The 60,948-nt window shown below is 40.3% G+C and overlaps 2 protein-coding genes across 2 annotated transcripts; both read right to left on the reverse strand.

The window, feature by feature from the left end:
• Positions 1–23,570: 23,570 nt before the first annotated feature.
• PTP4A2 (protein tyrosine phosphatase 4A2) lies at positions 23,571–35,499 on the reverse strand. The gene is made up of 5 exons (XM_049878590.1): positions 34,806–35,499; positions 32,555–32,647; positions 28,652–28,782; positions 27,210–27,284; positions 23,571–26,005 (listed from the first exon to the last, which is right to left on the reverse strand). Exons 1-5 carry the CDS (start codon positions 34,899–34,901, stop codon positions 25,897–25,899), a joined length of 504 nt encoding a protein of 167 aa, XP_049734547.1. The 5' UTR covers positions 34,902–35,499; the 3' UTR covers positions 23,571–25,896.
• LOC126071298 (translation initiation factor IF-2-like) lies at positions 35,313–53,968 on the reverse strand. Its single transcript, XM_049875527.1, has 3 exons — positions 53,963–53,968; positions 51,242–51,835; positions 35,313–35,509 (listed from the first exon to the last, which is right to left on the reverse strand). Exons 1-2 carry the CDS (start codon positions 53,966–53,968, stop codon positions 51,311–51,313), a joined length of 531 nt encoding a protein of 176 aa, XP_049731484.1. The 3' UTR covers positions 35,313–35,509; positions 51,242–51,310.
• Between the last annotated feature and the right edge of the window lie 6,980 nt (positions 53,969–60,948).

A 60,948-nucleotide genomic window follows, 5' to 3' on the forward strand; every position in this document is an offset into this window, starting at 1 on the left:
TGTATTGGGGAGAAAGAATGGTACTCATCAAGAGTTGTGAAAGAGAATGAACTACTGTTCATTTGGGCTTTAGAGTAAGATTCAATGCAGAGAGGCAAAAAAGAGCTAGAGCAAGAAGGGCCGTTTACCTGAAAGGTTAGGGAGCTTTAGAAAAATACTTCTTTTATGATTCACTTTGTTTTGGAAAGATCACTCTGACAGCCACATGGAGAATGAGCTATGATGGGGCCAGACTAGGGTCTAGTCAGGCATTTGTTGCAAAAGAACGAACTAAGGCAATGTCTGTAGGGATAGAAGGGGTAAGATCAGTGGTGTTACTAGGGGGGTATGGGGGGGCGGACCACACCAAGTGATGCTGTCAGAGGGGGTGACACCAAAATGGCTGTCCGTAAAATTGTCATGCAGTGCTTCAACAGAAATTTATTAGTTTTTATAAAAATATCCCTGTAGGACATCTAAGTCAATTGGCAAAATAAATTCTATTAAGAAAACATTCTGCATCCCACTTTGAAGTGTGGCATCTGGGGTCTTAAATGCTAGCAAGCGGTCATCTAAGATTCATCAATGAGTCTCAACCCACCTGGATCAAAGGAGAATGAAGGCTATATGCTGCCTACAAGAAACACACCTTAGACTTAGAGACACAAACAAACTAAAACTCAAAGGATGGAAAAAAATATATCAAACAAACAACAATCAAAAAAAAGAAGTAGCAATATTAATTTCTGACAAAATAGACTTTAAAGTTAAATCCACCACAAAGGATAAAGAAGGACACTTCATAATGATTAAAGGGACAATATACCAGGATGATATAACCATATTAAATATTTATGCACCCAATGACAGGGCTGCAAGATACATAAAACAAACTCTAACAGAACTGAAAAGTGAGCTAGACACCTCCACAATTATAGTAGGAGACTTCAACACACCACTTTCGGAGAAGGATAGGACTTCCAGTAAGAAGCTCAACAGAGACACGGAAGACCTAATTGCTACAATCAACCAACTTGACCTCATAGACTTATACAGAACACTCCACCCAACAGCTGCAAAGTATACTTTTTTTTTTTTTTTTCCTAGTGCACATGGAACACTCTCTAGAATAGATCACATATTAGGTCATAAAACAAACCTTTGCAGAATCCAAAACATCGAAATATTACAAAGCATCTTCTCAGACCACAAGGCCATAAAAGTGGAAATCAATAACAGAAAAATCAGGGAAAAGAAATCAAATACTTGGAAACTGAACAACACCCTGCTCAAAAAAGACTGGGTTATAGAAGACATTAAGGAGGGAATAAAGAAATTCAAAGAATGCAACAAGAATGAAAACACTTCCTATCAAAACCTCTGGGACACAGCAAAAACAGTGCTCAGAGGTCAATTTATATCGATAAATGCACACATACATAAAGAAGAAAGAGCCAAAATCAGGCAACTGTCCCTACAACTTGAACAAATAGAAAGCGAGCAACAAAAGAATCCATCAGGCACCAGAAGAAAACAAATAATAAAAATTAGAGCTGAACTAAATGAATTAGAGAACAGAAAAACAATTGAAAGAATTAACAAAGCCAAAAGCTGGTTCTTTGAAAAAATTAACAAAATTGATAAACCATTGGCTAGACTGACTAAAGAAATACAGGAAAGGAAACAAATAACCCGAATAAGAAACGAGATGGGCCATATCACAACAGACCCAACTGAAATTAAAAGAATCATAACAGATTATTACAAAAAATTGTACTCTAACAAATTTGCAAACCTAGAAGAAATGGATGAATTCCTAGAAAAACACTATCTACCTAAACTAACACAATCAGAAGTAGAACAACTAAATAGACCCATAACAAAAAAAGAGATTGAAAAGGTAATCAAAATACTCCCCAAAAAAAAGCCCTGGCCCGGAAGGCTTCACTGCAGAGCTCTCCCAAACTTTCAGAGAACAGTAAACACCACTACTACTAAAGGTATTTCAAAGCATAGAAAATGATGGAATACTACCTAACTAATTCTATGAAGCCACCATATCCCTGATACCAAAACCAGGTAAAGACACCACAAAAAAAGAAAATTACAGACCTATATCCCTCATGAACATAGATGCAAAAATCCTCAACAAAATTCTAGCCAATAGAATTCAACAACATATCAAAAAAATAATCTACCATGACCAAGTGGGATTTATACCAGGTATGCAAGGTTGGTTTAATATTAGAAAAACCATTAATGTAATCAACCATATAAATAAAACAAAAACCACATGATCTTATCAATTGATGCAGAAAAGGCATTTGATAAAATCCAACACCCATTCATGATAAAAACTCTCAGCAAAATAGGAATTGAAGGAAAATTCCTCAACATAATAAAGGGCATCTATACAAAACCAACAGACAACATCATTCTAAATGGAGAGAGTCTGAAAGCATTTCCCTTCAGAACGGCAACTGGACAAAGATGCCCTTTATCACCGCTCTTACTCAACATTGTGCTAGAGGTCCTAGCCAGAGCAATTAGGCTAGACAAAGAAATAAATGGCATCCGGGTTGGCAAGGAAGAAGTAAAATTATCTCTATTTGCAGATGACATGATCTTATACGCAGAAAACCCTAAGGAATCCTCCAGAAAACTACTGAAACTAATAGAAGAGTTTGGCAGAGTCTCAGGTTACAAGATAAACATACAAAAAAATCACTTGGATTCCTCTACATCAACAAAAAGAATATCAAAGAGGAAATCACCAAATCGATACCATTCACAGTAGCCCCCAAGAAGATAAAATATTTAGGAATAAATCTTACTAAAGATGTAAAAGACCTATACAAAGAAAACTACAAAGTACTAGTGCAAGAAACTAAAAGGGACCTACACAAGTGGAAAAACATACCTTGCTCATGGATAGGAAGACTTAACATAGTAAAAATGTCTATTCTACCAAAAGCCATCTATACATACAATGCACTACTGATCCAAATTCCAATGACATTTTTTAGTGTGATGGAGAAACAAGTCACCAACTTCACATGGAAGGGAAAGAAGCCCAGGATAAGTAAAGCATTACTGAAAAAGAAGAAGAAAGTGGGAGGCCTCACTCTACCTGATTTTAGAACATATTATACAGTCACAGTAGTCATAACAGCCTGGTATTGGTACAACAACAGGCACATAGACCGATGGAACAGAATTGAGAACCCAGATATAAATCCATCCACATATGAGCAGCTGATATTTGACAAAGGCCCAGTGTCAGTTAATTGGGGAAAAGATAGTCTTTTTAACAAATGGTGCTGGCATAACTGGATATCCATTTGCAAAAAAATGAAACAGGACCCATACCGCAAACCATGCACAAAAACTAACTCCAAGTGGATCAAAGACCTAAGCAAAGACTAAAACGATAAAGATCATGGAAGAAAAAATAGGGACAACCCTAGGAGCCCTAATACAAGGCATAAACAGAATACAAAACATTACTAAAAATGACAAAGAGAAACCAGATAACTGGGAGCTCCTAAAAATCAAACACCTATGCTCATCTAAAGACTTCACCAAAAGAGTAAAGAGACCACCTACAGATTGGGAAAAAATTTTCAGCTATGGTATGATCTCTAAAATCTATGTGATTCTGTCAAAACTCAACCACAAAAAGACAAACAACCCAATCAAAAAGTGGGCAAAGGATATGAACACGCACGTCACTAAAGAAGATATTCAGGCAGCTAACAGATACATGAGAAAATGCTCTCAATCATTAGCCATTAGAGAAATGCAAATTAAAACTACGATGAGATTCTATCTCATTCCAACAAGGCTGGCATTACTCCAAAAAACACAAAATAATAAATGTTGGAGAGGGTGCGAAGAGATTGGAACTCTTATACACTGCTGGTGGGAATGTAAAAGGTACAACCACTTTGGAAATCTATCTGGCGTTTTCTTAAAAAGTTAGAAATAGAGCTACCATAAAAAATCCGAAATAAGAGCCTTTACATGAACAGATATACGCACACTCATGTTTATTGCAGCACTGTTTACAATACCAAAAAGCTGGAAACAACCAAGGTGTCCATCAATGGATGAATGGTTAAATAAATTATGGTATATTCACACAGTGGAATACTACGCATCGATAAAGAACAGTGAGGAATCTGTGAAACATTTCATAACATGGAGGAACCTGGAAGGCATTATGCTGAGTGAAATTAGTCAGTTGCAAAAGGAAAAATATTGTATAAGACCACTATTATAAGATCTTGAGAAATAGTATAAACTGAGAACACATTCTTTTGTGGTTACAAGAGTGGGGAGGGAGGGAGGGAGGGTGGGAGAGGGTTATTTACTGATTAGATAGTAGATAAGAACTACTTTAGGTGAAGGGAAGGACAATACTCAATACACGGAAGGTCAGCCCAACTGGACTGGACCAAAAGCAAAGAAGTTTCCGGGATAAACTGAATGCTTCAAAGGTCAGCGGAGCAAGGGCAGGGGTTTGCGGGCTATGGCTTTAGCGGACTTCTAAGTCAATTGGCAAAATAATTCTATTAAGAAAACATTCTGCATCCCACTTTGAAGTGTGGCATCTGGGGTCTTAAATGCTAACAAGTGGCCATCTAAGATGCATCAATTGGTCTCAAACCACCTGGAACAAAAGAGAATGAAGAACACCAAGGTCACACGATAACTACAAGCCCAAGAGACAGAAAGGGCCACATGAACCAGAGACTTACATCATCCTGAGACCAGAAGAACTAGATGGTGCCCGGCCACAACCGATGACTTCCCTGACAGGGAGCACAACAGAGAACCCCTGAGGGAGCAGGAGATCAGTGGGATGCAGACCCCAAATTCTCATAAAAAGACCAGACTTAATGGTCTGACTGAGACTAGGAGAATCCCGGCAGTCATGGTCCCCAAACCTTCTGTTGGCTCAAAACAGGAACCATTCCCAAAGACAACTCATCAGACGTGGAAGGGACTGGACAATGGGTTGGAGAGAGATGCTGATGACGTGTGAGCTACTTGTATCAGGTGGACACTTGAGACTGTGTTGGTATCTCCTGTCTGGAGGAGAGATGGGTGGGTAGACAGGGTTAGAAACTGGCAAAACGGTCACGAAAGGAGAGACTGGAAAGAGGGAGCGGGCTGACTCATTAGGGGGAGAGTAAGTGGGAGTATGTAGTAAGGTGTATATAAGTTTATATGTGAGAGACTGACTTCATTTGTAAACTTTCACTTAAAGCACAATAAAAATTATTAAAAAAAAAAAAAAAGGAGAACAAAGAACACCAAGGTCACAAGGTAATTATGAGCCCAAGAGACAGAAAGGGCTACATGAACTAGAGACTACATCATCCTGAGACCAGAAGAACTAGATGGTGCTCAGCCACAACCGATGACTGCCCTGACAGGGAACACAACAGAGAACCCCTGAGGGAGCAGGAGAACGGTGGGATGCAGACCCCAAATTCTCATAAAAAGACCAGACTTAATAGTCTGACTGAGACTAGAAGAATCCCAGCGGTCATGGTCCCCAAACCTTCTGTTGGCCCAGGACTGGAACCATTCCTGAAGCCAACTCATCAGACGTGGACTGGACTGGACAATGGGTTGGAGAGAGATGCTGATGAGGAGTGAGGTACTTGTATCAGGTGGACACTTGAGACTATGTTGGCATCTCCTGTCTGGCGGGGAGATGGGAGGGTAGAGGGGGTTAGAAACTGGCAAAACGGTCATGAAAGGAGAGACTGGAAAGAGGGAGCGGGCTGACTCATTGGGGAAGAGTAAGTGGGAGTATGGAGTAAGGTGTATATAAGTTTATACGTGAGAGACACTTCGTTTGTAAACTTTCACTTAAAGCACAATAAAAATTATTTTTAAAAAAATCCCTGTAGTTAATTATAACAAAAACACTTTTCACACCGGCTGCTGACAGGGATCACAATAGAGAGTCCTGGGCAGAGCTGGAGAAAAGCATAGAACAAAATTCTAACTCACAAAAAAAAAAAAAGAGCAGACTTACTGGCCTGACAGAGACTGGAGAAACCCTGAAAGTATGGCCCCTGGACTTCTTCTAGCTCAGTAATGAACTCACTCCTGAGGTTTACCCTTTAGCCAAAGATTAGATAGGCCCATAAAACAAAATGAGACTAAAGGGGCACACCAGCCCAGGGGCAAGGACTAGAAGGCAGGAGGGGACAGGAAGGTTGGTAATAGAGTATCCAAGGTCGAGAAGGGGAGAGTATTGACGTATCGTGGGGTTGGCAACCAAAGTCACAAAACAATGTGTGTACTAATTTTTAATGAGAAGCTACTTTGTTCTATTAACCTTCACCCAAAGTACAAGGAAAAAAAAAAAAAAAAAAAACAGTAGAGCTGATGAAACTAGCAGGAAAACAATCTAGTTTTTAGAATTGTAGAAGTATAGCTCCAAAGCTATGAAATCATAGCAAAAAAAAAATTCTTAAGCCCAGTTTACATATTATCAATATACCTACAAGACTAAAACTCTATGCTAATTTACTTTTTGAACCTTCTAATACACTATGGTTGGAGCTGTCATTATTACCCAATTACAATGATGCTTTGAATCACGTGGTTTTTTCTGCACTTGCTACAAGCACATGATGTTGCTTTTGCTTTTGCCAAAGTTTTATAGTCACTGATTTTGTCAAATTTTCTGATGTTTTAGCTACAATATTGTGGTAATTAGTATTTGTGAACCTATATCAATAACTTTTTTGAGAATGAAGTAGCTATTAAAGGAAAAGAAGGAGTGATATATAGGAATTATGATTTGCAAGTAACATTAGTACAAAAATATTACTAAGGATTCTGTATGGTCTGGTATGGGAGGAAGTCCATGGGGGGGAGGGGTGACACCAACCCTAGTGATTCCACTGGATAAGATATAAGACAGTAAGAACCGTGGCACCATTAGACTGAAAGCCGCACATGGTCAGTGTCATGGATCAAATTGTGCCCCCCTCAAAAATATAATCTGGCTAGGCCATGATTCCCAGTATCGTGTGATCATTCACCATTTTGTCATCTGATGTGATTTTCCTATGTGTTGTAAATCCTCTCTATGATGTTAATGAGGTGGTATAGGTGCCAGTTATGTTATGAGGCAGGATTCATGGTACAAGATTGGATTGTGTCTTGAGCCAATCTCTTTTGAGATATAAAAGAGAACCGACCAGAGAGACAGGGGGACCTCATACCACCAAGAAAGCAGTGCCGGGAATAGAGCAAGTCCCCTGAACCCAGGGTTCCTGCATGGAGAAGCTCCTAGCCCAGGGAAGATTGATAAGAAGGACTTTCCCTCAGAGCTAAGAGAGAGAGAAAGCCTTCCCCTAGATCTGATGCCCTAAATTTGGACTCTAGCTGACTAGACTGTGAGAAATTAAATTTCTCTTTGTAAAGCCATCCACCTGTGATATTTCTGTTATAGCCAAACCCAATGCCGTCGAGTCAATTATAGCAGCACTTAGATAAATGAGACAGTCCGGATCACACCTATTTTGTTCATGTCTGTTTACCCAGAGCCTTGTATCCTTCCTGCCATTTACTTTTGATGCTGTCCTAGCATAATTATTGAGCTCAATACATAACAACAGCTAACATTTCTTGAGTGCTTATTCTGTGTCAGGTTCTGTTTTAAGTGCTTTACTCAGAGTAATATATCCCATCCTCCCCACTTCCTATGAGGAAGATTCTATTATTGTTTTCACTTTATACTTAAGAAAACTGGTAAAGGTTATAAAGCTAGGTAAACAGCAGAGTCAGGCTGACTCCAAGCTCTAGTGCTCTTACTTACCCAGTACACTATGCAGGCATTCTTTGCTGAAAGATTCGACAAATAAATGAATTAATGAGTGTCATGGATTGAATTAAAAAAAAAAAAAAACAGTCCCCCCAAAAATGTATGTCTCAACTTGGTTAGGCCATGATTCCCAGTATTGTATGGTTGTCCTCCATTTTGTGATTGTAATTTTATGTCGAGAGGATTAGGGTGGGATTGTAACACCACCCTCACTCAGATCACCTCCCTGATCTGAGGTAAAGAGAGTTTCCCTGGGGTGTGGCCTGTACCACCTTTTATCTTTCAAGACATAAAAGGAAAGGGAAGCAAGCAGAGAGTGGGGGACCTCATACCACCAAGAAAGCAGCACTGGGAGCAGAGTACGTCCTTTGGACCTGGGGTTCCTGTGCCTGAGGAGCTCCTTGACCATAGGAAGAGTGAAGACAAGGACCTTCCTCCAGAGCTGACAGAGAGAGAAAACCTTCTCCTGGAGCTTTTGCTCTGAATTTGGACTTTTAGCTTACTTTACCATGAGGAAGAAAACCCTAGTGGCACAGTGGTTAAGTGCTACAGCTGCTAACCAAGATGTCGGCAGTTTGAATCCGCCAGGTGCTCCTTGGAAACTCTATGGGGCAGCTCTGCTCTGTCCTATAGGGTCACTATAAGTCAGAATCGACTCAAGGGCAGTGGGTTTGGTTTTTTGGTTTGACTGTGAGGAAATAAATTTTCTCTTTGTTAAAGCCATGCACTTGTAGTATTTCTGTTATGGCACCATTAGATGACTAAGACAATGACTAAATCTGGATTTGGTACTGGGGGAAAGGTGGCGGTAATGAAGAAAAGAGAGGACTCAAGGATGACTCCCAGGTGTCTGGCTCAGATGACCTAGTAGATAAGGCATCTCAATTTCCTGAGGCAGGAAGAAGAGGACAAAGTCAGATTTTGGGAGTGGGGGTTGGAAGTGAGACAGATAGGGTTAACTGTGCTGGCAGAGCAAAAAACCCAGACCCAGTGCTGTCAAGAGCTGTTAAAAGATTACCATCTAGAAGTTGGGTAAACAGGAACCACACCCTGCCAACATGAGACAAGGTTGAAACAACCTGTGAATTACCATCTCCTTCTTAGTGTTTTTCTAGTCCCTTCCCCCCTTTGGAAACCCTGGTGGCGTAGTGGTTAAGTGCTATGGCTGCTAACCAAGAGGTTGGCAGTCCGAATCCGCCAAGCGCTCCTTGGAAACTCTATGGGGCAGTTCTACACTGTCCTATAGGGTCGCTATGAGTCGGAATCAACTCGACAGCAGTGGGTTTCGTGGTTTCGGTTTTCCCCCCTTTACAGGCTCCCTCATGCACAGAAGAACAAAATGTGACAGCTGTTTGACCTTCTTTAGCCCTCCAAAAAGGCGATGTACTGCCGAAGATCAGTGCACTTGCACTATACCCCATAATAAGTGATGCCAAGGGCTGCCGAGAGGACTCCATCTTGAATATCAGCAGGCTCCATCTCGGATTCTAGATGCACGTGCAACCTAATTAATACGTACCACCGTTCTGAGAAGTACCTTGAAAGAAGCCCACTAAATATTCATTACTATATTGTCTCCACCAAACCCATATAAGCCCTAGCCTTGCTTCCCTTTTCGAGTCAGCCTTCAGAAGAGGCTTAGTCCTCCGCTGACTCCTTTTACCTGACTTAAGCAAAATAAAACTTGCTGAAGATAAAGTTTGTCTTTCACGTATATTCTTATTCAGGAAAAGACAAGGACCCTTGGTGTCAGATTGGTGATTGGTAACAGAAGCTTGGGAAAATATGAATACGTTCTTGAAATGGTGAGTTCGAATTGCCATGAGACAGGCAAGTGAGATGTCCAATAGAACGCTGGCAAATGGTTCTGGAACTCTGGAGATCTGAATTGGAATTACAGATTTAGGAGCCAGTACGTATACTCAGTGTCAAGGGTTTGGATGAGATCACCAAAGCAAAGTGTGTAGAAAGAGAAAAGCAAATTACCCACGATAGAGCCCCAGGGAATACTGGAATTCAGGAGGCAAGTGGAGAAAAATGAGCCTTAATTTAATGAGCACAGGGCCTGTCATGGAAAGGACATAAGTCAGGTTGTGGTGAGTCAAGGAAGTGAATTAAAGGTTAGGCATGTGTGCTGTAAGTGAAAAGGTGAGAAACATGGATTGAATAGGTGCAGAGATGACTATATACACAGTAGTGTGCTGGACCTAGCTTGTACCAAGTGAGAGATGATTATTAAATTTTCAGGAATTTTACAAGCAGGTTGATAAATACAGCCACTATTAAAAATTAAATTGTATGATCTTGCAATTAAGTAAACTACATTAAAAACCAAAGGTAATAATGCCTGGAGCAACAGAGAAAGGAAAGTGAGGAATAGCAGGAGGAAATGGGATGTGTGGCTAATTGCCTCCAGGAACAACTGCCTCCTTTGCCATGAAACTAGAAGAACTGGGTGGTGCCCAGCTAAGATTACTGAACATTTTGATCAAAGATTCTATAGAATAATCCTGATCAAAAGGGGGAAAACTCAGATCAGGATTTCAAATTCTCATGGACACCAGACTTTCTGGAGTCAGGGAGGCTTGATTAACCCCTGAAACTATTGCCCTGAGGTAATCTTTAAACCTTAAACAAAAATACCCCAAGAAGCTATCTTAAAACCAAATAATAGTTTAGCTTTAACTAGTAAAAAAAAAAAAAATGTCTACCTTCAGCATTATACTCTTTTAAGAACTATCTACATGGGATCAAATTGACAACAGCAACTCAAAAGGTGAGATGAGAACTTTAGGGGGTAGTGAGTTTATGTTAATGGAGAGGAACAACTCAGAAAAGGAGGATGAGAATGGTTGTACAACTTGACAAATGTAATCAGTCACTGAATTGTACATGTAGAAACTGTTGAATGGCTGTATGTTTTCCTGTGCATATTCTCAACAACAAAATAAATAAAAATTAAAAAAACAAAAGTAATAAATTATTCAAACTCATCACTTCCTAATTATTTTACTACTTTTTACTATTACCTATGCTCTTGAAGTTATTTATATATGGTAAAAATATTATAATGATGTGTCACTGTACATTTCTTCCTAACTCTATAATCAGTGCCATCACATGGTAGCTTGAAATTGTCCATGACAGGAGTATTTATACCATGGAAATTGGCAAATCCTACAAATCAGGGCTTGAATTATTGTCTTATTAAGTAATGGAGAAAATGTTAGTAATGCTGATTAAATGTGCACCATCATGAAAATTAACACACTATAGATCAAAAAATTAAATATAAGAACCTAAACCATAAAACTGTTAGAACAAAACATAGGAGTAATGCTTTGGGACATAGTTTTCAACAATGAATTCTTAGATATGACACCAAAAGTACAAGTAATATAAGACAAAAATTAAATTGGACTTCAACAAAATTAAAAACTTCTGTGCATCAAAAGACTTTATCAACAAAGTGAAGAAACAACCTGAAGAATGGAAGAAATATTTGGGAATCACGTATCTGATAAGGGTTTAAATACCCAGACTATATAAAGAACTTACAACTCAACAACAAAGAACCCAATTAAAAAGTGGATGAAAGACTTAAATAAACATGAACAGATATTCCTCCGAAGAAGATATGCAAATGGCCAATAAGCACATGAAAAGATGCTCAATGATATTAGTTACTAAAAATCAAAACCAAATCAATTGCCTTTGAGTCGACTTTGACTCGGCCACTCCTTGTGCTTCAGAGTAGAGCGGCTCCCCGTAGGGTTTTCAATGGCCATGAGCTGTCAGAAGTAGATCACCAGGGCTTTCTTCCAACAAGCCTCTCAGTGAATTAGAATTGTCAACCTTTCAGTTAGTAGCCAAACTTCCAGTTAGTAGCTGAGCACGTAAGCATTTGTGCCACCCAGGGACTCCTTACCAGTCATCAGGAAAATGCAAATCAAAACCACAATGAGATAACCATTCACACTCACTAGGATGGCTATTATCAGAAAACAACAAGTGTTGGTGAGGATGTCGAGAAACTGGAACCCTCATCCCCTACCGGTAAAAGAGTATAGCTGCCGCGGAAAACAGTGTGGCTGGTGATTCTTCAAAAAAGTTAAACACAGAATTAATATATGAACCACCAATTCCACTCCTAGATATATACTCAAAAGACTTGAAAGCAGGAACTCAAACAGATTCTTGCACACTTGTATGTTGCAACATTATTCACAATAGCCAAAAGGTGGAAATAATCCAAGTGTCCATCAACAGATACATGGATAAAGAAAATGTGGTATATACATAACATGGAATATTATTAAGCCATAAAGGAAGTTAAAGCTCTGATACATGCTTTCCTGATAAGGATCACCAAGAATCCAATCCCCAAGATGTGGAGATTAATCCACTCTCCCAATTCTCTATTACCTCTGACACCAGCCACCCCTCACAGCACTCTCTTTCTATGCTGGGTTCAATAATTCACTGTAACTCACAAAAGCTCATGGTCTATATTTACAGTTAAAACCCAAAACCAAACCCACTGCTGTCAACTCGGTTCCGACTCATAGCGACCCTATAGGACAGAGTAGACTGCCCCATAGAGTTTGTAAGGAGTGCCTGGCAGATCTGAACTGCTAACCTCTTGGTTAGCAGCTGTAGCACTTAACCACTACACCACCAGGGTTTCCTATTTACAGTTATGTGGTTTATTATGGTAAAAGGATATAATTCAGGAGTAAAAGGATGCAGCTCAGGATCAGCATCAGAAAGAGGTACATGGGCAAGGTCTGGAAAGGTCTCTGGAGAGAACTTCTGTTTTCCCAAGGAGAGTAGTCTCTCCCTTCGCCAGCCAGGGCAACTTTCAACCAGGACATCTCTCGATCAAGACAGGCAGCTCGCAGAGCAGAAAAGTTCCCAGAACCCCCCTGCTCCAGGGCTTTTATCAGCCAATTCAGGTGCTCATTATTGGTTACCAGGTGGGCTCCCTAGCCAAACCGGCAATCAACAAATGCTCAGGTGTAGTCAACACACCTTAATTACTTAGGAAATCCCCGAAGGTTATTTTTCCAAAAACCAAGGGCAAAGGCCAAATAAGGGAATTCATTTCACCACATATGCTATGGAATGGAGAAGCATTGCTTAAGGGGTACTAAGTCTCGGTTAAAGGTGATTAAAAAAAAATTGGAAACCAAAAAAGAATTAGTTGATGTTCAACCATTTCAAGAGGTAGCATATGATCAGGAACTGATGGTACTGAAGAAGAAGTCCAAGCTGCTCTGAAGGCATTGGCGAAAAACAAGGCTCCAGGAATTGATGGAATATCAATTGAGATGTTTCAACAAATGGATGCAGCACTGGAGGTGCTCACTCATCTATGCCCAGAAATATGGAAGACAGCTTCCTGGCCAACTGAATGGAAGAGACCCATATTTATGCCTATTCCCAAGAAAGGTGATCCAACCAAAAGCAGAAATTATAGAACAATATCATTAGTATCACATGCAAGCAAAATTTTGCTGAAGATCATTCAAAAGCAGCTGCAGCAGTATATCAACAGGGAACTGCCAGAAATTCAGGCCGGTTTCAGAAGAGGACGTGGAACCAGGGATATCATTGCTGATGTCAGACGGATCCTGGGTGAAAACAGAGAATACCAGAAGGATGTTTACCTGTGTTTTATTGACTGTGTGGATCATAACAAATTATGGATAACATTGTGAAGAATGGGAATTCCACAACACTTAATTGTGCTCATGAGGAACCTGAACGTAGATCAAGAGGCAGTTGTTCGGACAGAACAAGGGGATACTGAGTGGTTTAAAGTCAGGAAAGGGTTGTATCCTTTCACCATACCTATTCAATCTGTATGCCGAGCAAATAATCCGAGAAGCTGGACTATATGAAGAACGGGGCATCAGGATTGGAGGAAGACTCATTAACAAACTGCGTTATGCAGATGAGACAACCTTGCTTGGTGAAAGTGAAAAGGACTTGAAGCACTTACTGATGAAGATAAAGAGCACAGCCTTCAGTACGAATTACACCTCAACATAAAGAAAACAAAAATACTCACAACTGGACCAGTGAGCAACATCATGATACACGGAGATAAGATTGAAGTTGTCATGGATTTCATTTTGCTTGGATCCACAATCAACAGCCATGGAAGCAGCAGTCAAGAAATCAAATGATGCATTGCTGCAAAGGACCTCTTAAAAGTGTTGAAAACCGAAGATGTCACCTTGAAGACTAAGGTGCGCCTGACTCAAGCCATGGTATTTTCCATCGCATCATATGCGTGTGAAAGCTGGACAATGAATAAAGAAGACCGAAGAAGAATTGACGCCTTTGAATTGTGGTGTTGGTGAAGAATATTGAATATACGATGGACTGCCAGAAGAAGGAACAAATCTGTCTTGGAGGAAATACAACCAGAATGCTCCTTAAAAGCAAGGATGGCGAGGCTGTGTCTTACATACTTTGGACATGTTGTCAGGAGGGATCAGTCCCTGGAGAAGGACATCATGCTTGGCAGAGTACAGGGTCAGCGGAAAAGAGGAAGACCCTCAACGAGGTAGATTGACACAGTGGCTGCAACAAAGAGCTCAAGCATAACAACGATTGTAACGATGGTGCTGGACCAGGCAGTGTTTCGTTCTGTTGTGTGTAGGGTTGCTATGAGTCGGAACTGACTCTATGGCACCTAACAACAACAACAGTGTTGATGGTTGCACAATATGGTGAATGTAATTAATGTCACTTAATTGCACATATAAAAATGTCTGAGATGACAAATGCTTTGTTCTATATATATTTCATCATGATAAAAAAATTTTTAAGTGCATCATGGTTGTAGCCATTACATTGTGAACAGCACAAAAAATTGAAGCAATATTCTTCAGGTATTCAAAAATGAACATTCAGTTCCACAAAGAAGTTATTCACGTCACTGATGAATAAGTGAAGTTCTGATATGTTTTCATTGTTTTACTTTGAACTCTTTAACACAAAGGAAATTATCAACCAACATTTATGTTGTGTTCATCAGTTGCAACCATGCGTTGGCTAGTATATGTAAGAGTTCTGCAAAACTCAAGAAAAACATTCTATGAGGCTCAATTGGCTATATGAAATTTACCATAAAAGACTGTATATTTTATTTTTTGTAAATTCTGTGACACATCCTTTTATCAGTAAAATTTATAATAAACTGTGTGTGTGTGTATATATATATATCACTTTTCAGCCTTTTGGCTAAGATTAAGTGTATTATAAATGTGTTTTTCCCCCAGATGTTGTTAAACCCTTACCAGCACACTACTGACTGTGTAAGATGCAAAGTAGTCCCACTCCCATTGGAATGGGTCATTGGTATTATGGTAGTAAAAGCATTCAATGCTGAGGGGGCTGGAAGAGGCACTGAATTTGGCTAGGATGACACAATGACTGGGGGTGGGCCTTCAAGGCCCAAGTTCCTCCACATTGAGATGATGGGAAGAAAGGCAGAGGACTACAGTAAGGAGGGGTAGTGGTTACCAAGGATGAAAAAGCAATGGTCTGAATGTGGCCATGTGGAGCTGACCCCTCATCTCCCACTGGCTTTGTAGTACATGGATCATGGAAGAATGAGTAGCCTCCATGTTTGAGGTCACAGAGAAAGCAGTGTCCTCAGGGGACAACTAGCTTCAGTTAATAATAGGTCCCACTATTATTGAATGGAAGAGGAGTACGTATAGTCCAGTGGTACCGTCAGGATTTCTGAGTTAAACTCTTCAGGTTAGAATTTTGGCTCTGCCATTTTACTAGGAAACTAGGCAAGCTACTTCCCCTCTCTGAGCCTTCGTGTCCTAATCTGTAAAATGGAGATAATATCACCTAACACTTGGAGCCCTGGTGCCACAGTGGTTAAGAGTTTCCCGCTAACCAGTGGTCGGCAGTCCCAATCCACCAGCCGATCGTTGGAAACCTTAGAGGGTGGTTCTACTCTGTCATATAGGGTCGTTATGAGTCAGAATTGACTCGACCGCAACAGGTTTTGTTTTGGGTTTATCATTCAAAAGATAATATATTTAAAACACTAAGCACCATACCTGGCACATGATAAGCTTTGTATAAAAAAAAAAAAAGCTTTGTATAAATTGTAAATATTGTCCCTATGTAAGTGAAAAAGTAAGATACATAATGATATAATTATGCATAGAAGTGGGGAAGAGGTGGAAGGAATACACCATAATGTTAATAAGCGTTGTCCTTGGATGGCAGGGTAAGGTTTTTTTCCCTCACTTTCTCTGTATTTCCCAAAACTTCTACAATATGCCCATTTTTACTTTCATTTTGGAAAAAAATATGTACATATATATACTTTTTTTTTTTTTAAGCAAGAAGGAGAATACATAGAAAGGAAATCTTTAAAAAAAAAAAAAAAAAGACCAGTGTTGTCTCGGGTTATAAGAAAGCTAGAAAGTCTTCTGTAGTATACATTGGCATATCACCTGGGCAAATTATTGCAAAGAGCAGAACACCACTTGCAGAGTTTAGCTCTTCCAAGTCATCTTTTCATACCATTGAAAAATTGGTAAGTTCAAAGTTTGTCTCCTCTTCTTATTTTCTGTCCCATCCTGTGATTTTTAGTTTTCAAGAGGACTTGCAGTAATGAATAATGTTGCCATAAATTAATCTAAACATAACTCAAATCTTTAATTTATGTATTCATTAAATTTTATCTGTTATCAATCTTAGGCTCCCAGGTGTTAATGGCAACAGTAAATGAAAGTCAAATATAATCATTTGCATAAAAGCATTAGAAGATGATTAATTGGTATTTTTTCATGCAGCTGTGATCTATCCAGCATGTCTAGATTTGAAAAAAAATAATAATTTGAACTGAAAACATTTACCTAATCTTCATGAAATTACATAATACCCTCTAGTTTTCCATGTAGGCAGCCAGATTTATAATGTTTCATTCCTGGGGTCACATTTCATATTTCCTGATTTTAAAAGGCATTACAATAGTGCACCCTTGAAAATTAGGCTGATTTTCATACCACTCCTTCAATAGTTAAGTATTTTTTTTCTAAAAGGAAGACAGTGATTAAATCTACTCATGTTAATAAATTCCCATTTGTGTGTAGCATGACTTGGGGAATGAATTCCAGTTTTAAGGGGCCTACACTTGAGGTACCCTAAAAAATAAGTCATAGGACTTAGAAGAATGTTTTCAGAGAAATGATTGATCTGTGTTGAGTAAAAGCTGTAGCACCAGCAACTCAGATCCAGTTATGATTGCTAAAGCATGTCCAGACTGGTTATCTAATGCCTCTGCAGGAATTTAGGCCACGCATTAATGCACTGAAGATAAAATCAATTTGAAAATTTCTTAAATCAAATACCAATTTTGGAGTAATACTCTATGTGCAGGAGAACCAGCCAACAGTAATAGGAAGCCAATTATAAACTATTAACCACTCTGCTCAAATGTCCTGGTTTGTTACCGGTAAGACCCATCACACAGAGTTTGCACAGGTTAAATCCACTGACTAGACAGAGCTACTACACACACACACACACACACACATTTAACATAAAGATGCAGCTCAACAGGGACTCTTACTGAAACCTAGAGAAAAGTGCAAAAATCTACAGCAACATACTGAAAATAAAGGCTCCCCAACAAACACCTTTCCACTGTATGACGGCAGTATAGCAGAGTAGTTAAATACTGATTTTAGAATCAGACAGGCCTGGATTCAAATGCTGGCCCTGCCATCTGCTTGGTATTACTCTCTGGGCTTCAGTTGCCTCGTCTATCAAACGGGGTTAGCAATGAGGCCTATGTGGTGGCTATGATGATTAAATAAGGCTGTGAAATCTGAGCACAGTAGTACTCAGCAGATGTTGGCTCGTATTATCCCCTTGATCCTGTTATCCCCCCGTTCTGGTACTCCAATCACTCATAGGTTATTCCTCTTGATAGAGTCCCACATAATTCTTAGGGTTTCATCTTTTTTTTTTTTAATTCCTTTATCTGATTTTTCCTGAAATAAGTTGATGTCAAGTGCTTTATCTTCAATCTCACTAATTCTGACTTCCATTGCCTCAATTCTGCTCCTGTGACTTTTTATTGAGTTGTATAATTCTGATATCTTACTGTTAATCTTTTGGATTTTTGTTTGCTGTCTCTCTATGGATTCTTGCAGTCTGTTAAATTTGTCATTTTGGTCTTGTGTAACCTTAAGTTCTTCTATTGCTTTGTCTGTGTGTTCCTTGGCTTATTCTGCGTTTTGCCTGATCCCCTTCCTGATCTCTTGAAAAGCTCTGTATATTAATCTTTTTGAATTCTACCTCCAGTAATTCCAAGAAATTATCTTCCTCTGGAAGGTTTCTTGATTTTTTGTTTTGGGCACTTGCTGAAGCCTCTTTATGTGATTTGATATTGACTGTTGTCGCTGAGCCATCAATAAGTTACTTATTTTATGCTTGCTTACTGTGTCCTAGCTTTTTGTTTTGTTTTGATATGCCCAAATATGCTGGTCATGTGAGCTAGTTTATTTGAGTCTTTGAAGCTCTCACATCCTGTCATCAGGTGGTTGGAGCTGTTACTAAGTATGTGAGCCCAGAAGTCCATTTACTTTTCTTGTATGGCTTTAGCTCACGTATCCAGGTAGTCAGTTACCAAGTGCGTGGTGCAGGCTCTCACCTACAGTCCTAGATGAGCAAGGGTGATTGGAGTAGGCATAGGTATCTGGCTGCAGTAGGGGGTTATGTGCTGAGCAAGGCATGGGCCTGACAGCTGCCCCTGGGTGCCTGGGGGGAAAGCATGTCCCTGCTCCCTAGACCATGTTGGTGGGTGGGTTTTGCAGCTGGACTATGGGCACCCAATGCTGTTGTCTGTAAGGAATGGGACAACCCAGAACCCAGAATGGGAGGCACCACTTATTCTTAAACCCTTGCCGTGGGTGGCTAGGTGGCATGGGTGGAGCCACCAGTACTTAAGCCCCCTGATGTGGGTAGGTGAGGAACCGGCTTAATGGGCAGGATGGTATCAAATGTCACAAATCTGCCACTCCCCCTTATAGCTGATATAGTTGAAAATAGGCTTCAGGTATATACCCTATTGTACTCTGCTATTGAGGGCCTATGCTGTTAAAATGGGCCCACACAGGTCTGTGCAGGGGCAAAAGGCATTCAAAGTCCGTGGACCCCTTATGTCTGTGCCTAGACAAAGGGGCTGTGCCTTACCTGAGTTCCCGCTTTGAGGAGCTAAACCCAAACCCATTGCCTTTGAGTCAATTCCAACTCCTAGAGGCCCAATAGGGCAGAATAGAACTGCCCCACAGAGTTTCCAAGGAGGGCTGGTGGATTTGAACTGCCAAGGTTTTGGTTAGCAACTGTAACACTTAACCACTACGCCACCAGGGTTTCCTAGGGGAGCTGGCACATTATTTTCTTCCTGTTTGTTAATTTGTTCCCTCTCCAAGCTGGGCGAATGGCTCAAAGCACAGGAAGGGTCCTACTTCTGGCCCAGGGGGCACAGCAATTGCTGAAGTCGGACCAGGGCCCAGGGCAGAGTGGGGAGGGGGAGGTAAACGGGACAGGGGTTCATCCCAAAGGTGTTTTTTTGATTGATCCGTGCAGTAGGTTAGATGCATGTACTTATCTTTTGCTCATTGAGCACTGCTTCTCGCTGATTCTGGAGGCTTGACTTGACTCTCCACCGCTCGGTCTGTCTCACTGCGGAAAATGTGTCCTGAGTGCCACTGCTTGCCTCACCACAAACACCAGCCGATCCCACCTGCAGCATGCCGGTGCCAGTCAGGTCAGGTCTAGCAACTTATGACTGCTTCAGAACTGTCTCTCCCACCCCCTGCCACTTAGTCCAATTCTTCAGCTTCGCTTTTGATGTTCAGGGCTCCTAGATTGTCATACATTATCGATTCTCTTGTTTTTTCAGAGGGACCATAGAAAGCATCTGACTACTCTGCCATCTTGGCCCCGCCTCCTCCCCTTGATCCTTTAGCTTCCTGGTTACCCCAACCCCAAAACAACAAAGGAGACAGAGCTGCCCTGGTTAATACCACATGGTTACACTTGCCAGTGAACTTTTTCAAGGTGGTTGACAAGGTAGCAAGCAATAAGTATGCCAACTGCTTTCATTTGCATGTGTGATCCGTGGAGAGAATCAGAGGTAGAGTGGTTTTACAAATCTTTCCCATTGGCCACATACCCCAGTCCTTGAAATGTGAATGCAGATACACTGATCACCTTTTCCTGTATATCTGGGCTCTGGTCGCTAAAAAGGAAACCCTGGTGGTGTAGTGGTAAAGAGCTACAGCTGCTAACCAAAAGGTTGGCAGTTCGAATCCACAAGGCACTCCTTGGAAACTCTGCGGGGCAGTTCTATCCTGTCCTATAGGATTGCTATGAGTTGGCAATGGGGTTGGCCACTAAACACAAAATCTTCTACCTTATTCCTTTGCGGCTCCCTCAGCTGAAGCCCCAAAACTTGTCCTGGAGTACTGCAACCCATTATCCTAACTAGTCCCTCAGCTCTCCAACAACTGACATTTATTTAATGCATGCAGAGGAACTGAGTTTACAGAACAGGTATGATTTTTGACTTAAGGAGCTTCTTGAATAACCTTTTTGACTGCAGAGCTGACCATGGAACTGCTGTCCTTACCAACCTTCAGTGGCTCCCCATTGCCCAGGGCAGAGATTCTCAATGAGATTCAGATTCAGAATGACCTGGGTGGTGCCTGGACATTGACATTTTTAGTAAACCACAGTTGAGAAAAGCATAGTTTTAAATTCCTTACCATGATACAAAATACACTCCACAACGTGATCCAAACCACCTTCCCAGTCTCATCAAACCAACAAAATTTGGCCTCTGCCTAAATTTCAACAAAGAGGATAGTGACTGGGGTTGTATATGGAGTTAGGTGGAGTGGTCAGGAAAGGTCTCTGAAGAAGGCGAAGGAGCTGGCTATGTGAAAATAGAATGTTGAGGATGATGGGAGAGCCTTCCAAGCAGTTATGTGCAACAGTACGCGTAAACTCCTGGAGGAAAAGAATGAGCTTGGTCTGCTCAGGGAACAGCAGTGTGGGTGGCACTGCTGGATCATAGTTAAGTCATGAAGGTGGATATGGGTCTGGAGTCCTGAGTGTAAAGTCCAAGTAGATAGAGCAGAAGTGGAAGAGCTAAGAGGATCCGGAAGCAAACTGAGGAGTGGCTAGTAAAGTAGGAGAAAACCCGAGTGTGGTGTCTTAAAGGCAAAAATCTATGATCATTTCTACTACTGATGTAACGAATTTCTACAAATTCAGTGACTTAAAACAACACGGGTCTCACCGAGCTAAAATCAAGGTGTTGGCAACTGAGTTCCTTTCTGGAAGCTCTAGGAGAGACTCCGCTTCCTTGCCTTTTCCAAGTCCTAGACCCCGCCCCCCTTCCTCCACCTTCAAAGCCAGTAACGTTCCATCTCTGACCATTCTTCCAATCACATCTTCCTCCAACCTCAGCCAGGGAAGGTTCTCTGCTTTTAAGGATCTATGTAATTACATTGGACCTACCCAGATAATCCCACCATCCATCAGTTCGTTGTACTGTGGTGGCTTGTGTGTTGCTATGATACTGGAAGCTACACCACTGGTCATCTTGAACACCTGCAGGGTTGCCCTAGCAGACAGGTTTCATGGGAACTTTCAGACTGAGTAGGATAAAAGGCCTGGCAATCAATGAAACCCCTAGAGATCACAACAGAACATTGCCTCATTTATTTTGGACACATCATCAGGTGGGATTAATCACTAGAGGATATCATGTTTGGTGAAGCAGAGGGCCAACGAGGGTGAGGAAGACCCTTGGTGATACGGATTGGCAAAGTAGCCACGACAACAGACTCAAACATGCTCGTGGCCTCGAGGATGATGCAGGATCGGGTACCATTTTATTCTGTTGTACACAGGGTCACCATGAGTCAAACTCAACTCGACAGCATCTATATAACCAGATAATTCAGGATACTCTCCCAGCCTCAAAATCTTTAATTTCAATTGCTAAATCCTTTTTGCCATGTAAGGTAATATTCACAGACAGGTTCCAGGGATTTAGGACTAAGACATCCTGGGGGGCCACTTTTCTATCTGTACAGCAAACAAAGCATTTCAAAGAGGAGGGCATGATCAACTGTCAATTAGGAACTGAGAATTGATCATTGGATTAAGTACCAAGAAGGTTCTGGCGGCTTTGCCAAATCAGTTGTAGTGGAGTCAAAATCTTCATTGCAGTGGGTTCAAAAGAGAAAAGAAGTGGAAAATACAGGTAGATAACTCTTGAGTTGACTATAAAAAGCAGAAAAAGCAGATGGTAGCCGGAGGTGCAAATGTGGGGTCAAACCAGGATTTTTTTTTTTTTAATATGCAAGTAATATTTAATAGGTCAACAACAAAAGTCAGTAAAAACAGATCTGAAAACACTACTGTGATGGACTGAATTGTGTCCCCCATCCCTCCAAAAAAAAAAAAAGAAGAAATAATAGCATGGTTGTAGACGTCAACGGGAATCATCTAGTAAAGAGAACAACAAACAGGATAGAAATGGCTAAATCCACGTCCTTTGAATAGATAAGGGATGGAATCTGATACACAAGTAGAAAAGACTTCCTTAAATAGGGTAAGGAAAATCTGGGTAACTGGAGGAACGACAGCGCATACTAGCACAGATCCAAAGTAGGTGAGTAGATGTGATGGTGGGAGCCTATGGAAATTTTCTTCTGTTTCTATTTTCTAAGCTACAAAAAAAAGTCCGTAAGCTGAGAGTGAGGATGAGAAAGCTGTTAAAACGTAAGGCTCTTCAGGAGAGTGAAAGAGTAAATGGAATAGAGAAATACAGTAGGACCGTCAGGTGGTACCTGGGTTTGCTTGAGGTCATGGCTTTAAACATAGAAATTGAAATCGGTATGTTCAGTTGCACACGTGCAAATGTGCAGAGAAGGTGAAAAACTGAACTTTACCAAGACAGGAGTTTTTAGCCAGGCAAGTATAATGAAGCAAGAGAGGGGGCAAGGCAATCTATTTGTGTAGCCAAGATTGATTTTAACAATGGACCACAGAATCTAAGCTAGGTACTGAAGTAAGGACATGACACAAGGAGGTGAAATTAGAGAAAGGTGAGAAGATCAATGTATTACAGGTCACATAGTGCTGTAACCACCCATTATAACAATTTGTTTATATGTTTACATTATCTTACTTCCCCTCTACACTGAAGTCCTTCAAAGTGGAAAGAGTGTCTTATCTTTTCACTCTCAGTACTTTAGCACATGAATCTTCATGTCATCTGGATGATTGCTTACCCAGGGTTTAAGGGAAATTCCCAACACCAAATCCTATGACATATAAAGTTACTTCCTCACCGCTCTTTAAGAGTTCAAGTAGAAAGTTGCAATGCTTTATTAAAATCTGTGATATAAACAAATCCTTTGGAAGAAGGCAAGATGCTGAATTCCTACAGTGTGTCCAAACCCAAACCAGAAAATGTACCAGATGTATCCCAACTACAGCTAAGTTTGCTCTAATTTAACACCTGGGTGGCATGAAATCTCTGAACTCCCCAATTTCTATTTCACCTCACTTGCAGTAAATTAGGACTCAAAGCAGAACCTGAAAACAGAAAACTTCCCAGGCAAACAGAAATCAGACTCAACCTGGCAGTGGAGAACAAATGCACAAAGAGCATGTAAAATATGATTTATTGTTCTTTAAAGGGGTTCAGGGTTTGGTTTCAAATCAGGCTGCACACCTCTCATCAGTCTGACATCTCTCTCACCATGTCAAACTGGCTTCAGCTAGCAATACTTCATTAAATCCAAAAGAAAAAAAACTTTTAATTTTGAGGAAAAAAAAAATCCAGTTCTGAGAACAATTAACATTAGTCTGTAATTTAAAACAAAAATGAGGGCTAATGTTTAATGTTGCTTTATACACCCATCTCACACAGAACCAGGAATGTCATTTTCCTAACTCAGGCAGGCACTGATGCTGATGGACGCTGCACACACACACACACACCATCCCCCAACTCCACAAAAATCAGAGCATGTCAAAGGAGAAAGGTTTGTTATGGTATTGACCAAAAATCTTGGAGTCAATAGACATTAGACATCAGAGCTTAGAGGGTATGTCATTTTGATCTTTAGCCTATGTTAAAAGAATCTACTGTCATGTTCTGAAATAAAGAATTTTGGATAGTACCATCATTTTTCACTTTAAAATCCTAGAAACAATTTCAAAAAGCATTATTTTGTTTTGTTTTCTGGGATGGGGAGAAGAAAATCTACACATTTGCATTTAGTTAAAATCAAAACAACTCCGGCAACAGGAAATAGGCAGTTCACATAGCCGGCCAACATCTGAGGTATCATCAGTGTGAGACACGGTCCCAGTCCATTCCTACTGGCCTAGCTGATCCTAAAAAAATGGGAAGTTTATGGCTCTGCACAGCAAATTCCAGCAGGACAAGACGACCCTAAGCCTGTATTCAGAGCCTTAAAACAGAGCACTATTAATATGTAATATTTAGGTGAAAAGAGTGCAAGAGCCCCTGATGGTGCCCCTCAACTTGTTTTGTCAATGCAGCCCAGTCACAACTGCCCCTGCAAAGGGGCAGAAAAACAGTGCGTCTAGATTAGCACATTGAACCCAGTAAAGAAACTGTAAAAACACTACTACACCACTTCACAAGCAACACAGTGTCTTTGCTACTCGTTGGGTTGCTCTATGTTTTTCTTCTACCCTGTTATGGCCTGTGGACACATACTCACTAGGCATTGTTGGTTTTGAGCCAGCGATTTCTTTTTTTTTTTTTTTTTAATCTCAAAAAGAACCTAGTAAGAAAGTAACAAGGCAATCAGTGGTAAAGCTGAACTGTACATATAGGGGGCAATAAGGAAAATACCCATCACAGGCATTTCTCAGGTCCAAAATATTGAGTCTTTGTTGCTACTCCTTTGACCGTTTCTGAAAACTCAGAGTATAAATCAGTCCTAAATAAAAAATTTGAACTACCAGCATTCTCTGACAACGTTAGACAGAAAATCAGAGTAATGCTACAGCCCACAATTCTACGAGGTGTAGAAAGTGTGCTAACTCTGCCTGGACACTCCTTTAGTGATGACCTGGAGTCCTCCCTTCAGAAAACAAAGGTTTCTGAGCTACCCACTTAGCTTTATTGGTTGAAAAAGGGAAGAATTTGACTCAGCTAAGTTCTGGAGAAAAGAGACTCCTCTCTTAAAATATTTCCCCACTAATTTTTAATTTACCAAAACAAGAATGCTCTTGGCTACCTTGCCTAATGTTGGATAGGGTTTTCAGAAAAAGAAACTAACGTGAATACCCCATCATCAGTGAAGACTAAAAACACCTGGATCATATAACATATATGCCACTGCTTTTTTTTTTTTTTTTCTAAAAGTGCCCGAGCGGGCTTAAGGCTGCCAGACTGCGCACACATCTACAGCAACAAGGACTTCTCCTAGTCCATTTACACCTTGTATGGGGTGGGGGGGGAGGGGGGCAGGGCTAAGGAGAAAGAAGAAGAGATGGGGAAAAATATAACCCCACTTAAAAAAAAAAAAAAAGAAATTCCGCCACAGGGAGATCTATGTGCCAAGCATAGTGGAAGAGCGTGCTCCCCAAACAGATGGCTCTGCACAGGCTAATGTTTTGCTGGTTTTCCTTAGAGACCTATTTTGTAAAAGTTAAAAAAAAGAAGATTTTGAAATAATTCAATCCTGGCAGAAATTCAAACTCCAACACTAGCAAAATCATCCTTCGCTGAATTAATCCCTCTTTCCTTTCTCTTTTTCTTTTCTTACACATTTTATTTACGTTACAGAAGGATTTCTTGTTTGCTTTTTATCCAATCATTAAGAGAGTGGTTGAGAAGTACTGAATCCATCACTACTTTGATGACACAGTTAAGATTCCAGATTCACATTTCCAGGTACCAAGAGTTCCCCCTCTAAATGCCACCATCAAGTCAGCCTTTGTTTACACTTCTACTGAACACAGCAATGCCCATTGGTATCTCTGAAGCGTAATCGCATCTTAGGTCGGTATTTCTCCAGGTAAAGCAGCTGTTTGGAATTGAATGCTCCCCGCCGTTTTCTGAAAACACAAGAATGAAAATTTTATCGTGTAAAAAAAGAAGCGGCCTGATTCACTGGAATGCATTCTTTAGGGCCTAACACCTTTCTAACTAACTCTACATAGCTGAAAACCAGCATAGTTCCCATACCACACCATTTTTTAAATTGAAATAGCTCATTTGAAACATGAACTTTCTGAACCCTCCTAAAAGGAATAAACATATCTTTTTTACTGACTCTCACTAAAAAAAACTAGTCTGTCTATTAACGGTTTAATAAAGATCAGAATGATTTATCCATAGATAGCTGACTATTCTCTTCCCAAACAGAGTAACATATTTTTCAGATTAGAATTAGTAGCAAAGATTTAGGGTGTTAAAGAAAACAATACTAAGATAAAGAAGCTTGCTCAAAATACATACACAGCAATCTTTGAAATATGTTCCTAGAGCTGCTACCATATATTTAATGCCCTCTGTCACAAACAGTGTCACAAATAGAGCCCTTGTGGCACAGGGGTTAAGAGCTCAGCTGTTAATCAAAAGGTCGGCAGTTCGAATTCACCAGCCGCTCCTTGAGAACCTTATGGGGCACCAGTTCTACTCTGTCCTATAGGGCTGCTCTGAGTCAGAATCAACTTGATGACAACAGGTTTGGTTTTTTTAGTTTTGTCACAAATAGTCTTTTTTTAAAAAAACAGAAGAGTTGAAAGGGAAAGGGAAAAATTGCCAAAGAATTCTGAACAACAAAATAGCATGACCCATTATTCCAGACTGATGCCAAAATTCTGTCTGGGCACCACCACCTTGATTTTGTGCCTGAACAGGTCATTTAAGAATCCCCAGTGATTAACTGCTCACTCTGTAGACTTTTCCCTGCCTCTCAGTAATATTAAGGGATATTAAGAATTACATTTGCAAAGTATTTTGGACATCCATGAAAAGGGACACTAGAGCAATGAGACTCTACTACCTAGCTATTCATTTTCAAGACTCCTAGATATTCAAATAATATACTGGACATATATTAGGCCCAAATTAGAAAAACTTTAAATCCGGGAGCCAGTAGTATTCTGAGTCTCTTTACACTTGCTCTTTTTTATATCTTCAAGTAATGTTTTAAGCCAAAAACAGCAAATTATCCTATACAACAATTGGATATTTTCCAAAATTCTTCCAGTATGATCTTACTTTATGTTTCTGAACATAAAACTCCATACTCACCCTCTTATAAACTGAACTGCATCTTCATACTTCATTCCACACTCAATCAAAGCAAGTGCAACCAACACAGGTGCCCTGCAGAGAGAAACCCATTTGCAAATGTTCAAGTATCTTTACAATTAAAGACTTAAAAAAAAAAAAAGAGACCATAGATTACATATTACCAAAGCAAAGTTAAGCTTGGAGCCTTCCTTTCTCCTGTATACAAAAACATTTGATTTTTTTTCCTACAGTAAAAAATCTCTATCATTATAGATTCTATGGTATTTTCTATTTTTAGTAAAGCACTAAACTCTAACCCTATATTTAGAGATTTTTACTCTTTAAAACACCACCACATGACATAAAAAATCTTCTCATCATCATGTATCAATCAAAAATTCTTCTCTGGTCTCTAACCATTATCACAGCAAAATAAATGACCAAATTTATTTATCTCGAGTGCCTCAGTATTTTCATTCCCAATCAATTTTAGTATCATTTCCTCATCAAATACCAAAAAAGTGCTAGACAGACTTCTTTAACAAAATCCTTTTGGTGAGCTAGGAAAGTGCCAGGGATTAACTAGGAACAGTCCTCTATTAAGTATATCTTTTAAAACTCTGACAAAGGTAATAATGTTTTTTAAAATAGTAATTACAGGGCACCAACTTTGGATTACCTAACTGGATAGCTACTGGTTATAAAATTGCCCCAACAGAACACCACCCTCAGCTTCAGGATAGACTGAAAATTCTGACCCTTAAGAAAATGTACTATACAAAATGGCAAAAAAGGAAAACAGCAAACAAAAGGGCTGAGCAGAGCTAATAGCCTGAGTCACCACTACCTAGAGGCAACAACAGCTCCCTGCACTAATGTTTTGAGTCAAAGTGCACATCATAAATTGGCATTTAATCTGCTGCTGCTGACTGCTGCAACACCATTCCAAGCAATGCTAGAGAAAAACGGTTTTAAAATCAAAGTCAATTCTCGTTCTTCCTACATCTCCTTCCCAAGAGTTTAAAGTTCAGCTATCTGCTCTCTACCTAATAACTCTCACTCATCTCACTTCAAGAATAAACCGTGTACAGATCCTCAGAACTCTGAAATGACCTTAATTTTGTTGCCCATTTCAATGACCTGAACCTTTGATGACTTGAAAGGAGAAGGAGAAGAAAACATACTGAATTACAACTGTATTTTTAGCTCAAAATAAGGTAATTACATTAAATCAGGTTCAAAACAACTTCTGAACCATCACCCATTAAACCCACTATGGCATCAGAATCAGACGAGATAAAACAAAAAGCTGCTTTGAGAAATCAGTACGCCAGTTTTTACTCTCACTTCTCTTCCTTTCAGGCAATTCATTATTTAATATAATAAATACCAAAGTGAAATTTTCAGCTGACTTACTCAGGCACGATAATGAACTCACAGACAAAATGGTAAGAACCTACCTTCCTAATCCTGCCACACAATGCACTGCAACACAGCAACCTGGCTCTTCACGAAATTTGGTTTTTAATAGGTTTAGCCAATCATCTACTATCTGATTAGGGGGTGGAGCTCCATCATCAAATGGCCAATCCTGGAAAGAAAAGAGCTTTTATATTAAATTGGTATTTTCTATAGGATTAACATCCTAATGCTCAATAGCTGCACATAGTACACAAGGCAGGCCTAATTTTAACTGTACCATTAATACATTTTCTTAAAAACATAGTTCTGGTTGCTACTGAAATACAGTTCAAGGTCTAAATTCAAGCTTGCCAAATAAACTAGCCTTCTCTCTCTTTTTTTTTTTTTTATGAAGTGTAGTCAGTATTGTAAGCGTCGGCATGGGGTTATTTTGCTGTACAGAAATCTTTTTTATCAGAGTGTAAGAAGCTAGTGGTCTCCCAAATATTATACCCAAGTACGGTACTAATTAAATATAATAGAAAAAACTGTAATTGAAGCCAAGGCAAAGTAAGAGAGGATGCAATACATATAAATATGATTTTAAAGTCCACTCTGACAAAAAAGTGTACCAACTAGTGTTTCACTGATGTCTATAAATATTTTTGAGGATTATCCTCCAGATGGCTCTAAGTTATGACAGCTTTTCTTTGGAGAAAGGTTGACAGGAAATTTTCAATAGTTAGGAGATCATAACAGGAACATACTACCATCTTTGTGTTCATGCATTAAAAAAAAAAAAAAGCACCAATGCCAAATATTTTTAAAGCCCTGCCTACATTAAACATATCCCACTCAACAAGCACAATGCCACAAGATAGGATCCTGAGCAAAAAAAAAAACAGACTTTGTATTCATGACTTTGGCTGTCTTTCAATTAAGACAAACCCCATGTATTCACAGTACCGTCAGGGGTTTACCGAACTTGCTACCCAGCAGGCGGTAATAAGAAAGCAACATAAATCAGCTTTGAAGAAAGGAAGGGGAAATGCACATTTTACATACCCTCTCTCCCATCTAGCTTAAGGGAAAGAAATGTAAGAACACTGGGAATTTTTTAAAAATATAAGTACTCCAATAAGGCTGAATAGGAATACATTAAGATACTAGAGAAGAAAAGAAAAAAGTGACAGCACTAAATTGACTCTGCAGTCGTTATCGGCACTACTAGAACCCTTCATGTAACTAATTAGCCAGGACAGCACATCACATTTGCCTACCAACCACACCCAATAATTAAAGGGCTGTCATGGCTATCGTTATAATAAATGTCACTATTCCAGAGTTTGACTGTAAATGGCAATAAAACCAGCAGGCAGCTTAGTTGAGAGGTTTCTTCCTCTAATACTCCCTAAAATATACCTAGTTAAGAAACAACTCCAGAAAACATACTTCACTTACTTATATGAGGAATTTCTATCAAAAAAGTCATTAAAGTACTAGTTTAGAAGCATCTGGACCTCAAACTGACACTGCTGAAAACACCAATAGTTCACCATTATTCCAATGTGTCTCAGATTTGCAAGAACATTCAAAGGACTAAAAGGTCTTATTTTTGGGATATTCTCTTATAGTCGAGTGCCCCAAACCCTCTTCACCTAGTGAAAGTATACTATCTTAAAATCTCTATGACTGGGAAAAGGAAAGAAATTCCAGACTTAACTCTAAATTTCCTTTTTTTTCCAAGCTTATGTTAGACCTTTAATTTTATCTGATATCACAGCTATTTAAAACAAAATAAAACAAAAACCTAGACTTAAAGGCCTGGAATAAATCTCAGACCTACCACTATCTTCTACAAAGGAGTTCAAGTTCTTTAGTTAATTTCTATTTCACAAAGGTGTGCACCAACATTACTGATTCAAACAGACCATGGGTCAATCTGCAGTTCATTTTCTCACCCTGTCATCTGTCCAACAAACTGACTTCTCATCTGCCCACTGAAGAACATTCTCACAGCACAAGAACTTGCATTCAGCTCAGTTTCAGAAGTTTAAATTGTTTTGTCTTTTTTAAAGATGGCTGCACTTTACACGTTTAAAATAATCCCTAGCAATTCCCAACCCAGGGACCTTAACATCATTTAGAAATGGGAATGCAAGCAAATTATCACCATGCCATATTACTAAAGCACATTTTTAAAAAAATATGATGTTCAGCTATTCAGTTTTTATGTTTTTTCACCAGCAGGTGAGGAAATTTTATCAGCTATGAAGCCACTGCCTTACCAACAGGACATTTATTCTCTTTGCATGAACTGCCTTCCCAACCACTGACCAATGTAATAACATGTACAGAACTACCTATCAATACAAAGTAGGAACATAACCTTGTACCAATAGGTCCTTATTAATTTCCTCCTATCTAACTACTTGAGAACTCTCAGGTCTCTTCGTACTGCCTTGCCTTCCCACAATCAAATCGAATAGCTTTAAGACACCTAAGATTATAAGGTCATTTCATTACATCCTTCTAAAAGTTGCTCCTGCAATTTAGACAACTATTTAAGGGAAGAAGGTATAGAAATCTTTTACCTAATCTGAGGCTTCTGTTTCTATCCTATAATGAATCAGCATATTTAAGTACTAAAAGCATAATTTGAAATAATTCCAATCACTTTATGATCCAATTGAACTAACTGAACTATGAAAGAAATCTAATCACATACAAACTTCTCAGAAACCTACAAAAAAGTATCAGAACTATATGGATTACTCTACAGTTGTCTTTTCCTTACCATTTTTTCCTACCTCCCCTCCTCCCCACCGAAGTTATCCACAAAATATTAAGTAATTAATCTTTTACTTGCAAAGCGGGGGAGTATGTCCATCAGAAACTGAAGAGCATCTGGTGGGTTCTACATTGCAGTGTGATGAGTAGTGTCTGGAATCTTAAAGCTTGCTAGTGGCCATCTAAGATACAACTACTGGTCTCTACTCATCCAGAAAAAAAGAGAAAGAAGGAAACCAAAGACTCAGAAAAGAAAGCGGTCTGCAGTATTAATACTCTTCACAAATCATGGTCTCATCTACCCTGAGACCAGAAGAACTAGATGGTGCCCAGCTACCACTACCAACCGTTCTGACTAGGGCTGCAATACATGGATTCTGATACAACAGGAGAAAAATGTGGAACAGAACTCAAATTCTAGAAAAGTTCAGACATACTGGACCAGTTGAGACTAGAGGACTCCCTGAGACTACCACCCTGAGATACTTTTTAAACCTTAAACCAAAATTTATCCCTTGAGGTCACCTTTTAGCTAAATAACAGACTGCCTCATAAAATTACGAATATCATCCGTGAATAATGAGCTCTTTTAAAATATCCCCTAAATGAAACCAAATGGTCAAAAATTACTCTACAGCAAAGATGAGAAGGTAAGGGGACAGTGAAACTAGAGTGCTGGAAATGGTACAACCTGAACAGAATGAATGAGAATGATGACACATTGTGAAAAATGTAACCAGTACCACTCAACAATTTGTGTAGAATTGTTAAATGGGAACCTAATTTGCTGTGTAAACTTTCACCTTAAGCATATTAAAAAAAAAAAAAGGTCTGATGGAAATTACTTCCAATTAGATTCAAACCAGTATCCTGGAAACAAAAACTAAGTATTGCATTAGTTTCCTAAAGAAAAGAAAATGAAAATTACTATTATCTTGAAATAAGCGTATACTAAATTTTGCTTTTTATGTGTTGAAAATACTCTACAACTGCAAAGTTTAAGGGCACAATGAATAAAACTGCCAAATTATTAATCAAAAGAAATTTTAAAAGATTGCCATGAACACCATCTCCTATTATAATAAGCTTAAAAGTCAAAATTAATAAATTCGCTTTTATGTTTGAAAGGTACAACTTGTTTGAGGTGAAAAATTAAAACATTACACACTCACTAGAACGTGGATTCCTTCTTTTTCAACTGGAGCTTTATCATACGTAGCATCACAAACTCGAACCAAAGTTGTCACTCCATACTTCTTAAGTTCCTTTATAAAGAAAAACAAAGGGACTTGCTTTTGGAATCTGCAACCAGAGCTTCAGAAATTACCATTATAAATTGAAACAAGATATCATTCTTATCCTATTAAATAGACAAAGATCAAAATAATAATTCTCATTTCAGCAAAAGACATGTATGCACTGTCCATGGGATTATGAAGAAGACTCACGTTTCTACAGGGCAAACTGAGAGTGTAACACAAAACTTTAAAAGTGCATATATACTTTGCTCTAGAAATTCCAATTCTGGGACTTTACACTAATCAAATAATTAAAGATATACATAAAAATTCAGGTGCCAGCATATTCACCACAGCTGTTTAGAATGGCAAAAAAGTGAAAACAACATTGTCCAAAATCAGGGGAATGATTAAGTAAATTATGGTACATCCATACAGCAGAATACTATAATGGCTATTTAAAAAATCCTAGAGAGGTTGGGGAGATGATTTTTTTTAACATACAGTGTGATCCTGTTTATACGCTTACTTATAAATACACACGTATATGCACAGAAAAACACCTGGAAGCCAGGTATAAAGAGTCAGGTGTTTTTAAATTGTCTTTTTGCTAATCTGTATCTTCTGATTTTTATGTAATAAGCACTTAATAATTTCTTAAAGAAACAATAAAAGTAGTTTTGAAATTGAAAGGAAAAAAATGGTATTATATTAAAAAGCTAGCTAACACAATTATAGCCAGAAGCCTTGCTCCCTTAAAACCCTTTCTACAGGGCCACCAACATCTTTTTATAGTTGCAGGACAGTGGCCTCTGCCACTTTTGGAGTCTATAGCCAAGGAATCCAGAAGCTGAAAATAGTATCCCATAATTCAGGCAGGCTTAAAGGTGACTGAACAACCTGAGGGCATACAGGCCTGGAGTCAACTTGCACACTGTGTACACAAAGTTAAGAAGCTTAAGGAATTACAGGTATAAATAAGCAGGAACAGTGATATCCCTGCAAGTGTCCACCATTTAGTTATCTAACAGTAAAGTTATTTTAATTGCTAAAGGACCTTTCACAGAAAAGCCTCCTTATACTAGACACTCAGGAAAGTTTAAGTATTATATTGAGTCAGGAATTTTAAAAACAGGTTTCAAAATGCCACTAAAAATTCCATTAAAATGAACTCCATAGTAACTATTCATTGAAAGGTTATGGTAGAATTTTTCATGGTAAGTATTCATGACCTTAAGCAAATCAAAACCTCTTTCATTTCATCTGTAAAATGAGAGGGATGGGCTTAGAAGCCCACCTCTAAGTTTACTCCATAGATAAAGCAAAAGAAATCAAATAAAAAATGCTACCTAACACCTTTTCATTCCTCAAGTTTTCTCAGCCGTATATATGATGATTACTGTTGCTACATAGTTTTGGGATGGCTCTTTACCAAGGCAATTAGAATATCTGGGGTAGGACACGGGCTTCAACGTCTGAGACCAGTTAAGTATCCCTGTTCTTTCACTTACTGTGCACCTTTAGGCAAATTACTAAATTGTTCTGAAGTTCAGTTTCGTCATCTATAAGAGGGAGAGAATAATGGTACCTATATTTCATAGGGTTATTGTGAGAATAAATGATACAATGCATAAAATTAATTACAATACATACTACCTGATACATACTAAGTATTCAATAAATGTTATTTTTATTATTTGAAAGTATGACAAAAGAACTGCTGACAAATGTAGAAAGGATACAAGAAAAAATATGGTACTAATCTCTAAAACCACAAAACCCGTTGCTGTCGAGTCGATTCTGACTCATAAATAATCTCTAAAATTCTGCAAAATTCTAAAAATGCTCTTCTTTTAAAAATCCGCTGCTACAAATTCAACCCAGTTCAACCAAGGATTGTTAATATAACCATCCACATGCCAATCACCAAAGTAAATGGCTTTGTAATATGAGATTTCTTTATAAAACCTGTTGTGGTTGAGTCGATTCCAACTCAGTGTGACCCTACAGGACAGATCAGAACTGCCCCATGTGGTTCCTGAGGAGCGACTGGTAGATTCGAACTGCAGCCAAGCTCCTAACCACTGTGCCACCAGGGCTCCAGATTTCTTTATAATGGCATTAATTTTTAATGAGATTTTAACCAATAAATCAATTTAAAAGGTAGACCATGCTACAATCTTACCTCTGTGAACTTGTTGAGGGTAGCATTGGTAGGGTTGTGAGTTATCAGAAAACGCATGTTCTCATAGGAGATCTCCACAGGGGCTGGACGGTTCATTATGGCAAATAAAAAGTGAGCGTGCGTGTGTGTGAGTGTGATGGGGGAAATGAAAAAAAAAAATCAATAAATCTTGAAATGTTTCACAGCAGAAAACATCAAAAAGACCACTAGAATGCCTATTATCGATCAGTGTTTTCTCTATTCAACTTGTTTATTCCTTAAGAAGCTTCTCTCTTCCAGATAAGCAGAAGTATTTAGAATCCACTCGAATCCAAATTCAACTTGGGCCACAATGACTGTAGATGGATACCTTCGGACTCCAAAAAAATCCAACTACATACAAAACTTAAGCAGCCTTTACTACATTTAGGCACTAGTGAGACAAGTTAAAAGTGTAGGTCGCTTTCCACCTTTGTTTACTTGAAGCTTAATTTTACTGGAGTCATTAAAAGAAATATGCTTGCAATTAACAAAAAAAAAAAAAAAAAAAGGCCAACTATTTCTGAGGCCAGTCTCGGTGTCCGGAGTCTTCAAGGCAAGGTTAATTATGGCACATAGAACCCCCAAGCTCACTTGTCAGCGAAAATGCTGTGCTGAGCCTGGCAGAAGTCTGCCCTCACACTCAGAATCGCCATAAATGTGCAGCGTATATTCCAACGAAAAACCTGGGGGGAGGGGAGGGAAGCATAAGTAAAATGAACTGGAGGTTGACAGCATAGTAAACACAATGCCAGAAGTAAAGAACGCATTTGTTCTAAGTGTAGACGTCTGAAACATGACCAAGTCTAAATTCTGCCATCTAAGAACTATGTAAAGAGTTTTCAAAAATCAGAGATTCGAAAATCAAGTGTGTCTGGTTTTTTTTTTTTTTTCTTCAAAACTGGACTCAACAAAGTTCCTGGGATGGTAAGATATTTCTAATTCAAGTCATTTTTAAATGATTAAGGCCAGTAACTTAAAGAAGCCTTCCTTCCATGGACTCTATTCATAAAGTGCCCAACGATCTCCTTGTTTTTCTGCTTTAATGGTAAGAACTTTCTCATAACACTCTTTACTTACATATGGTGTATCTATGAATAGGTAAAGGCTATTTACCAAAATTCTCCTCCAAGGATTGAAAATTCTTTCTATTCAAAGTATATACGCTGGCCCCCAATTATGATGTGAGTTCACAACGTACTTCCAAAATATTATCTACGTTTCCTTACAATTCTGAGTAGATGTTACTACCCATGAGAAATGAGGAAGAGGGTCAGAGAAGTGAAATGACTTGTCTATGGTCACACAATGGATTAGTTGAACCTAAATTCAAACACACACACAAAAAAAAAAACACAAGTTTCTGTTAATCCAGTGTTCTTTCCAATGTACCATAATGCCTACTGACTCAACTATTGTATAAATCCCACCTTTTTGTTTTTTGTTCAGTTAAGGTTTTTACTATTTCTCACATCACTGCCTTAGGAATACAAAAGCATCGAAAGGTCACTGACTCACACAGCTTTCCTCTTCCCCAAATATTAATTCCTACAAAAAACGAGGCAAGAAAAGACAAGTGCCAAAATTTTTAATATTATTTTAGGCCTGCTGCTTTAAAACATAGTAATCTTTATAGCTGTCTCAGTCAGAGTGTCAACATAATCATAAATTCCTCTGAAAACCTGGACAAGGTCTAGTTCTTTCACTTGCCTCTTCACCGAGCCACCAATACATGCTTATTTAAGTCTCTAAAAAAGAGGAAGGTGGTCAGATAGAAAAAGGCGTGAAAAAGAATGACTACAGAACCATTTTCAGGAAGAAACTGAGATAGAGATCGATAAGAAAGAACCTAGGCCTCCAAACTTTCAAGCTTATTCTTATACCTGCAATTCTTCTTTTTATGGTATTCTTATGGTATTTTATTTCATAAGTCACATACTTGTGATTATATTACTATGGATACAAATATAAAACTAAAACATTCCTAAAATATGAAAGATACACAAGCAATTCAAAATGGCATTCCGAGAACTTCCATTAATCTCCGCAGAATGTGTTATCCAGTACTATAAAAACACTATACTCAAACTAAGAAAACAAAAGTATACACACCACCATTCTTAACTGATAACTGTAACCCCAAACAAAGCCACCTAGATTATGCAAGAAAAATATTTCATAGTGTACTCCTTGCACAGTCAAGGAATTTTATTAAGAGCTAGGAGAAAATTAGAGCTCCATTACTCTGACCCTCTTTTTCTTAAAAAAATGAAGATATTCGGGGTTCAGAGAGGTTAAAACGACTTACTTAAGATCACACTGCTAATTAAGTAGCAGATCAAGAACTCAGGTCTCCTGACTTCCTATTCATTTCTCCTTCAATTTAGACTAACGGAGGTACCAGGATACCCAATCTTTTTCATGCAAGTGTAACTTTTCTTCAAATATTTCTTTGCATGTTCATCTGCAACTCTGTGACCTTATAATGGGGGAAGATTATAAAAGTAACTACTCAAAGAACAAGGGTCTGCATGCAGTGCAGAGCAAAACACAAGGAAATTCTAACCTGGTTGAATCCCTTTGGTTCAATGGTGTTATCAGAGCTAATACATGTCAGCTGAGGAAATGCACTGACAGAGCCGCATTGTAGTAATCGCCAGGCTTAAAAGGTTATGGCTCTAGCATTAAGTTTTCTACCTAGTCTCCAATGTTTGTCTACTCAGCAAACAGAGCCAAGGTTTATCCCATTTTATTCCTCCGAACTCACTTTGGAAGACTACTTCCAGGGATGGTAATTCACTATCACATTTTCAATTCTTAACACCATACTGAGATCCCCAGAAATTTGTGCCAAAGGAAACAGTATGTTCTATCAATGCTAACAGATACACAATAAAAGCAAGCTTCTGTTCCCTTCCCCGCCCCCCCACCAAGGGTTCAACTATGCATCAACAGTTAAATTCTATGCACCTGTCAATTCAGATAAACTAATGTTAACTCCCTTGGCACTCATAAGAACGCAAAGCAAACAGACTGTAAAAAGTCATAAACAACCAACCACAGCTGGAAGGCACTCAAAAGTTGCAGAGCCCTACGTTTTAGTGTAAGCTCAGCACCTGTACACCTAGAGGAAATTCTTCTGAAGTTTTCTGTCTGGTATTAACTCTGCTCTACCTACTTAAGTAAAAATAAAATTTTGTTTTAATATACTAGGTGATAGAAGAGGCTAGTTTACTTAACATCTAACAGCAGTCAAATTCAAATATGCATCCAAATGTACTCTCCACCTTTTTTATCTTTTACAGAATCTAACTTTAAAAATGTTGAATTGGGGATATTTCCATTTCCGAGCCAATGATTTTTAACTAAAGAATATAACTTCGCTGATTAGAAAGGATGGTCTGTGACAGACAAATCCTTTTAAATTAAAAGGAAGGGACAGGATAGAGGGAAGGAAGAAAGGGAGAGCTGGAAGAAAAGCAACTGAGCAGCCTATGAAACTGAGATAGTGCACTGCCAGTAAAACTAAGTCAATGACACAACAGAGACTACTTAAAACTTTGCAGAGGGCTGTGTTAGAAACAAGGAGCCCTGGTGGTGCAATGGTTAAGCACTTGGCTGCTAACTGAAAGGTCAGTGGTTCTAACCCACCAGCAAGCTCTGCAGGAAAGAAGACCTGGTGATCTGCTCCCATAAAGATTACAGGCTAGGAAACCCTATGGCCAGTTCTACCCTGTCCTTTATGGTCACTGAGCCGGCATCGACTAGGCAGCACCTAACAGCATGTTAGAAACAGTTGCAAGTCCAGTGTTAATATTCTACTGCTAACATCTACCTACATAAAAGTCAAAATGCATGAAACAATAGCCATCATTTATTTTATTATAGAATATTCTTAAAGTGGAAAATACACAGAGGTTAAAAATAATAAAACAGATCTATATGAACTGATATGGAAACATGACTAAAGGCACCAATAAGCAAAAACAGCAAGGCGCAGAACAATTCGAATAGTTTTATAGAAATATTTGTGAGTACTGTATATATTTTTCAAAAACATGGACTATCTGGAAGATTACAAAGACTAATAGCAGTGGTGGGGTGCTGAGCTGGAGGGCTAGAGGTCAGGAGCATGATTTAGCTTACCTTTCGAATCTTTTTCATTTTTTTCCAAGTACACATATTATCTTACTTTTAATTTTTATGAAAAAGGATGATAAAGAACCCTGCAATGATTTACAGTAAGTCCTCGGGTTACAAACATCTGACTTACACTTAATGCATGCCCTTTAATGTTATATAAATTTGCCCTCACTTTGAAAGGACTGAACCAAACCTGCTCACAACAAATTTTTCATCATGATCACCTTCACTTGCTGCAAGTGGAGCTTTTAGATCACTGAAAAGGCTTCTAGCCTTTCTTGCACTAAAAGGAGGCTAAATAAGAACCATATGCACCTGTTCTGACTTATCTACAAATGCAACTTGAAGACACACTTAGGAACAGATCTCGTTTGTAACCAGGAGACTTGCCTGTGTAACTTAACTACTTTCTCAACAGTGCTATAATCATGGGATTAGAAAGAGCCTCAAGAGGGCTAGTACCTCTGCCCTAGGCAGGCCCATATCTAAACCATTCCAGAAAGATAGTTGTTTTCTTTGTTATGCCTACGAAATAACTGAGTAAAATTTACATCCTGCATTGGCTACTATAATTCTAAGTTCAAATATAAAAACAGAGAATTCAAGGGTGTGAGGGAACTTTCTACATAACGTAGCTCCATTTAATGGAACCCAATCTTACTGGGCATCCTTTTAAACATCCTATCAATCTGCCCCATTCAGTCGTCCACTGAGAAATCCCCTCTTTATATTTTCAAATTAAAGTCACATTATAGTATAAACACACAGTGAAAGAATTCTAAATCTAAGGAAGTAAAATCTAAAAGTAAAGTCTAAAGAGCAAGTAAGCATACATTTACTGTGTTGCTTTCTTACCAGAAATTCTACAGGAAGTCTTGCAAATTTGAGTCAGCTTGGTTTCTACAATCAGGCAACATAAAAGCATATTGTATATAAAACTAAAACTTTGCAACCATTTTTTCCTAAAACAAATTCACTTCAGTGAAGAAACAGGCGCTTCCCCTTAAAATAAGTATGAATTATCTATCAACTGTAAAGAACTTATCTTCATGAAGAACTAGACATGTTCTACGCTATCTGGCTAGTTAAGAATTTACTAATTCAACAAATATTTACTGGATATATACTACATGTCATGCATTCTTATAGGTGCAGCAAGAGCAGTAAACAAAAAAAACAATTCTTATCTCATTTCGGTGGGAACAAATAAATAAAATATGCCACTGCTATGGAGAAAAACGCAAAGTAGGAGAATCAACAGTGCCAGAAAGGAGGGAGATTCCAATTTTAAACAGGTGATCAGGAAAGGCCTCACTGGAAAGAAAAAAAAAAAGGTGACATTTTATGCAAGACCTAGGGGTGTGAGCCAAGTAGATATCTGAGGGAAGAACACTCTAGACAGAAGGATTAACTGTAGCAAAGGTTATGAGGTGGGGACATGCTTAGAGTGTTCTAGGAAGAGCAAGGAGGGCCAGTGCTGCTGGATCAGAGAAAGCGAGGAAATGAGCAGATCAGAGAAATAAGAGAGAGCCTTGCAGGCCACAGGAGCCCTTCTGGCACAGTGATTAAGAGCTTCTGCTAACCAAAACGTCAGGAGTTCGAATCCACCACCCAATCGTCGGAAATCCTATGCGACAGTTCTACTCTGTCCTATAGAGTCACTAGGAGTCTGAATCAACTCAATGGCAACAGGTTTGTGTTTTGGTATAGGCCACTATTTGGACTTCGGCTTTTACTTTAATAAAAATGAGAAGCCACTGGAAGGTTTCAAGCAAGAATGACAACTTACATTTTAAAAGGATCACTCAGCTGCTACGTGGAGACAGATTTCAGGAGTGGTAATGGTGTGCTCAGGGAGATCCTGTTGCTATAATCCAAGAAAGATAATGGTGGATTGGACCAGGATAGTAACAGTAAAGAGAATAAGAAAAGGTCAGTTTCAAGGAATAGTTTGAGATAGAACCCAAAAGGATTTATCCACAGATTGGGTATGAGTTTTGTGAAAAAAGAGCCATGACCCTGAGAAACTAGAAGAATTCACAGAAGCCTAACTTAATGTTCAAAGACTAATCACAAAACAGTACAATGTTCTCAACCATCAAGGAAGAATAACATGGAAATTCCTCTGTAAAGTACTACTGTATCTACTACATTTTGACCATTTGAGAAAAAAAGTGTCTGAAGACTTAAACACTAAAGAAAACTCTACTAACTAAAAACTCATCTTCTGGCTAACTAGTTTCAAACTGAAATTTTATTCATCTTTTGTGACCTACTCCCAGCTCATCAGAGCACTCTAGAAACAACAGCACTATCCTCCTCTGTGCTACCTATTTTGGTTCATTTATAATCAAAATTAAATACATCTAACCCATTACTTTTGAGTCAATTCCAACTCATAGAGACCCTATAAGACAGAGCAGAACTGCCCCATAAGGTTTCCAAGGAGCGTCTGGTGGATTCAAACTGACAACATCTGGCTCCTTGAAATTTCAGAGATGCAAATTAATGTTAGTCCCCCTCCCCGCCATGACTACAGTCCTAGGGAGTTGACAGGGAAAAAAGTATCCCTTAAATTCTACACAAATTAGGATCCAAAATATCTACAAATAAGTTAAAAGTGGCAAGATGCATTTCTACTGCTTTAAAAAAAAAAAAAAGGCCTCATAGTTACTCCCATTTTTCCACTTCCTCATTTAAGGAGGGAACTTGAAAATCAAGTTCCAGTACAGAAATCAATAATCAGTTCTATGAAAAGAAATTACGACCTTGATGGTGGGAAAATGTCTTAACATTTCAGAACCAGCAAGAGATTTAAGGCCTGCCAATCAGAAAGGACAGGAAATCAATTAACCAACAATCATACCTGGTTCTGAAAACCGCATCAGTTACTTACTTGTGGGCCCTGTTCCCACCTAAGTTGGTTTCCAATTTTGTATGTACCCTGGTGATTAAAAGTAGTTGTTCTTTTCTACAAATTTCTACCTCTACAAATAACTGTAAGACAAAATTGCATTAAATATTAAATATTTTCATGCCACACTTGTATTCCACTATTCCTCTAAAAAGAGCCCTGGTGGCGCAGTGGTTAAAAGCACTCTGCTGCTAATCAAAAAGGTCAGCGGTTTGAAGCCCCCGGCCACTCCACAGAAGAAAGATGTGGCAGTCTGCTTCAGTAAAGATTTACAGCCTTGGAAACTCTATGGGGCAGTTCCACTCTGTCCTATAGGGTCGCTATGAGTCGGAATCGACTCTACAGCAGTGGGGTTTGGGTTCCTCTGAAGATGAGCAATTCTCAAGATAAATCCCTTGTCCAAAAATGCTACTTTTTTCCTTTCATAAATAAAATTCAAATGAGGGTATCAGAACCATGGTTGATTTGCACTTTTTCTAAAAAAATTATCAGAATAACACCAGTAATAACATTAAAAATCCTACCAGCACAATTCTCACATTGGACATTAATCTTACTGTTTCCAGTAAAATCTTTTAAAAATTAAGTTAAATAGCTCTAGTAAACTGATTCTATTTGTTTACACTTTCATTTCCAGTCAAAAGTATCTTGGCTATCCTTTCCATGGGCTTTATGGTTAAACACTGACGCTTTCATTTTTGTGTATTTTAAGTCTCCCAACCTTCTTCATTATAAGTTTAAGCACGTTCTTTTCCTAAATAAGCGTTGTAACCTCCCTCATACAATAAGAACTATACCCGATTCAGTTGATTTCACATAAAATTAAATCCTAACATTTGTTTTCTTCCTTCCTTCCATACTTCTTTCTTTAATCTCAAAAGGATAATTTTCTTGGGGAAAAAAATTAAATTTCACTTTTTTTTAATGTAGTTCCCAATATCACTATACATATATGAACCTAAGAACAACTGAATCAATTATTTTATTTATAAAGAAATGCATTTGAGATTCTGAACTTCAATTTTATTAAGCAAATTCAGTAGTAAAAATCCAAAAGGACACCTGGGTTCAGCTTGTCAACGCCACTCTGAAATGTTTTCTGAGCTATATAAGGACAGTTAGAATGACTGTAACAGCTGCAAGTTCCCTGAGGTTGCAAAATAGATACTTGGGAAAAGGTTATTTGAATCACCTTTCAAAATAATCTACAGCACAGGAGCAGCATGCAAAGCAAAAATTTCCAGGCTATTGTTAGCATTATCTAAAATATACCATGTTTCAGAGCTTCACAGTTTATGGGTCAGTTTAACTCTTTCATTTCCCCATTTTGTCAAATGTACTGAGCACAATCAAAAGTCCTATTCAACTATCCACCCCCAAAGGAGGAAGCGGGGGAGCTCTCAATACAGAATTAAAACATTCAAAAATACATCTTGTCAGCATAAAATCTTTTGTTTGAACCCCAGAAAAATTTTCTGCTGTTAGGGCATTTTTGTCCAAGTTTCCCCTAAAACTGGGTAAGCTACACTTCACTTCCTCTGCTAAACTTGCTTTTTATAAATCACATTATACTTCACAGACATTTTTCTGTGTAGCGACTATAGTACAACATAAACAGTCAAGAACCCAAATCATTCTATCTGGAGATGCTGGTGGCCTCCAAAATATAATGTCTACCCACTAACTGTGCTCATGTGCAACCTGTACATAGACCAAGAGGGAGTCTTTCGAACAGAATAAGGGGATACTGCATGGTTTAAAATCAGGAAGGTGTGCCTCAGAGTTGTATCCTTTCACCATACTTATTCAATCTGTAGGCTGAGCAAATAATCTGAGAAACTGGACTATATGAAGAACAGGGATTGGAGGGTTGGAGGAAGACTCATTAACAACCTGCGATATGCAAATGACACAACCTTGCTTGCTGAAAGTGAAGAGGATTTGAAGCATTTACTGATGAAGATCAAAGACCACAGCCTTCACTATGGATTATGCCTCAACAGAAAGAAAACAAAAATCCTCAGAACTGGACCAATAAACAACATCATGATAAACGGAGAAAAAATTGAAGTTGTCAAAGATTTCATTTTACTTGGATTCACACGGTGAAGAAGCTGTCAAGAAATCAAACAACGTATTCCATTGGGCAAATCTGCTGCAAAAGACCTCTTGCAAGTGTTAAAAAGCAAAGATGTCACTTCGAGGACTAAGGCTCACCTGACCCAAGCCATGGTATTTTCAATTGCCTCATATGTATGTGAACAATGGACAATGAATAAAGAAGACCAAAGAAGAATTGACGCATTCAAATTGTGGGGTTTGGCAAAGTATTGAATATATCACGAAAGAATGAACAAATCTCTCTTGGAAGTACAGCCAGAATGCTCCTTAGAAGTGCAGATGGTGAGACGTCACCGCATGTACTCTGAACATGTTATCTGGAGGGACCAGTCCCTGGAGAAGGATATGGTTGGTAAAGTAGAGGGTCAGTGAAAAAGAGGAAAACCCCCAAGGAGGTGGATTTACACAGTGGCTGCAACAATGGGCTCACACACAGCAACGATTTTGAGGATGGCACAGGACCAGGCGGTGTTTCGTTCTGTTGGACACAAGGTCACTATGAGTGGGAACCAACCCAACAGCACCTAGCAACATAATGACAACCCACCACTAATTGCCCAATGGCTTGATGTTTATTTTCACAAAGCACCACAACATTCACAATCTTTAAAAATCATATAGTGAAAACAGCTAGTTCACATTATGTATGAAGTAAAATGGTGAAATACCTCCATAATGCAATGTCAAGGGATTATTTACTCACTCGCTTAATCCAACAAGGATTCACCTTCCTTCTCTTCCCAACTAGAGGACACGAAGTTCAATCTTTCTTTTCCTCTTCTTCCAGATGTTTATGAGATGAGAGACAATATACTAACTCTAAATGATAACAAAATGCAGCACATCCTAATTCAATCTTTCAACAAGCATCTGCGAGGCTGCGTGTGCACACGATACAGGCACTATCCAGGACCAAGATCCTAGAAGAATCTATGTGGGTAAAAAACACTTGATGACGGGCATTAAATTTTTATATTAATACTACATATTTTGATGATGCAAAATAAGCATAAGTAGAATGCAGTAGCTAGAATTGAGGATGACTTCTAAAGAGAAGTAAAACTAATAAAGTGAAGGGTCATGGCAGGTGACTTAAGGAAGGAGCTGAGTTTTTGATTAGATCAATCTGGGAGGCCTTGACTATGCTGAGAATTTCAGACCAATTCAAATGCAATTAAAACCCTTAGGAATTTAAGAATAAGTAGTCAAGGAGCAACTCTGCTCACTGAGAAAGAGCAAATATTGCTATATTGTTGGAAAATCTTCTAAGCTACTGAGCAGCTCCATAAACACCAATACACTTAAGAAATGCCCTCTCAACTTACTAAATTCTATTTGATAAATTATTTTTCCTAGTAAACAATTTATCTAAAATTCTACTTGTCAATGACCTCCAAACGAAGATCCCACCTCACTAGAAATAATTTAAATCACCAAAACTTGTTAGTAACCACATGTGTCATGAAGGATAATGTCACTGGAATCTATTGTTTCTCCATCATATCCTTCTCAATTTGCTGACAAATCCTGCTGATGACTCATATCCTGCACTAACCAGTCATCCTGTTCCCTCATGATAGGCTTTACCCCAATAATGGAAAGTAGAAAACACATCCATTTGTTTTGCTACTAAAAAGAATAAGTATCAACATAAACCCAATTTACAAATACTGTGGTGGTACAATCTAGTGTTTCCTGTAAAAGACTGCAACAACAACAAAAAATGATGCTCAAATCTTGACTGAAAATAAAGGACAACTAGAAGAAAGCAAGGAAACCGTAGTGGTGAAGCGGTTAAGTGCTGTGGCTGCTAACCAAGAGGTGGGCAGTTCAAACCCGCCAGGCGCTCCTTGGAAACTCTATGGGGCAGTTCTACTCTGTCCTATAGGGTCGCTGAGTCGGAATCGACTCGACGGCAGTGGGTTTGAGAAGAAAGCAGATCAGTTTGCAAATTTGAATTCTTGTCAAATAATACACTAGTTAAGAGCCAACATTTTTGGCTACTGCAGAAATAAAAATATAAAGTAACTTATCTGATCTGCTAAAGCAAATATATCATGTGTACATTTTATGCCAAAAGAATTAACATTTTCTGAGAAGAATGAAATTTTAACCCAAAAATACTATGAAAGGAATTAAATACGCCACATCTTTAAAGGTAAAGACTGTTCTAATGGTCAAAATATTTTTTCAAACCAGGCTCGATTAGCAAAGAAAGGGTCACTGAAAAGCTTAATTTTAAAATTCCGTACAGTTTAAAAAGCCAAGGTTGTGCAATGTAAATTTATACTCAAATGATGAAATTTAGTTCTTAGGCCACTTAAACTAGAGTGGAATCCATGTTATTAGAGAACCTACGAGTAAGGAAATCGTGCAGGCAAACAAAAAATGTGTATTAAAGTCACATAAAAACTATTGGTATGCTCTGTCAACTCCTCAGTCATTTTTCTGTGAAAGATTTTCCTGCCCTATAAATCTATACTGACTGAACAGATACTGCAGGAGAAGGGTCATTTTCTCACCAGTGTCCTGCTAATGCCATGAAGAGTAACTGTGCAAAGTCAGCCTGCAGTGCTGTGTGGCTTCTTCCACAGATGTGCTTAGAGTAGCGACAGTTCATTATATACACTACCCACTCCAGTACTACACCAAGCAATCCTGGAAGGCTTCAAGTCCCAAGAGAGCAGCCAGGAAGTCAAAAGAGTTAGAAGAATGTGGTTCAGCCAATAAAACAAAAGGATAACACAGAAAGCTACCAGACACCTTTATACATGTAATAGTTCTGAAGTTTAAAATGGATAGAAGGCTCTTCTAATACTTAACAGGTTAACAGACACAGATCACTATTTCTCAAAGTAATTATAATTGGTGACATTCAACAAATCCAAGATACAAAATTATGTGAACTGTAACATCAAGGACTCCTGCTTTACAAAATTAGAGCATAAACATCAGTTTCTATATAATCCAAATAGTGTCCCCAGAAAAATCTCAAAACAGCAACATCCCCAAAAGGGAAGCAAAAAAAGTATGTAACCAAAGTATACTTTTTCCAGGAAACACTAAATTTCGAGCAAACAAAGGCCCACTTCCTCAATGTCTACTTAACTCCTCCATCGCTCCCTACAAAATGACTACATAGTTAACTGAAGAGGTTAGCCAGAGATTTAAGGTGAATTCCAATACCTGGGATTCAACAATTGATCCATAAATCAATTTCTGTATCTATAAAATTGAAAGAGTAAGAATTACTCAAGGTTGTTATACGAGTTTTAAGTATGATTTGTGATTTAGCACAAAGGTTCTCAAGAAAGGCATGTTGAAACCTAAAGCCCTAAAGTACAGCATAATGTTGAAATTCAAAAGTATCCCAAGACTTCAAGACCTCTATATCATTGCCCTAACTCAACAAACATAACTAAGTCTACCACGTTAAAACTACAGATCTTGTTTCCAGTTACTCAAAAAATTTTTAAATCACCAACTTTTATCCAATAAGTAATCACCAACTTTTATCCAACAAGTAGTATAACACCTAGAAAAACTGATCTAACAACTTAAGTTTCATTCGAATTTAAGTTTCACTCTTCTAAGAGCAAGAGCTTACAGTATATGTACAGTTTCTCAGCATCTTATTTGTAAATGCTTTTTCTAGAGGCCTCACTGGTTACCAACCCAACATTACAACAAAAACGAACCAAGTACAGTTAAACCCTGTAAAACAAACCCCTACTAAATTTCAACTTTGTATCTCAAAATTGTAAAGGGCTCTGTAATTATTACTACATAAGGCCGTGCTGATTTCAAGACCGTGATTAAAAAGTTCATTCTTAAAAAAAATAAACCTGATTTACCCCCTACACACAATTTTTTCTCATGTAAAATATAAGTAAGGGGGTTTTCAGACTTTTTTTTTTAAGTTATGCACAAAAGTGTCCAAACATTTACTCTTCCATGGTGCCACCAAAGTTCAGTGATGCTGTAAATGGTTTCTGCTTATACCTTTGGTTTGTTGAAATTAAATATTACTTAACTGAATCATGGAGGGAGTGGTCTGACTTTTGCTGTTCTGAGTCAGAACATACCCAGTTCAGCAGTTTTAAACTATTTTTCATTTGTAAAGGTATTCTAACATACCAGTCTCTTCCAGATACTAAATACAACAATTAAACCACTGCCTTAATGGACAAGTCTTGGTGATTATACTTTGAATCTGTAGTTCAATTTATAATTAAGTGTTTCTGTATATACTTTCTCACTTGATCTTCACAAACACCTGAGGTAAGTACCCCACACAGCTGAACAGAGACACTTTCACAAAGTGACAACTTCTAGTTGACTCTTTGCCGCCATAAATGCACTCTTACCCTTTCCCCAAAATAGGGGGGAAAGAAAAAACATAAAAGGCTGCTGAGTTTCTTTAATCGGATTTTCTTCTCTCAGACATATCCCAGGTGCCTCATAAAAACTCTGTCTCAAAGCACACACCCTGGGGCCCCAAGAGTTTCACAGCAGAATCTCATCCCACATAAAAGCCTAGCTTAGGCCCAAAGAGCCTCAAGTCAGCAACCTCCTGAAAGATCCCCCGGCCCCATGCCTCTAGCCATTTAGTCTTCTGCATTCACTTCACAGCTCTCATCTGTACAAACTGCTAGGTCACTATGTGGATGAGAAACCTCAAAATGAGACAACCTATTGAGGGGTAAGTAATAGTGTAGTTTTAAAGTCAGACACACCTAGGTTTTTAATCCGGCTCCAATTCTAATTATCTGTGTGACCTTAGACAAGTTACTTAACCTCTTTGAGTCTCTGTATCTCTTCATCTCATCACTCCACTGTAAATCTATGTGGGCTCATCACTGCATCCCTAGTGCCTGACAAACAAAACCCATTCGATATCTGCTGAATGAATGCAAAAGAGGTATCCACCACCTTTATAGTAGCTGTTAAGAACTAAATGAAAAAGTATAAAAATTACCTGGTACATAGTAAAAATAGTAAGCACGAATTAATCCCTTCCCCCACTGAATTGTAACAATACTATTTACTATTTCTCAAGGCAGAGAACATATTAGTGATTGAGAAAAGGACATTCTTCCCTCTGGGTCAGTGTAAGCAAAGAATCCATCATGTAGAAGACAGGCCAGGCTAAGAAAAATGTAATTTCTGGCTTCTAATTACATAACAGCAATGCTTTTGTAATTCTATTAATATCTAAAAGGACAACCCTACTCTATGGCTGCCATCGTGAAAGAACCCCCATGTGAAAGTCTACATCCTTAGGATTTCCCAACAAACTTCTAAGAAACTTCCCAACATTAAGGTGTAAAATCCCTATCAAGGTCCTCTTCATCAGAGCCCCTACTTCTACACCACAAGAATCTGGGAAAAGTCATGACAGTCATTAGTCCAGTCAATCTTCAATATGAAACAAAGGCTTTGAAGCTGTTTGTTCCAGTTTAACCCCTGCTGAGAATTCTCATTTCCATCCCAGATATACTGAATCAGAATCCACAGTATAACAAGACCCCCAGATGATTCTCATTACAATAAATTTTGAGAACCACTGCTCTACTATGGAGTCGCTATGAGTCGGAATCACCTCAATGGCAATGGGTTTGGCTTTTTTTTTTTCTTGCTCTACTAGTGATTCTCAGAATCGGTCCTTAACCACCAGTATTAGCATTGCCTGGGAACTTGTCAGAAATGTAAATTCTCCGCAGGGGTTCCAACAAGAACAGAAACCATTCAAAGCCCTGAATGAAACAACTTAAAAAATGTCAGAGTCAGAATACTGGCAACCATCTTCACCGATACAACGGTATGGTGGCAACTGATTTTGAAGCCCTAAAAATGTGTCATTCTGTGTCCTAAATTTCCTTTTGCACAGTTAACAGGGTATATAACTTCACTCACTTCCTGCCTGAAACTAATACAGAGCATAACAGCAAATAGTTCCCATATTCTTATACAGACAGCAGTGGTTGTAATCTGGTGACTCCAAACAAACATTTGAAGGCCTGCAGTGTTCCTAAAACTGTTAGTCCCTTTGTATGCTGTTTCTTCACAAACACCAGCAAGTAGTCAACTATGCTGTAGTTCTTCATCATCACATTATTACCATTATTATTTCTTAGGAGCTATTCTTCAGAAGAAGAGGAAAAAAGCCACAACCTAAAAGATATTACTTCAATTTACAAAATAATGAAATATCTTCCACCTGAAAAGCCAGCAGTACTTTCCAAGAGTCTATGCTTTTGAACACTCTACAGGCAAGAGCTTAGGGTCCTGGGCAATAAACAAGCTTGTTTTAGTAAGCTCTCAAGAGTCTCAGACCAGAGTGGGATGGCAATCACACTCCTGACAAAACTGGAAACATGTCCATGTCGTGGAGACAAACAGGAAGTGAAAAGTTGGGGGGAAAAAGGCATATACCCCTTCTAAAAATAAAATAAATGAACCCCAGGACCAGAAGATTAAAACGCCACTGGAATAAACTCCTTTACCTTTTCCTTATACCTAAACCCGAGGACCCAGGGACAAGAAGCTCCTAAAAAGGACTCCTTAACCCAGGACACCAGGGTTCACCACAGCCACACACAAAGTTCAGGAAGAAAGCCTCAAGGATGTCTGCCCACACACTGGACAAACACAGGCATACCCCTCCACACTCCCTCATCGGCCACTCACCTTCTCCCCAAACTCTTACCACACTCACTCTCCCCCCCGTCACTCTCACACACTCGCCGCCACCACACACACACTTCCCCCCACACCAACATTCTTCCGCCTCACGCCTCACTTCCTTTCCCGTCACTCACTCACTCTCCCCTTCACACTTACCCTCACACTCACCCCCCACTCCCTCGCCTCCAAACCACCAGAGACGCTCCCCTCCCACCCTCCTCGCCCACAATTGATCACCCACACGCTCACACTCTCCCCCCACTTCTTCCCACACACACCCTTTCTCCCCTCACCCTCCACACGCAGGCTCAGCCCTCTCCCCCCACTTGCTCTCCCCCTCACGCGCACACACACTGAGCATTCCTCCACACACTCACACAATCCCTCCCCCGTACTCACCCACCCTGCTTCTCCACGCTTCCCGGCCGCGCTCCCCCCACCCCCGGCCCGGCCCTTCTTCCGGGGACGTGTCTCGGGCCTGCACTAATGGCTGCGGCGCCTCCCGCTCTCCCCTTCCCCGAGGCCCCGGGAGCCGGCGGAGGGGCGCACTCACGCTGGCGAGCTGAGAACTGGGCATTGAAGTCCGGCGGCGGCGGGAGCGAGGAGGCGCCTCTCTCCTCAGTCACCCTGGCGGCGGCGGCGGCGGCGGTAGCGGTGGCGGCGGCGGCGACGACTCCCCCCCAGCCTCGGCGCGCGACACCCGGCCCGGCCCGGCGGCGGCGGCGGCGGCGGCGGCGCGTGTCCACGAGTCCGTCTTGCTGCTCCTGCGGCCGCCGCTGCGTCTCCTGCTGCCGCCGCTGCCTCCGCTGCCGCCGCTGTCCTGTGGCGTCGCCTCGCGCAGTGCCCGGCCGCCGCTGCCTCTCCAGCCGCTACTGGACGGACGACGGTTACAGCTCGGCAGATCGCGCCGCCGCCACCACAGCTGCGCGCGCAGCCGGAACCAGCTCCCGCCGCCGCCCCTCAGGGGGGCGCTGCGGGGCGCGGCGAGAGCGCCCGCCTGCGGGCCCGCCCTCCGCGCCTGCTGACTGGCTGGCGGGCCCGCTCGCGGGGCAGTTGGGCCCGCCCACCTGCCCCGCGGGGCGCTGACCCACTGCCCTCGGCGCCTCCCCCGCTCCACCTCGTGGTTCGTTCCGCTCCTCTCTCTGGGCTACGGAAGGCGCGTCCATGTGACAGGGGAGGGAAGTTAGAAGGTGACAGGGGAAGTCGCTCGCCCACGCTACGTCCCGCCCATCTGCACCTGGGCTGGGGCAAGGGCGGGAGGCCGCGGTGTGACCCGTAAGGGAGAAGGGCTTTTTCCCGTATCCCAATTCGTGTGAAGCCTGGGGCCAGATTCCTATGGGAGAGGGAGGCGACTGAACCCTTTGCTCGGGGATTTCCAACTTCAGAAGTGGGAACCAGGGCAGCTTAGTTCTTGGCTGCCCTTCCTGGAGGACCCCCCAAAATGGCGTGTGCTTTCTGCTCTCTCCCCCCCGGCCACATCCTGACCCTACCCGCTTCTCGCCGCACACACATATACTCACACCCACCGACCCTAAGAACCGGTCCTGACCGAAATTCAAACTTCCAGGATGTAGGGTTTAGACAAGTCATTTCCTCTGAGTATTCTCAAGCACTAAATGGAAAGAATAATCAGATATCTCATGAGGTTCTTTCCACATGCCAGTGATATAAAAAACCCGTTGACATCGAATGGATTTCGACTCATAGCGACCCTATAATGCCTGATCAAGAGACTCTGAATTTCAAAGCCCTCCTAGCCTAAAGTCCCCTTTAAGGACAAAGATTAGCCTAGTGATTTCAGTATTCTCCTGTCAAAAGGTTTTGCCTCTTGCATTTGAAAGCTGGCCCGGAAGTCTTTGCCAGATAATGAGGCCAGAGCTTTGATTTGGAAAATATAGTCACCAGTGAGTTGGTAGACTGGTCTGGGCCATTGCCAGATGGCAGCCAGAAAGAGTCACTGGAGGCTGACTTGGGAGGAAAGGGGGAGGCTTCCCCATTAAAGTGTGGTAGCAGGATAGGCCTGGGTCAGGGTGGAGGGCTCTGTGCTCCTTGTCCACCTTGGAAAGTCTCGCCTTCCCAGAACTGACACCTATCTGGAAGTGACTCCTGCCTCACCACCACACACGTACATCAGGCTTGTGGGGAGAAGCAGTGGTCAGTCATCATTAGGCCTTCCAGACAAGGTAGACCTGGGGCATTGCTTCTGACCAAGAGGCTTGCATTATGGCTCAGCAGTAAAATGAAAGGTCTTATGACTCAGCCGCATCAAGCCACAGCTCAGAACCAAGGATGTTCATCACCAGCAGCTGGCCAAGGAGGGGGTATTCCAGGGCAAGTCTGCCTGGCAGGGCTGTGTGGGAGTTGAGAGGACTTGACTAGCTAGAGGAACTGCAAATCAGAATCAAGGCCCTTGGGTGAGGCTCAGCTGCTGATTGCATTCTACCTGCCTCCAGCAGCCAACGTTTTCCACTTCCTCAAAGCACAGTCATCAACCAAAGACATCTCTGCAAAACTTCTCGTGAGTCCCCTGGTTGTTGCTCCTTCCGCTAAGATCTAGAAACGCCTTATGCAATCCCCTATCATACCACTTATCACATAGTATTGTAAATGCTTATTTTCATGATTCTCCCCTACTTAAGTTTTAGTCTGAATCCACCCAGAGGCACCTCCAAAGAAAGGCCTGGAGATCTACTTACAAAAAATTCAGCCATTGAAAACCCTAAGGAACACAGTTCTACTCTGACACACATAGGATCATCGTGAGTTGGGGTCGATGTGAAGGCAACTGCTTTGTTTTTTTTTTTTTTTCCTCCTACTTAGACTGACCTCCTTGGGGCAATCTAGCAGGTTGTTGAACAAATGAATGAATCTTTCCTCCAACCTAGCTCAACCTGACCCTAAAATGTCAGTAAATAATAATAACAACATTAAAAAAAAAAAAAAAAAACAGTTGCCATCAAGTCGATTCTGACTCATGGTGATCCCATGTGTTGCAGAGAATAGTGCTCCATAGGGTTTTCATGGTTGTGACCTTTCAGAAGCAGATCACCAGGCCTGTCATCCAAAATGCCAGTGTGTGGGTTCAAACCACCATTTTGGTTAATAGCTGAGTAACTTAACCGTTAGTGCCATCCAAAGATTTCGTAACAACATAAGTATAACAATAATGGCTACGATGTCATGTTGTTAGGTGCTGTTGAGTGGGTTCTGACTCATTGTGACCCTATCTATGTACAACAGTATGAAATGCAGCCCAGTCCTCCTCCAACCTCACCATCATTGCTACATTTGAGCCCATTGTTGCATCCACTGTATCAACCCATCTCATTGAGGGTCTTCCTCTTTTTTGCTGACCCTCGACTTTACCGAGCATGATGTCCTTCTCCAGGGACTGGTCCCTCGTGATGACATGTCCAAAGTGTGTGAGACAAACTCTCACCATCCTTGCTTCTAAGGACCATTGTGGATGTACTTCTTCCAAAACAGATTTGTTCATTTTTCTGGCAATCCACGATATATTCAATATTCTTTGCCAACACCGTAATTCAAATGCCTCAGATCTTCAGTTTTCCTTATTCATTGTCCAGCTTTCGCATGCACACGAGCCAATTGAAAACACAGGCCTTGGGCACTTTAGTCCTCAAAGTGACATCTTTGCTTTTCAACCCTTTAAAGAGGTCTTTTGCAGCACATTTGCCCAACGTAATACGTCATTTGATTTCCTGACTGCTGCTTCCGTGGGCATTGATTGTGGATCCTAGTAAAATGAAATCCTTGACAACTTCAATCTTTTCTCTGTTTATCATGATGTTGTTTATTGGACCAGTTGTGAGGATTTTTGTTTTCTTTATGTTGAGGTGTAATCCATACCGAAGGCTGTAGTCTTTGAGCTTCATCAGTAAGTGCTTCAAGTTCTCTTCACTTTCAGGAAGCAAGGTGGTGTTATCTGCATATCACAGGTTGTTCATGGGTCTTCCTCCAATCCTGATGCTGTGTTCTTCTTCATATAGTCCAGCTTCTTGGATTATTTGTTCAGCATACAGATGGAATATGTATTTCCATCTGTGGAAAGAAATGATGGAGAAGTTCAATATCATCGGTTAGAACAAGGACAGGGGCCAACTGCAGAACAGACCATCAATTCCTCATGTGCATGTTCAAGTGGAAGCCGAAGAAAATTCAAACAAGTCCACAATGGCCAAAGTATGACCTTGAGTGTATTCCACTTGAATTTAGAGACCATCTTGAATACAGATTTCACACATTGAACGCTAATGACCGAAGAACAGATAAGTTGTGGAAGGACATCATACATGAAGAAAGCAAAAGGTCATTAAAAAGATAGGAAAGAAAGAAAAGACCAAAATGGATTTCAGGAGAGACTCTAAAACTTGCTCTTGAACATAGAGTAGCTAAAGTGAATGGAAGAAATGATGTAGTAAAGAGCTGAATAGAAGATTTCAAAGGTCAGCTAAAGAAGACAAATTAAAGTATTATAATTAAAAGTGCAAAGACCTGGAGTTAGAAAACCAAAACGGAAGAACACACTCAGGATTTCTCAAGGTGAAAGAACTGAAAAAAAAATTCAAGCCTCAAGTTGCGACATTGAAGGATTCTATGGCCAAAATATTGAACACAGAGGAGACATCAAAAGAAAATGGAAGGAATACACAGAGTCACTGTGCCAAAGAATTGATCGACGTTCCACCATTTCAGGAGGTAGCTGTCATGGATTGAATTATGTCCTCCCAGAAATGTGTGTATCAATTTGCCTGGGTGGTGATTCCCCATATTGTGTGATCTTCCTATATGTTGTAAATCCTGCCTCTGTGATGGTAATGAGGGAGGATGCCTGCATGGCAGTTGTGTTAGAGGGATGGGATTCAACCTACAAGGTTGGATTGTGTCTTGAGGCAATTTCTTGAGATGTAAAAGAAAGAATCCAGCAGAGAGACAGGGGGACCTCATACCACCAAAAAAGCATGGGGTTCCTGCGCCTGAGAAGCTCTTCAACCAGGTCAAGATTGAGGACAAGGACCTTCCTCCAGAGCCCACAGAGAGAGAAAGACTTCCCCTGGAGCTGACACCTGAATTTGGACTTGTAACCTACTAGACTATAAGAAAATAAATTTCTCTTTGTTAAAGCCATCCATCTGTGGTATTTTGGTTATAGTAGCATTAGGTGACTAGATGACTAAGACAGTAGCATATGATCAAGAATCAGTGGTACTAGAGGAAGAAGTCAGTCTAAAGCTGCGCTGAAGACACTGGCAAAAAACGAGGCTCCAGGAATCGACAGGATACCAATTGAGATGTTTCAACAAACAGATGCAGCACTGGAAGCACTCACTCATCTGTGCCAAGAAATTTAGAAGACAGTTACCTGGCCTGCTGACTGGAAGGGATCCATATTTGTGCCTAATCCAGAGAAAGGTGATCCAACAGAATGCAGAAATTTTTGAACAATTTCATTAATATCACACACAAGTGTACCAGAAAGATGTTTACCTGTGTTTTATTGACTATGCAAAGGCATAACAAATTATGGATAACATTGCAAACAATGGGAATTCCAGAATACTTAATCGTGCTTATGCAAAACCTGTACATAGACCAAGAGGCAGTCATTCAAACAGAATATGTGTGGTTTAAAATCAGGAAAGATGTGTGTTAGGGTTGTATGGAATGGCTACAATAATGGTTGCCATTTATTAAACAGCTACTCTATGCCAAGCCTTGGGTGAGATGTTTTTAAATAGGTTAGCAAGTTTACTCTTCAAAAGAACCCAATGAGGAAAGCGTTACTATCCCTATTTTAAAAGGAACAGGGGCTCGGAGAAGTGAAGTGGCAGAAGCAATATTCCTGCCCAGGTTTGTCTGCCTTCCAAACCCAAAATAAGCATGATGTTAATCTCTGACTAGTCAAGAACTGGTCCTTCAGAGCAAGCTGGAAATCCTTCTGAGATGTTGGAAACACCAGCCTCTCAGAGTGAAAGGCAGAAATCAGCCCTAACACCATGGTACCACCACCATATCCTCTCTAGTTCCCCCAGGAGAGCAGGGAGATGCACTAACCCTGACATGAATGACCTCATCCGAAATGGTTTTCAAAGGAAGGCTGTACATAGATAATTTTGCTCCCTCCCCACCTCAAACAGATCAGGAACTGGGCTGCAGTCACCTTATTACAGTGTGAACCACCCTTGGCAGTGACTTTCACACATAGTAAGTGCCCTGAGTTTATTTAGTGCCTTTGCTGAACAGTTTCAAGTGCCATTAGCTTATTAATTCTCCAAGCATCCCTGTGAGGCAAAGCTGGCAATACCCTTGGCTGATTTTGTACAGTGTTAGCTCCTTGAAAACAGGAGCCGTGTGGACCTGCCACGCACAGGGGTTACAGAAAGAAGTAATGGTGGTGTGGCAAAGAAACTAAAGCCCTTCAAGAAGTGTTTGTAGGCAGGACACACCCAGGTGCCTGGCTGCCGCGCTGTTTCATCTGTCTATCATCCTTGCACTGCCATTTAGTTGCATGTAGCCTTGGAAGGTTGCTTCACCTCTCTGAGCCTCAATTTCCCTACCTGTAAAATGGGAATGACTTACCTCATAAGGCTGTTATGAGCATTAAAGGAGTTGGTGTGTGTAACTCCTAAGCACAGTGCAAGACACATAGTAAGTGCTCAGTAGTTACTAGCGTGGTGCTTGGCACTGTGGAATGAATGAATGGAATAAGCTTTGATACTACTGGCTCTACAGGTTTATTTCAAAATTGCCAACTCTGCCACTTACTGTTAGCTTTGTTACGTTGGAGAGATGGCTTAAGTTTGTGAATGAACCTCTATCATCATCTATGAAATGGGGTGATAGCTCCACAATGAGGACCTTGAAAGTGCTTTGTAAACTGCTAAGCATTATATAAACGTTAACTGTGGTTTTAGAAAGAGGACAGGCTTTGTGTACAGGAATGGCTTTACAGGATTCCTAGCTCTGCCCCTTAAATTCCTGACATTTGGCAAACCACTTAGCCTCTAGCATTTCTTCATATGTAATCAGTACTTTCACGTACACATGTACACATGATGATCACATTCATCTCACAAGGTTGTCCTGAAAAATTAAATGATTAAAATAAAACAATATATTTAAATTACCTGGGACAGTGGGAGATGGTCTGTAAATGTTACTTTCCATTCCCCCTGATAAGTGTTGCGTTTCAATGACCTAAAGTAAAGGAAGCAGCAGGGTGTGGCGAGATCAATTGAGTTCGGAGTATTCCTGGCTCTGCCACTGTGTGATCTTGGGCAGGTTATCTAACCTCTCTGAACCTTCAGACTCCTTGCCTCTAACAGAAAACAAAGTATATCTACATTGCGAAGTGGGGGAAGATAAGAGAGGCTGACCCAGCACAGACCCTGCCACGTAGTAGGAGCTTGTTCAATAAATGGGAGCTGCTAACTATAGACAGGAGTCCTTGGGCAGTGCCAATAGTTAGCGCTCTGCTCTGCTATTAACCAAAAGTTGGGGGTCTGAGTTCACCCAGAGGCACCTCAGAAGAAAAGCCTGGTGATCTACTTACAAAAAATCAGCCATTGAAACCCTGTGGAGCACAGTTCTGCTCTGGTTTACCTGGAGTTGCCACTGGACGGTAACTGATACTGATCTAACTGTAGACAGGCCTGTGAACCACTCTCAAGGAAAGGACCCAGTTGGAAGCAACCATCAGAATTCCCCAACCCGGGAACCAAATGGGGTCATGAGCTACAACGTAAAGCAATCCAGGCTCTACAAAGTTCAGATGGGCTTGGGAGGTTCCTGCGAGCGGACCCATCCTCCCAAAAGGATAACGGAGGAGGGGGGTGCAGACAGGGGGAGGAAGGAATGTACTGATTCACGGCCCCACCCTTCCCCGGGCCTCTAATCTATCTTCCGGAATTTTACAGCCCTCTTTTAAAAGGGCGGTGCTGAGGGGTAGGGTGGAGGGCACCGGTTCCAGCTGGCTGCAGGAACCTCCTCCCCTTGCCAGTCATCTTTTGCAGGAAGCCCCCGGAGCAGTGAGCTTTCAGCGAGCAGCGCCGGCCTCACGCAGTAGAAGGGGCTCCTGTGCGGGCTGTTTGGGAGAGCCCAGCAGGGAGGGAGAGGAGCTGTGAATTCCCGGAGACGTCCAGGCTCGCTACGGGGGTGGATCCGCCCGGAGAGGGTTTCCTCTCCTCCTGCTGTGGGAGCTGGAAGGATTTGGCTGAATCACAGCTTGGGCCAGACTGGACTGGAAGGCCCGGGCTCCTCCAGGATCCTTCCCCCGGCCGATCTGCAATCACGGTCCGGATCTCCACTGCTGTCAGGTGTAACTGGAGATCGGCCAGAGGAAGAAAAAAAAAAAAAAAAAAAAAAACGACTTCAGGAACCGGCGACGAGGGAGAGGGAAAAGAAGAACCCGAAAGTTCGGGAATTTGCTCCTCGGGCCCCACGGAGAATCGGTAAACTCCAAGCCAATGCTTTAACGTATGGCGCTGCTCTGCCTCCTGGTTCAGTTCACAGCGTTCCCTGATACCTTGTGACTCAGTTTTCCTGTTTGGCAGGTAGGGAAGGATCAAATAATGTATTAAAAACTGAAGCAAGAGCTGTTGGAAGTAAAATCGTAAATCTCGGTATACAGTGAAGAGATTAAAAGGTAATGATGTTCATAGCTGACATCTGTTGAGACCCTATTATGTTCGAATCCACCAGCCGCTCATTTAAAACCCCTTGAGGCAGATCTACTCTGTCCTATAGGGTCGCTATGAGTCGGAATCCACTTGATGGCAACAGGAACTATGTGCCAAGCACTGTTGTAAGCACTTGAACATATTAACTAATTTAATTTTCACAACAATCCTGTTGTTATGTGCCATCGAGTGAGTTCAGACTCATAGTGACCCTATGTACAACACATAGTGACCCTATGTCCTCCACAATCCTCACAATCGTTATGCTTGAGCCCATTGCTGCAGCCACTGTGTCAATCCATCTCATGGAGGATCTTCCTCTTTTTCCGTGACCCTCTATTTTACCAAGCATGAGGTCCTTCTCCAGGATCTGGCCTCCTGTCAACATGCCCAAAGCACCAAGCCCAGTGCTGTCGTGTCGATTCCAACTCATAGCGACCCTATAGGATGGAACAGAACTGCCCCATAGAGTTTCCAAGGAGCACCTGGTGGGTTCAAACTGCCGACACTTTGGTTAGCAGTTGTAGCACTTAACCACTACACCAGCAGGGTTTCCCAAAGGGTTTCCCAAAGTATGTGAGACGTAATCTCGCCATCCTTGCTGCTAAGGAGCATTCTGGTTGTACTTCTTCCAAGACAGATTTGTTGTTTTAACAGGTCATGGTACATTCAATATTCTTTGCCAACACTACAATTCAAAGGTGTCAATTCTTCTTCAATCTTCCTTATGCATTGTCCAGCTTTTGCATGCATATGATGTGATTGAGGATTGAGAACACCATGGCTTGGGTCAGGCCCACCTTAGTCTTCAAGGTGACATCTTTGCTTTTCAACACTTTAAAGAGGTCTTTTTGCAGCAGATTTGCCTAATGCAATGCAACAATCCTAGGAGGTGAGAATGATTACTGTTCCCAGGTTATGTATGGGGAGACCGAGATAAATAACAGCAAAGCTACATGACCAAGGTCACCCAGCTTGTATATGGTAGTCAGAATTTGAACCCAGGGCCCCACACCCTCAACCACTATGTGCCATCTGCCTCTCCTACCTACATGCTGCATGTTGGTTTAACAGTACAGCATAAACTCTTTCTGTTATAGTGACCTTTCAGACTGGTTTAGATTATCCGTGCATGTATAAATGTTTAATATATGCTTGCTGTGATAACGTGTCTCTACACCAGAAGACGTCAAAGCACCAGGTTAAATGGGACAATCAAGGTTACATTGTGAAATTTAGGATTCCTTGGCCATTGGTGCACAATTTTCTTAATTCTGTCAGGTACTGTGGGCAGAATCCTGACTTCCCTCAGAGTGGATCCCATTTTACCTAGTGCTAACCTGGAGTGCCCATCCCCACATAAATGATACTAACTGGACAAATACTTTGGTTTCAAGGATGCTGAAAAAGCTGCCCTGCCCCCTCCCAAAACATATCCCCTACCTTGTCATCAGTTGCTTTATGTAGAAACTGCACAATTGGAGGTTTCTTCCTTGATTCAAAGCTAAAATATTTCATCTTCTGTTAAAATTGCAAATATCACAAGAAAGAACAATAAACT

This window comes from Elephas maximus, chromosome 3 (assembly GCF_024166365.1).
Source record: "Elephas maximus indicus isolate mEleMax1 chromosome 3, mEleMax1 primary haplotype, whole genome shotgun sequence".
Taxonomy (NCBI): domain Eukaryota; kingdom Metazoa; phylum Chordata; class Mammalia; order Proboscidea; family Elephantidae; genus Elephas; species Elephas maximus.

Bases quoted from the DNA above. Each gene is read 5' to 3' on its own strand.
- PTP4A2 (XM_049878590.1), bottom strand. From the start codon at position 34,901: ATGAACCGTCCAGCCCCTGTGGAGATCTCCTATGAGAACATGCGTTTT. The intron at 28,783-32,554 runs GTGAGTGTGTAA...TTTTCTTTCCAG, and splicing joins AAGAAGGAATCCACGTTCTA to GATTGGCCATTTGATGATGG. The intron at 27,285-28,651 runs GTAGGTTCTTAC...TTCTCTCTGCAG, and splicing joins TGTGTGGCAGGATTAGGAAG to GGCACCTGTGTTGGTTGCAC.